This window comes from Arvicola amphibius, chromosome 14, assembly GCF_903992535.2.
Source record: "Arvicola amphibius chromosome 14, mArvAmp1.2, whole genome shotgun sequence".
In the NCBI taxonomy this organism is placed as follows: domain Eukaryota; kingdom Metazoa; phylum Chordata; class Mammalia; order Rodentia; family Cricetidae; genus Arvicola; species Arvicola amphibius.
The window spans coordinates 5,062,996-5,134,478 of record NC_052060.1 but is presented as its reverse complement, the minus strand read 5'-3'; the positions used below and the strand labels follow the sequence as shown (position 1 = coordinate 5,134,478).

Sequence of the window (71,483 nt, the reverse complement as noted above, 5' to 3'; positions counted from 1 at the left end):
TATGCTTGTGTATCCGGGCCATGAGCTGCGAGCAGCTTGCTCTCTGCCATGCTCTGCTACCCAACCATAGGCCCCAATGAGCGAGGACTGAAACCTCCAAAACTGTCCTCCCAAAGAACTCTTTCCTCTCAATTGATCCTGTGGAATATTTGTTACAGCATCAGAAAGCTAGCACATTAGTTACATAACGACTTAACCAGAACACACCTCAGACGGCTGAGATGGCTCAGTAGGTAAAGCTTCTTGCTGCCTACGTGAGAACCTGAGTTCAATTCCCAGGATCCACATGGTGGATGGAGAGAACAAACTCTCGCAAGTTGTCCTCTGACCTCTGTACCATGGCATAGCCAAGCATTTCCCTAAATACACACACACACACACACACACACACACACGCACATGTATGTAATTTAAAAATGAAAACACAACAACAAAACCTCCTTCTCTATGAAGCTTCACTCATTTTTCTAGCTAAGGAACTGGTTTTTGTCTTGTTTTGTATCACTGCCCTGCCTTTTATATGTACTTTTCCTGGGCCTTGAGAGACAGTCAACCTTGACAGCCGATCATCTTTCCTGATAAGACTGTCAGTGCCTTCAGGACAGACTCTGGAGGACAAGGAAACCTGTTAACACGTGTCCTCTTACCTCACTGTAGTGGCATTTCAATTGTATCTTGATAAGTAAAGACTATCTGAAGATCAGAGAGTAAAACGGTCCCACTGGTCAGCCCTACAGACCAGGTTATGGTAACACACACTTTTAATCCCAGTAGCCACACTAGTTGCCATAGAAACCGGGCAGTGCATGCCTTTAATCACAGTGGTACATGCTTTATAATCCCAGTTCTAGAGACAACTATAAAACTGGAGGCCAGCTCTCAGCACACAGTCTCATTCTGAGATTTCTGGAGGAAGGATCGCCATTTTCGAACTGAGCTTGAGGTAAGAGATAGTGGCTGGTTATTTTGCTTTTTAGATCTTCAGGTTGAACCCCAATTTCTCTCTCTGAGTTTTTATTAACCATGCTTCACCTCATCTCATCTTCACTAACCCTTTTCTGCCGGGGTTAGAGTCACATAAGTTTCAGGGCAGTCTGGGCTACTTGAGACTGTCTCAAACAAACAATTAACAAAAACAACAACAACAAACAGAGATATCCCTTCTGTTTCTTCTTGAATCTGGGTGGGCTTGTAATCATTTTGTAAGTGTGGCTACTTGATTTCTGAGATTCAGTGTGAGAGTGTGATTTTGTCTCTCCAGGCTCACTCTCTTGAACACTTAGGATAGTCAGCACCATGCTGTGGATCTCTCAGCAGTCTGATAGACAGACCCACAGGGAGAGGACTAATGGCGATTGATTGCCATCTCATAAGAGAGCTGTCTCACCCATGGCTCCTCCAGCCAGGATCCCACTGCCTCTGCTGATCCCATGCGAGCCTGAGAATGGCTGTTTCATGACAAAGTTACAAGCCAGTTTGTTATGTAGCAGTAGACAGTGGGAATGGGGGTGCTGTGTAGAAATCCCTGTTTCTTCGGTGCCTCCTCTTGTTTCTCACTCAGCCCTTGGGTTAAATGTCAAGGACAAAGCAGGAGGTGGGGAGCTTGAGGAGAGATTTGAAGTCTGAAATTGTATTGCTAAGCTTGTTTAGAAGTTAGGAGTGTTGAGACCTGCACTGTTTTGGGGTTGACCTAACTGAGGTGACAGGGGATGAAGAAAGAGGCACACATACAGAAAAGATGTGTGAAGAGTCCAAGAGTAAGAATATAAAAATGTAGATTCCAGAAATAAGAATGTAGAACTAAAGAAATATAAAGTTGTAAGCCTAGGAGAATGAGAGCAGGCTGTCAGCAACTTTCTCAGAAGCTTAAGGATTAACTATTAACAGTGGGTTATTCAGCTTGACAGCCACAGCTCTATTTGCAAGGCTGAAGTGGCCCTCTGCATACTCAGAGTGGTTCTGCAAACTGAGGATCAGGTTTTAGATACCCTACCCACCTCCCCTGGCACTCAGGACCAGAAATTGATGTGAGCTAAGTTAACTTTCAAATAATAGAATGTATGCGACTTTTGACATTTTGGTTTTATATTGTCCCATACCCTTTCCTGCTATGAGAAACTGGCAGTGTCAGGGGAGGTGCAGAGCCTTGGTAAACACTATCAAGGAATGCCAGGGAAAAACAATGGACTAAATCCAACACTAGGTTAACTGAAAAACTCTGTTAATAGAAATTCCAAAGAAGGGCAATTTATATCTGAGTTTTATCTTGAGATTGTAAAAATTCTTTTGCTTTTGCCTAATGTTTGTTGTAAAAGGAGGAGTTAAAAAACCGGTTTTTGGGGGGCTGGAGAGATGGCTCAGAGGTTAAGAGCATTGCCTGCTCTTCCAAAGGTCCTGAGTTCAATTCCCAGCAACCACATGGTGGCTCACAACCATCTGTAATGGGGTCTGGTGCCCTCTTCTGGCCTGCAGACATACATGGAAGAAATGCTGTATACATAATAAATAAATATTAAAATAAATAAATAAATAAATAAATAAATAAATACCGGTTTTTGTTACAACCTTACAAGTCCATCTCTGGCTGTCGTCTCAGCTAACTGATAAGCTTTTTGTGCCCCATGGACATTTATTTTGTAATTTTTTATTTTTTTTCTTGGAATAAAGTCTGTTTTTGGTTTATTAGACTTTGGTGGTCTGTCCTTATCTTTATGCGACCCCCGTGGGCCCAACAGTATGCTGTGGGCTCTGATGGAGATGCACCACCACCAACAGCAACCTTGAAACAAAACACTATACGTCTGAGTAAAGGAGGCAGGTGTTGTATACTGCTGAACATGGAGGCAGGCTTGGTTAACCTTGGTAGGTGGTCTCTGTAGGAGAGCAGTCTACATCTGATAGGAGGAAGCTATAATTGACATTTTCTGCACACACTATCAATGTTTGCATGTGGACAGGGGTGGGGGTTTGCCCTTCCAATGGGTCTGAGGCATCCGGTGTTCAACTTGACCACGTTCATATCAACAACACTCTCAGGGCTTCTTCATCGGCTTCTTACCATTCAGGGCTTTATTTGTTCCTCACGAGGCTTGGGGGTAAGGGGTGTCATCAACTTTATAATAATAACTATTATTTTATACACTTTCCTTGTGTAAGTGTAAGGAGACTGCTTGTAATTTAGATGCTTAGGATCCAAGGAAATTAGTCATGATTAATATGTACTCTTTAAACCTTAACTACAACCACCCTGGCAGGAGGAGCATTGTTATAGTGCACTTCTCTCTCAGCAGGGTGCCCTATCCATTTTTGCTTATTCTGGGAATAAAGATCTTGAGTGTGGATGTCATAAGTTTCCAAATAATTGCAATAAACATCCTTCACGTGGCTGTCATATTTATTTTATTTGAAGTAGAGAATATATGTTTAAGGAAAATCTACTGTGGACAATGCTCTTGTACCCTGTAAAGATTTGTCACTTGTATTGATTTAATAAAATGCCGATTGGCCAGTAGTCAGGCAGGAAGTATAGGCAGGGTGACCAGAACAGAACAGGAGAATTCTGGGAAGAGGAAAGGCTCAGTCTGCAGTCATCACCCAGACTCAGAGGAAGCAAGATGAGAATGCCTCACTGATAAAGGTACCAAGCCATGTGGCTAATACAGACAATAATTATGGTTTAATGTAAGTTATAAGAATTAATAAGTCTGAGCTAATAGGCCAACCAGTTTATAATTAATGTAGGCCTCTGTGTGTTTCTTTGGGACTGAATGACTGCCAGACCCGGTGGGACAGAAACCTCTGTCAACAAGAATCTATAAAAATTATAAATAATAAACCAATCCCTTAAGGATCTGGCTAAGCTCCCAGACAATATGGCTGAAGGAATCACCGCTTTCTAGGTCCCTGCTTTATCACCCTGGGTTTGTCCCCTGACCCTGCTCCCTGGTATGATGTTCCCCATCATTTGCTACAGATCTCTCCCTTCCTTGTATTCAGAACAATTTCTGCAGAGAAGTCTCAGTGTATCTATAATTCCTTAAAGTTTAAACCCTGAGCCTTATTGTCAACTACTTTATAGCTGCAGGCTTACACACTGTTCAGACTAGATTTATCCCAACTACCGAGTGCTTTTTACAAAGTCTGCAGAGGTGCCTCTTGCTGGAAATGGCCCTGCTGTCTCTTCACATCCTTTGCCCAGCAATCTGGTAAGAGATGAGCAGATGTAGTACAGTTCGGCCAGCAGCAGAAAGAGGAGAGCTTCCAGACCAGTATTAATGAAGAACCAGCCTACCTCCATCTTAGGCTTAAAAGTCATCTTCTACTAAAGACAAACTAGGCTCATTCCTGCTTATGATTAAATCTGTTTTTCAAGGATTGGGCTAGGACCCACCTGCAACCTTAACTACACATGGTTCTGGTAACTTCCTGTTCTAGGAATGGCAATCGTGTCTTTTCTTTAAAAAAAAAATTTAATAACCTTCTTGCAACCCTACCTTTGCTTCAAAAGGTTGTTATGACTACCTTGTTCCACCACCTTACAGTCATGTCTTTGCTTCAGGAGGTTGTTCTATGTCAGGGACCATTTTCCTCAGGATAGATTTGTCAGGGACCATCGTCCTTACAGGGATAGCAGAGGTCATTGCCCTAAGGATGTTTACGGAGAACCCACCCCTCATCCCAACTATATTGAGGACATTCTGTTAACGGAACCCACCCCTTACTCCAGTGCTAATGGCTCACATCTGTTAACGGAACCCGCCCCTTACTCCAATGTTAATGAATCACATGCTTCGGCTTACACCAGGTGCTGGCTGATGACCTTCAGTTACCCCGGCAGAGTTCCTGCCTACCCCTACCTCCACCCCATTCAAGGGTATATAAGCTGTAACCTTCACCCCAATAAACGGAGACCTTGACAATAGAATCTTGCTTGGTCTCCTTCCTCTTCTTCAGCCCATGTCTTGCAGGTTAGCGCCCCTTCAGAGGACCCTGAATAGCTGACCCGCCAAGTGGGGGTTACAGTTCTAACTTGTTATGTGAGTGTTCTGCCCTATAACCCTACCTATTTTGCCCACCAAATCCCCCATTTAAAAAATCCCTATACCTTAGCTATAAAAACCTTGTCTTCTTCACATCCAATGCTGACCTCTCAGAGGCAGCCTGTGTACAATAAAAAAAAACTATTTTAATTAATTTAGCCATGATGATTTTGGCCAATGATCTTTTTTCCCCCAACTTTGAAATTAACAGCTTCTATTAGTTTAGTTTTTGTTTTTATTTTTATTTACTATTTTTAATTAGGTGTGTGTGTGTGTGTGTGTGTGTATTTGTGTGTGTGTGTACGTTTGTGGGTATGTGAATGTGAGTCCAGGTTCCAGTGGAGGCTAGGGGCATCAGATCCCTGAAGCTGGATGGAGTTTCAGATGTTTATGAGCCAGCCACCTGCTGTGGGTGCTGAACCAGGTCCTCTGGGAAAGCAGCAAACACTCTTAACCAGTGGCAAACCTCTCTAGTCCCTTGAGATTTCATTCAAAAGGATCATTGAGACACAGAAGGAGTTACTGGTGAATGGATGCTTTTACACTGGCCCCATTCCTAGAGCTGAGCCCATTAGAGAATGAAGCCAGGTATGCTGCAGGACTTGGGGAGAAAGCATCAGTTCAGAGTCAGGAGTCTTAGCTTTAAGTAGATACTTGTTCGTCCAGACTTGGCTGAGAGACCCTTCTTTCCTGTTGTTGACCACTGTCACCAGAGGGTTCCCCCAGTGCCTCCCCAGTCCCCACTCCCCTCACCCCCACCCCTACCATGTCCTGAGTAAGAAACACTGGATATCCAGACTATGCAAATTAGCTCATGTATTTCCTGGTATGATGGAACCCAAGCCCATGCCTTGAGCATTGCCATGCACTGATAGAAGTTTCTAGGTGGTTGCCCAAAACACCGTAAGAAACTGCCCTGGAGTTCAGAGCCTTTTTTTTAAAAGAAGGGTGATGGATTGTAGTCAAATAACTTTATTCAGAGGGTTGAGAAAAGGGAAGTAAATACATACCAGATTTGATGTCCTTGGCAAGGTAGATCTTCCTGGCCTCCTTATGACTAAAAGCCAAGTTCTCTAAACCTAAATCTGACACCCTCACTGCAGACATAGCAGTTAGGACATCTTGCTCTTGTCTGCCGTGAGGATGTGCACGCTAAGTTCCTACAATAAATGTTGGGGATCTCGCTGATAGCTCTGGCAGTTAATTTCATCTGTGTTGAAGATGCTGCTTTCAGATTCTTGGGTTCAAACCATCTCTTCTGCCTTAGTTGGGACTACAGACACAGCTGTCTACAGACACAGCTTTCTTACCTATCACAGGGTTTCTTTGGGATTTCAGCCAGCTCATCCTGGGAATGTTTGGGACTAGCTGGCTGGGTTTGGTCCAGATGAAACACCGCGGTACCCTCTGAACATGCGACAGTTCCAGGGTCCATTTGGTTGCACACACATCTCTTTGGGAAGAGATAAGTTCTTTGAAAACAAAGATCATAGCTTAGATATTTCCCTGATGCTTCACTTAGCAAAACATAACACACTTAGAATGTGGAATGTGGAAATTAAGTGTGAAATGCCATGTATGTAATGTCTTTGAAATCCACTTTTCATTATGTTAACAAAACCAATAAAGACAGGATTGCTGTGTCTGTGGATACACAGTAACCCATGCCCCCACCAACTCATTGGCTTTGGGTATCTTTTCATATCCGTATAAATTTCCATCTTCTCCACCTCTTCTTGGTTGTGTTTCCTGAGACAGGGTTTCTCAGACTTCCCAGGCAGACCTGTGTCCTCCTGCCTTTATTCCATGTGCTGCGGTTACAGGCAAGCACCACCATGCCTGGCTCTTATTCTTCTTACCAGCTAAGTTGACTTTTATTATAGAGATACAACATTGAATGGTGTGTTTGTATTGGAGGCAACTCTAGTTTATTTTTCTCCCAGGAAATGCTCCAGATCATATGTATGTTTAGACATCCTTGAGGATAACTTACCAAACCCAGCGAAATTTGAGATTCTAAACAATTGCCCCTCAAGAGTTAGTGTGTTTGGGAATGGAAAACAAGTCCCTTCTTAGGTTTGAAAGCCCGCGTGTCTGCTTGGAAAGCGAGGCATGGAACAATAGATGTCGGACATTTAGGCATGGTTGGAGACACTTGTGGAGCAGTGGCCCCTGGACGCTGTAGGAGACAGGTTGCCTCCCTCCTGGATTCCCCAGCCAGCCCTGAGCTCTCGGTCCTTCACCTGGGTCTCAGCGCTCTGTGGGAATCCGGTTTCTTAGTCATCTCTTGACACAGAGCCAAGGCAAAAAGCCAACGAACAGGAATTACCTGTTCCTTAGCCCCGGGTTGCTGGAACGGTCTGTAATTTCCCAGTTACATTTCTTAAAGATGTGTTTTATTCTTGATTGCATAGTTATTAGTGCCTCTCCTTGTGGTTTGGTGGGTGTGGCCTACTGGAAGAGAGACAATCAAATACTGGTCTAGAGCTAAACAGTTTGAATTTTCAGTGTAAACGTCGGGCAGGCTTGGTGGTACAAGCCTTTAATCCAGACGTTTGTGAGTTCAATGCCAGCCCGGCTTACCGAATTCCAGCGTCTCCCCACTCCCACCCCACACAAGGCAGTGTACATTTAGGAAAATGACTTAGTAAATTTTTTTCTGGGCGGCCATTGGGTACCAGTTTAGTGGATTTTAAGAGTGTACGCCGGATGGGGTGTAGGTATCCTGAGGGTCCGACAGGGTGGACAGTGGACTTGGCCCTAGCGGATGCTCTGCACCACTGTGTGGAACCGTTAAAGAGAGCTGGCTGTCGGGCAGGAAACTGTATGGGTTTTGATGACGGAGTGAAGAAAAAAATGCGCTTGCTTCCGCTGGCCGGTGACCTGCTTGGAGCAGAGTCGAGGTGTCTTAGCAATGACCAGGAAATGACTCAGATTTGTTGAGTCAGCACCATGGGCCCCTTCCCACGCAAGGCGAATGGGTGGGTCGCTGGGTCGCTGAGCTCTCCCAGATGCACTGGGTGCGGAGATCTCTGGGGCCAGACGTCGGGAAGCAGCAATCCAGATTTCTGCAGCCAGACTCAGATTTAGAGATAAGAGCCACACCTTCAGACAATGGAAACTTCAGAACCCGCTCCCCGCCTTGATTCCCCGCCCTTCCGGAAGCCCAGCCACACCGGCCCTCATCTTCCTCCTCCCCCTCCCTCCCCAGTGAAGCTAGAGTTGCAGCTAGGGGAAAGTGCTGTTGTGGTGTCCCATTCCCCACAGCCCTCCACAGAGGAAGGAAAAGTACCCTTGCGCAGGGAGGGCGTGTCTCACTCAGGCCACACTGCTTCCCACTTCTACTAAGGAGGAACTTGAGAGTTAAAAGAAGCTACTTACCCCAGCAAAAATACTCATCATTGCTGCTTGCCATCCGAGTCCAGCAGTGTTTCATCTCTCTCTCTCCTTCCCCCTCTGTCACGTCCTTTTTATAGGTAACTTATAGAAGGATCAGTGATAATAACTTTATTTGGTGGTGGAGCACGTCTGTAATCTGGGGGGGGCGGGAGTACTGAGGTGGAAGGATCACTGCAAGTGACAGCAAATTCCAGGTGAGAAACCGTCTCAAAAACCAAACAAACCAACACCTCCCCAAACCATACATACATTTGCTTATATTATGCATATTTGAATTTGTGTGTCTAACTATGTGTAACAGATGTAATGTATTTTAATGTAATTAACTGTTTGGAATGCTTATGTATGAACTTGGGATATATTTACCTTTTAAGTATAAATTCCGGATTTAATCTGTAACAGGCTCTAATTTAGTTTTCTTCGTTAGTATGCTCTTTGTTTTATCTTTTTCTTTCTTTTTTTGTTTTGTTTTGTTTTTTTCGAGGCAGAGTTTTTGGTTTTTGGAGACAGGTTCCAAATCTTGGCTGTCCTGGAACTCACTTTGTAGCCCAGGCTGGCTTCGAACTCACCGAGATCTGCCTACCTCTGCCTCCCTAGTGTTGGGATTAAAGGCATGCACCACCTCTGCTCCGCTTTCTTCTGTTTTGTTGATGTTTTTTTGCACTTGCATTGTAAAAAGGCAATTCATTTAAAAAGCCTTTGATGGCTCTGGATTTTTGTTGAAAAATGGTGGCTGTCCTCTTTGTTTCCTAAGTGCAAACCATTTATAAATAATGGCTCAAATGGCTAATCCAATTAAAAGCTTTATTTCTTTACATCTATTTCTATTAGTTGCCTAGTTACAGTCATCCATCTGGTATCTGTCTGGTTAGACAGAAACTACCTTGGGTGCGTTCTGGTGTGTGAACGTGTGAGATTGAAGAATAACACCCTGTCCTTTCTGCAGAATGAGATGACTCAAGTTCTTACGCAACACTGTGCTTTGAACTAGCGGGAGGAGAACACCGCATCCTCTGTCACCGGTGGGCTCTTGAAAGCTCTTTATGGAGAGCACATGGGCTACTGGAGTCTGACCCACCGTCGTCTTCTCTCTAGCGCTGTCTTCTCCACTCAGCATTTGTCTTTGGGAGAGATACATAGGCCGATGTGGGATTCCCCTCTGTCTGCTGTGAATATATTATTACTGGCTAATAAAGAAGCTGCTTTATTTATGGCAGTACAAAATATAGGTAGGCGGGAAAACTAAACAATGCAGAGAAAGACGCCAGACTGACAAAGGAGAAAGACGCCAGAACCTTACTTACTGGTGAGCCTCAGCCTTGTGGCAATACACAGATTAATAGAAATGGGTTAATTTAAGGATAGGTGAGCTAGATAGGAATTAGGAATATGCCTAAGCCTTTGTCCAAGAAGTGTTGTAATTAATATCTTTTTGTGATTATTCAGGTCTTTGTGGCCAGGAAATGAAAAGGCATTAATCTCCTTTTACAATATTGCAGCTGAGAGGAAGGAATATGGGCATCTGCCCAACCAGACAGGGCTGCCACAAGCCCTGAGGTGAAAATATCTCAGGAGGAAGATGCTTCGCTCTCCAGAGTACTGTCATGTGAAGATTCATAATACAAAATTTCAACGTTATGTGGTCAGTTTCACCATCCCTGCCAGAGGATGCAATGGCTTGCCATAATCATCTTGTTACTAATTTAGTAATTACACAATGTGTTCTTTGGCCAGTGTTCTTTTCAAGTTTATGTGAAGAAAATAAAGTTCCAAATCCCTAAATGTGTCCTAACACTGAACTAGAAACTTATGAAAAACAAAACAACAATGACAAAAATCCCACAAAACTTTTAGGAGTTGGCTTTGATGGTTTGACCATTGCCACGGCAACTGTGAAGGATATAGATAATGACAAGGTGATGTCTTATTTCTCCCCTAAAAAAAAAAAAATCTGTGTAATACCATTACTGCTTTTTAAAACAAAAAACCTATTTTTTAGTAAAATTGAGATAATGATATGGTAATTCCTAGGTCGAGAAAATAAGGTGTTTTTAAGATCCAATTTAAACATTTGATGTTGTCTATACTAGTCATATATAGCACTTGGTATCTTTATTATTGAAAAGCTCCTGTATTGCAAACCAAACCTACTTTATAAAATCTACACAATAATATTTAAATTTGATGCAGAAATTGAGAGATAGAAGAAAAATACTAACATTTGACTTAAAACATCTGCCCTGGAGTATGGTGGGAAACACCTGCATTCGCTGTACTAGGGGCGGGCGTGGAGGGGTGTGGGGTTGGCGTGAAAGAGTGTGAGGTGGGTGTGGGGTGGGTGTGGAGGAGCGTGGGGAGGGCATGGAGGGTATAGGGGTAGGCGTGGAGGGGTGTGGAGTGTTATATGTATAAAAAGAAGGATCAGTTTAAGATCATCTGTGATTACATTGAGGGTTCCAGGCCAGTTAGGGAAACAGAAAACCTCTTTTCAAAAAAAGGAAACCTTAAAGCAAAAGACAAAAACCAATCTTTTTTTGTGTAATTTGACATCTGTTAAACAGAGCAGCATTATTTTAATTCATGACTAATAAGTAATAGGAGCCTGGGGAAATATTTCTTTAACAAAATCACAGACAACCACTACAGAATACATACGGTATGGTCAGTCCTAAGCACAGTGTTTAAACTGTTGGGGCTAACAGCTTAAAATGTGAATACACATATAAGTAGTTAAGGAATAGGCATCCCCCACTGTTTGACTAACTTCTCTTAAGGTAAAGGTAGTGTTCTCAGAGTCCTGGAAGGAACTCTGGATGCTGCAGGGTAGAAGAACTGACAGAGGTCTTACCTACATATGAACCGTGGAACTAAGATGCCAACCTCCCAGGTAAGCCGTGCCCAGCTGCAAACTGGTGGTGGGATTGTTGCAGAGATAACTAACTGCTCTCTGATGGATTTGCTGCCTGCTCCACAGGAGGGAATCCAGTCTTGTACTGTAAACCAAGTAGAAAACAGACTTCTGGGCAGGTTATAGCCCTAGGGGGAACTCACTACCCAGTGCTTGGCTAAACTGACACATCATGAAAGCTGCCCTCTTAACATCTGTGTTTATACAGGCTGCCCAAGAAGCTAAGGTTAAGTCATGGTTCAGGATTCAGTCCCACATGAGATATTTTTATCACAGTCTCTAAGGCTCAAGGAAAACTGCAGAAGAGGGAGCTGAAAGAACATAGGAACCAGAAGACAGGGAGAAGGGCTGCAGAACATCTCTAGGCTTGACACCATTGCAAGCGGAAACTGTAAACAGCTCTAATTACGTGTACTGGGCCTGCGCAAGACTGGCCTTGTCGACAGTTAGCTTGGGTGGGGTGGTGTTTATGAGGCTGCTGTAGTAGTTCTTTCACCTGGGACCACTGGCTTGCAAATGATGACTTATTAATAATTATGAAAGTTTGGCCCTAGCTTAGGCTTGTACCCAGCTTGCTCTTACAACTTAATTGACCCATATTTTTTTTTAAAAAAATTCTATATTCTGCCACATGGCTCAGTTACCTCTTCTTAGTATGGCATATCTGACTTGTTCTGAGTCTGATGATAAAATTGCCTTTCTTCTTCCCAGAGTCCTCTCCCACCCCCAAAGTCCTGACTATTCTCTCCTGCCTACCTATTGGTCATTCAGCTCTTTATTAAACCAATCAGAAGGCACCTTAGGCAGAGACATAACTTTATAGCTTATACAAATACAGGCAGGGTTTCTGGGGCAACAGACAGGAAGAGGAGGAGGAAGCTAGGCTCTCGGGTTATGCCAGTGAGATGCCAGGCAGCCTGAAGAGCTCGGACCAACAGTACAGATTAAAGGCAACTGAGCCACTTGGCCAAACGTAGGTTAATAAAAGCAGATTAAATCAATTATATGAGCTAGTTGGAAAAATTCCTGAGCTAAGACCAAGATTTCATAATTAATAAGTCCCCATGTTGTTATTGTGGGCTGGCAGTCCTACAGTAAGGATTCAGCTCACAGCTTTAGGGGACAGTCCATCACGGTGGGGACTTCAAGATGAAGATGACAGAAACCCAAAGCAACTCTTCACATGGCATCCACAGCCAGGATGGGTGGATGTGCTCCCGCTCAGGTAGGTTTTAAACATCACTTTTCATTTATTTTTTTTTTTACTTTTAGTTATGTGTGTGAACATGTTCACATGACTACAGGGCCTGAAAAGGCCAGCAGATCCCCTGGAGAGAGGGAACAGACAGTTTTCAGCAAACCAGAGTGGGTTGTGAAACCTGAATTTGTTGCTCCCACAAGAGCAATTGTGCTCCGTACTACCGAGCCAACTCTCTAGCCCCATGCTGGCATTCTGTTGGTTATCCAGTCCAGAACCCAAATCCAGCTTTAGGATTACTTAGCTGGGGGCTTCACCCCAGCTTCCTGGCATAAGCTCCCTCCCCTGGGAGTTGCCTCAGTCTGAACTCCACCTTCAAGAAAGCCCGCCAAATGATGACCCTTCCCCAGGGAAGGTCAAGACCACTCCAACAGACTATTTAAACTGCCCCCCAGAGAATGAACATGAGGTCTCTCAGTTCCCTGTGGCCTCCCCTTTTCCCTCTTTCCCTCTCCACGTTTTCCCAGGGCCACTGGGAAAATTGCCATGGTGGTGGTGCACGCCTTTAATCCCAGCACTCGGGAGGCAGAGGCAGACGGATCTCTGTGAGTTCGAGGCCAGCCTGGTCTACAAGAGCTAGTTCCAGGACAGGCTCCAAAAGCCACAGAGAAACCCTGTCTCGAAAAACCAAAAAAATAAAAAAAAATAAACATGGGCATCTTTTAATTCGATCTGATTTGGTTTGATTGAGATTACTGCATTGGTGGAGAGGTTAGTCATGTAAGGAAAAATACTTAACATGGATGGGTCTTCCCACCTCCATGAAAGTAATCAAAACAACCTTCATAGATGTGGGGCAGGACTAAACTGATTAAGATTACCCCTTGCAGGTGCACCCAGAGGCCTCCCCCAATGTGGTTCCATTCATCAAGTTGACAATATCAGCAATGGGGCTAAGACGTCTAGTCATGGGCTTTTCACCAAGTTTATAGTGTCCGGCATCAATGCTCTCCTTTGGTGTGTGCCAGTCAGAAGGTGGTATTGCACATGGACACATATTGCATGGTAGGCGGTATTATAACTCGCGGGGTTCACAGCTGGCTTTTCTCTCCCGACATCCTGCACAGTACACTCCAGCACTGAAAGCTACCCAACAGGAAGGGCATTTCCGTCTCAGTTCTGGCTTGACTTTTCTACCGCTTACAATCAAGGTGTCTTTAGTGGCAGGTCTTACCATCTGGTTCTGATGGGCAACCAAAAACAGTGGCAATGACCCCATTGGGGTTTCCCTGACCAATAATTCTTGGGGAGGTATCTCGTGCCTGGTATTGGGGTTTTCATTTACTAACATATGACTTCCGGAAGCAACATTATCTGCTCATGTAGGGTATCTCTGTTCAAACAGGTTCTTAAAAATTATATATATATATATATATATTTGCAAAATAGTGTGTTTCTCTAGGACTTTTCATGCATCCTTAGTTTGTGTTATTTTTCCCCACTCACACCCGTCTTTCATACCTCCCCATTCCTATCCGTGTTTGAACATTTCTGTCCCCAGAACCCCCACCCTCTACTGTCATATCATATGTGTTCTGTCTTTGCTGTGGAGTATTAGCCAGAGAAGACTGCACAGACATGGATGTAAGCCAATAGAAAACAATCTATCAGTTGGCGTTCAAGATCCCAGTGTAGCACTGAGGTGGGATTTTAATTTTATTTAATTTAATTCTCAGGGTGAGATTTTAAGCACAAAAAGTGTGTCTGGGTTGACACACTTGAGCTAACAAGAACAGTTATCCAGCAGTAGAACTAGAAGCTGAAAAGCAAGGTTAGTATATTTACAGGCTCTGTCAAGACAACTTGGATGGATTAGGCCTTTGCTTTAGTGGCAAGTGGTGCTGTCTGTGTGCTGGGTCTTACAGCTGACTGATACTTTCATCATGGAGTCACTTGTGCAAAGGTCTGGGGCCTGTTACATATTCTCCTTTTACCCTACTTGTCCCTCATAAGGACTCTTTTCTAGTTTCCTGACCTTCTAGACACGCCAGGTTAAACACACAAATCTGAAAATCCAAAGCCAGGATCCATATGTGAGAGAATAGGCAGCATTTGTTTTTCCAGGCTTGGCCACTTAACTCAGTATAGTATCTTCCAGTTCCATCCATTTTTTCCTACAAATTTCACGACTCTGTTTCCGTTAGAGTTGGAGAGAATTCCATTGTGTAAATGTACCATATTTTCACTATGTGTTCCTCGGTTGATGAACACCGAGGTTTATCCCATCTCCTGGCTATGGGGAACAAAGCAGCAATGGATATTGATATGCAAATAGATCTGTATGTACAGTGTGGAATTTTAGGTATGTGTCTAGAGGTCTAGGTGGGTCATATGGCAGCTCTACTTTTAGCTTTTTAAGAAGCCTCTGCACTGGTGTATGTAGCAACTGTTTACACACTCACTGAGTGAATAAAGTTTCTCCTTCCCACATCCACGCAGTGCCCATCATTTGTTTGCTTGGCAGCCAATCTGATTGAGGAGAGATGGAATTGCAAGGTGGTTCTACTTATATTTCTCTAATGGCTAAGGCTGTTAGATATATTTGATTTGCCATTTTAACTTCTTCTTTTGTTTAGTTCCATAGCCCACTTTTTGATTGGGTTGCTTTCTTGATGTTTAGTTTTTACACTATTTGTATTTTTTCTGGATATTAATCTTCCATTATATGTATAGCTGGCAAAGACTTTTCTCCCATTCTTTAAACTACTTCTTCACTTGATTGTTGTGGAATGTTACTATAACTATATAAAATCGATACGCTTGTTTATGTCGAGGAATATTATATTAACTACGTAAAGATGTGCTGCATTTGTTTAACTATATAAGGATGTGTTACTGTTTCACCTTGCCTGCCTAAAGCACCTGATTGGTCTAATAAAAAGCTGAATGGCCAATAGCTAGACAGTAGAGGCATAGGCGGGGCTGGAAAGCAGAGAGAATAAATAGGAGGAGAAATCTAGGCTAAAGAGAGAGAAGAGAATTAGGAAGAGAAGAGGAGAGGAGAGGAGAGGAGAGGAGAGGAGAGGAGAGGAGAGGAGAGGAGAGGAGAGGAGAGGAGAGGAGAGGAGAGGAGAGAGAGACAGAGAGAGACAGAGAGAGTTGTCTGGGGCCAGTCAGCCAGACACAGAAGAAGCAGGAAAGGTAGGACATACAGAATGAAAGAAAGGTAAAAAGCCCTGAGGCAAAACACAGATGAAGAGAAACAGGTTAATATAATTTACAAGAATTAGTGGGACAAGCCTAAACTAAGGCCAAGCACTCATAATTAATAATACATCTCTGTATCATTGGTGGGAACTCATTGGTGGGAACTCATTGGTGGTCCAAGAGACACATGCTACATTTGGAATTCAGGGCCCAAATTTCCAGATAGGGCCTGAATACGCTGGGGAAAAAAAACCAATATGGCTCCTGTAAGAGACTCTGCTGTACAGCTAGCATTTGAGTAGCTAACATGTTAAGAAGAAACAAAAAGCTAAGTTAAAATGCCTGCCAGTGTGGGCATCAGCTTCCTAAAGCTGGGGCAGTTAAATGCAGCTCCCTGTTAAACACTTGAATGGGCTTAAGGCTTGTCTCTCACCAACCCAAGGAGGAGAACTAACTGGGAATAGGATAGCTCTGACAATCCCAGAGTCCACTCCCAGTGACATTCCTCTTCCATCAAGGCCTCCTAATCCTTCCCAAACAGTTCCACCAACTGAGGACCAAGAATTCAAACATGTGAGCCTGTGGGAGATATTCTCATCTGTACCGCCACATAGACTCAGTGGCACCTGCTAGTTAATGTCACTGGTACCCTTTGTGCTGACTGGTGCTTCTGGTGGTCGGTGAGCAGGTCATCTTAGATTAAAGATGCAGAGTTAGACAGGGTGAGAATTTGTAAAAGCCCAAGATGTACATTTCATATTAGGCAGATATTCTCTGTCTCTTTGGCCATCTCTTCACTAAACCATGGGCAGTAGATCACCCCACCCTTCCAGGTGATCTCTGGAGGTCTCCAGGGCTCTCATTCTTCCCATCTATGGTAGCCTTCCAACATGGACTTTCTGCTTCTCAACAGTGAGAAGCTCTTCTGTCCCTCGACTTCTATCAGCCCATCTCAGTATGTACCTAAAGGTGTCCTGGACAGGGTCCAATCATGTCTTGCACAGCCTTCTACAATCTCTGGGCTCCTCCTCATTCTTGAAAAAAAACCTGGATTCCTTCTTGTGCATGGAATTTTGTCATCTACCTTTAAAAATATTTCTTTTGCTTTTATTTTGTGTGTTTAGCTATTTTGCCTTCAGGTATGTAAGTATACCACATTCAGGAACTAATCGACAAGGCCAGAAGACAGCAGCAGATCCCCTGGAACCGAAGTTACAGACGGCTGAGAGCCACCATGTGGTGCTGGGAACTGAACTAGGGTCCTCTACCAGAGCAGCCCATGTCCTTAACCACTAAGCTGCCTCTTCTAACCCTGGTACTTACGTCTCTTATAGCTGGAGCTTCTTCTGGTCTGGACCTTCATTCTAAATCCACATCAAGACATTTTTTCTTAGCAACTCCACTCCAAAGAGCTATTTTATTGTCGGATTAGGATTCCCTCCTTTTGTACACACACTGCAGCACCTGGACTAGTGCTGAAGGAGGCGTGGGGAAGGGCGTCGCTTCTGGCTCTGTGGTAACCACTCAGTCAATTGTGTGTGGAGATGGAGTAGCACCCCTGTGGACTCAGAGCAACCCCACTACAGAATCAGGGGTGCTGAAATAACACGCCCAAGACTGTGGGGAATAATGGCTTCCTGCCCAGCAGATGCTAAAAATGAAAGCCACCTTGGGCTCCTCAATTACTCACATCTTAGTTTCTCTGAAATCCAAGTACATCTTTTCTCTTTTATTTAAAACAAGCATTTTTGTCAGGTTTACTCTCTTGTCTTAAACCTTCTACTTCAGGGCTGTCCTTTCCTTATTATTTAGGGAAAATTTGTTCTTAAGTGTGACCAGGGAGTCTCATGAGTGGGATAATTCATCCACAGGCTCTGTAGGGACAGTGGTACATCAGAGAGCTTTGCTTATTTGAATCTGCCCAATAACTATATAATTTACATTTCAACCTTTAAATTCAGGACTATGGTCTTCATTTAAAAGCATATGGAACAGGAACTCAGAACTCCTTTTGTACCCCTGGCCCCTGTCCAGCCCCACTGTTTGGCCTTCTCACACCACTTCTGCCTCTGTAGTACTGAAACAACAAACACAGGTTTCAGTTTTCAGGTTGGCAGCTTTTCAAATTATGCATGTTTTTGATTGCCTGAGTTTGTTTGGTGTTCTTAAAGTGAACACAAAGATTTGAGCCTCTTGATTTGCAGCATCTTTATGGGTTTTCTGGCTCAGGAGAATAGAGGAAAAATTGTGCACAGTGCCACTAACCACTCACCTCTATTAAATGGAAGGGTCATATTTAATGGGGTGCTCAGTTCCTACTCCCAAATGCTCCTTCGGGTCTCACAAAATTCAGTGTTTTACAAGAAAGGCTCTGGATTTGGGGACAGTACAGTCTTTGCTTTACAGTCAAAACTATAAGCGAGCATGTAAAGGGAGTGTCCTGTCTCTTTGAAGTTCCAAGAAGATAGAAACCATCACTGGGTCCTTCCCAGTGTTAGGTCCACATGGGACAGTACACAAAGTCACCACAAGGGGTCGCACAAACCTCGATTTTTAAGAACACCGCGCCGGAGATGCACACTTTCCTGGGTCAGTTCCTTTCTGTGTAGTGGTTAGAGGTACAGCCCTGCACATTGTGGGGAGCTGGCTGAGACTGGTGAGGAGGGACTTGTGAAACGGAGGATGTGTGAATGTCGAGTTGTGGGGGAGGGGAGTGGTCGCAAAACATGAATGGAGAGAGAAGTCAGGGTTCGTTCACAAGAGTAACGACGTCTATTGAATGAATGCCTACAGCTGACTTAGACAATACAGATCAGAATACGGCGGCAGTGGAGGGCTGTTTAAGAACCATATTCATTGAGTTGGGATTTAATGCCAATCTAGGAATTATTGCGGTGACAAACACATAATAGATTTTTGTTCTCTGTTTAGTTCAACAGTTTTGTCTCCTTGATGTCATAGACACACATATAAGCAGAAAGGCTTCCAAAGACTGGGACTGGGCCCCTCTTTAGAGGGTGGCATGTGAGGGCTGGGTGAGCGCTGAGTGAGATTGTACCTGGTTAGCTTCTGTCTCAGGTGACCTGACCCCTGACGTTTGTTTCCCCTCATGCTGCCCTGTCCCTCGGCAGATGTGCTTGCTGTCTGTAAGGCAGAGTCCACAGAGCTGCCAGGAACAGGCTCATCCCAGATCTCCCCTCTCCATTCCACCCATGCTCCAATGCAGCCTCACCAGTGCCTTCCTTATGAGCATCCCGTGCCCTGAACACACGCCGCGCACCCATCTCTTCCGCTTTCATTTTTGCCAGTTATCTCTGTACTTGCCTTCACTTCTCTACCCTCTGTTCTCTATTACTTTCTCCTTATCAAATAAAATAAACCAGATGGCCTCTAGGTTTCTACCCCTTATCTGCATTCCATCTTCTCTTTCTTTCCCAGACAAACATCTCCTAAGTTTTGGCACCCAGATTTTCTTTTTTTTTTTTTTTTTTTTTTTTTTTTGGTTTTTCAAGACAGGGTTTCTCTGCAGCTTTTTTTTTTTTTTTTTTTTTTTTTTTTTTTTTTTTTTTTTTTTTTTTTTTCTTTTAGAGTCTGTCCTGGACCTAGCTCTTGTAGACCAGGCTGGCCTCGAACTCACAGAGATCCGCCTGCCTCTGCCTCCCGAGTGCTGGGATTGGAACCCAGATTTTAAACGATCTCTTCATGAGTTCTAGGTTCTCCGTTAGGCTTGGGCATAATCTGAATATTTACTGTGTCATGCTGACCTTTCTCTGTCCTGTTGTCACCTACCACAGCATGCTGCAGATTCTATGTTATGATCTTCAAACAGGTAATTGAGCAAGCCTTTCTTAGTTATTTCTCCCAAAATGTGCCAGATTATTCTTACCTATTTATTGTTTTCCCCAACGATATTCAGAATTATTTTATATGGTTCCCAAAGCTGTGTGATTTCTATAATTCTCTTTCCAAATAACATACAGCTTCGTATGAGGAGCTTTTCTTTTCCTCTTCTCCCTCCTTCTTTCCCTCCTCTTCCTCCCTTCGAGACAGGGTTTCACTCTGTAGCCCAGGCTACCCTGAAGCTCATTATAAGCTCAGGCTGCCCTCAAACTCATGATGATCCTCTTGTCCCAGTTTCCCAAGTGTTGGGATTACAGACAAGAACCACCACAATGATCTCTGTAATGCTCTTTGGGCCGATTGTGTATTATAGGCAAACCTTGCCACCAGCTGGGTGGGTGTTTCTCTTGTTCAAGATAAAAACAAGATATTGAGCAGTTTTTTTTAAAAATATTTATTTATTTATTATATATACAATATTCGGTCTGTGTGTATGTCTGAAGGCCAGAAGAGGGCACCAGACCTCATTACAGATGGTTGTGAGCCACCATGTGGTTGCTGGGAATTGAACTCAGGACCTTTGGAAGAGCAGGCAATGCTCTTAACCGCTGAGCCATCTCTCCAGCCCCTATTGAGCAGTTCTTAAGCTGAAGTGAAATTCTATTCCAGAAAAGGAGGTCATAGGGCTATTCCCTAGGCAGAGCCTCTAGCAACAGGGACTCTTCATTTGATGGAGAAGGGTCTGAATACTCATGCCCTTTCCAGGAAAGAGAAGAGACTCGGTGCAAGGGCATCACTTTATGCATTGCTCGTGTGCTCCGCCTGAATCCCAGATCCCCTGGAGTGAAGATCTTTGCTAATGTGATACAGTGCAGGTATAAGGAGACTCACAGTCCTACTTTAAATTGACTGCCACTTGGTGGTTGCTGGTCTTAACCTGTTTGTCTAGGGCTCCTGGTTTTTCTGTCCCCGTATCATCCGTAGTTTAACTGTCCACTTGTCATAGGACGTCTGGCAGCCTGATGACGCACTGGCTCCCTAGTCAGGTGCAAATCCATCACCCCTAAGCATGCTGCTGTGGTATTATTGCTGTAAATGGGATCTTTATCTCTAATACACATATGCATTTATGTATGCATCAGGCTCTGTGGATATGTAAGAAAGGTTACTGTTTTAGCTGTGGGGATATTTTTATTTTTATTCAATAACTACCCGTTACCACTTCTTAGACTTTGGCTTAAATCAAGTGTAATAACTACATATTTCTAATTTTTTAAAAAGATGTATTTATTATGTATCCAGTTTTCTGCCTGCATGACTGTCTGCAGGCCAGAAGAGGGCACCAGATCTCATTACAGATATTTGTGAGTCATCTTGTGATTGCTGGAAATTAAACTCATGATCTCTGGAAGAACCTTCTCTCCAGCCCATATTACTAAACTTTTGGTACCTTTTGAGACAGTTCCTCAGCTGTCCTAAGTAGCAATCTGTATCTTTTTGTTTTGCTTTCCCATTCTTTCTGCCTTCCGCAAAATCCTGTGGGCTCCAGACAGTCCCATGGACTTCCTGCAGCAGGCTTTCCCCTGGCCTACTTCTGATGGGCATTGCATTCTTGTTTTTCTATTTTATAGTGTCCATTCTTCCTGCATAGATCTTTTTGTCTTTTAATTTCCACGATAATTGTCAATAGGCTCTAATCCGCGCTGCTTGTGGCTTGGGTGGTGCTGGGTAAACACTAGTATAATGCTCTACACTGAGCCGCATCCATGCCTGCTCCCCGGGAGGTGCTCTGTAAACCTCGGTGGAATGCTGTTTTACTGCTAAACACGATCTTACTGATTTTAGACAAATTTGCCTTTTCAACGTTTTGAATTAAAAAAAAAAATTGAAACATGCTTTTAAGAAATTCCACAACTCCACAGAGCTGGTCCCCCAGGCTCTTCTACAGAGTTCAGGATGAGCTGGGTAAAGGGTCTTGTAACCCCCGCTTGGCGGGTCAGCTATTCAGGGTTCTCTGAAGGGGCGCTAACCTGCAAGACATGGGCTGAAGAAGAGGAAGGAAACCAATCAAGATTCTATTGTCAAGGTCTCCGTTTATTGGGGTGAAAGTTACAGCTTATATACCCTTGAATGGGGTGGAGGTAGGGGTAGGCAGGAACTCTGCCGGGGTAACTGAAGGTCATCAGCCAGCACCTGGTGTAAGCCAAAGCACGTGATCTATTAACATTGGAGTAAGGGGCAGGTTCTGTTAACAGATGTGATCCATTAGCATTGGAGTAAGGGGCGGGTTCCGTAAACATCCTTAGGGCAATGACCTCTACTATCCCTGTAAGGACATGGTCTCTGACAAATCTATCCTTAGGAAAATGGTCCCTGACAGGGTCTCCTTCACAAAACAGGGGACTTCCAGAAACTGTCTGAGTAGCAGCAAAGGCCCCTTCAGAGAACCTGTTCGATCAACAGTACAGAATACTCTGGCCTGGGTACAAACCTAACATTCCATCTGGGCCAGACCAATCGCCTGTCCACGATGTCACCCCTAGGAAGGCAGGCTGAGCTCACTCATAGTAAGTCACTCTAAAGAGACAGACAAAATAATTTTTCCTTTACTTCTCCTTTCTAAGTTCTGCTCCCCTGTGCTTCTCACAAGCTACCATGAGGCTCAGCTGGGAGGGGGGTGTCACCTCTCTGGGGCCTGAGTCAGAAAGGCCACTTTTTTGTTCTTGTTTCTCTGTCTCTTTTTAGGATGCTGGTCAAAACCCAAGTATGCCTTCCCTGGTACTGTGAATGTCTTTCCTCCTCTAAAGGATCTGGCCACTATGCCAGCTTAAATGGCATGGCTGTCCCCTTGTCCCCTGCAGCTCTCCTCCTCAGGGAACTGCTGATGGTTGCAGCTTACCTGCTCCATTTCCCTTTTAAACTCTAGTAAAACTGCCCTTGAGATTCTGTTTGAGTTTATACTTGCTTTGTTTTACAAATGAGACTAAGAACCTTGAGAGGGTATCCAAATCTCTCCTATATTATCTCTTGACCAAGATGGGAACCCCCAAATTCCAGTTACCAAATGACCCATGTACATTGCATTGGAATGATCTTTCATAGCACCCCAGAAAAAAAGAGAAGAAATGTTTGGGGCTACTGTTTAGCTATCTGCCCAGCTTGTGGAACATTCCTCATAGTCTCTGGCTGGTATAAATAGCAAACTAACGATTTGCCTTCCTTATGTTTGCGCATGCTCACCTATGAAACATCCTTATCTGAAGCTTTTCTTTACTGTTTTTTACTTGTTTGTTTACTTGCTTGAGGACAGCATGTCACTAAGTAGCCCAGGCTAGCCTGGAACTCCTGTTCCTCCTGCTCGTGGTACCTGGTCCTGAGATGTTTGATATCATTTTCAGTTTTATCTATGGTTATGATTATGGTCAGTCATCCTTGGATTAATTTTCTAGAAAAATCTTTTGTTTTTACCCCAGAGTTTTTTCCCTTTCTTTTCTTTAAAGAACAAAATCATTATAATCTGTTTTTTCTGTAGCTAAATGTTTATGGTCTTTGATCTGTTAACACCATCCCTTTACCCATTTTGTTGTCCTTATTTTAATTATTCTATCAAATACCTTGATCATTTTTGTTTGTTAGTCTCATAGTTATTTTGTTTGACCAGCCTTGAACTTGTCATCTGTCTGAGAACAGCCTTGAACTTCTGATCTTCCCATTTCTATCTGAGATTACAAGTCTGCACCACCACTCCCTGTTTTCATAGTAGTAGAGTAGCTTCATGTGTGCTAGACATTACTCTACCAAGTGAATTGCATCTGTATCCCAGACTCTCTACTTATGAAACTGTGCATATTTAATGCGCACACCTGGGTGAGTTTGGACACCGTGCGGCCTGTGGCACATCACCACAACCAGGCGCTGAATAGATCCATCACCTCCAGATTTTCCTGTGTTATTTTGTGATTTAGTTTTGGTGTGAACATGTCACATTCACGTTCAGTTTATCTTTTAGGGTGTTTTAAAGTGCACACCACCATATTGTTAGATATTGGTACTGTGCTAACCCTGCTCCCACCCCCGTGTCTCTAGAATACGTTCTGCCTAACAGTAACCTCAGGGTTATTTGAAAGCAGGTCCCTGAGTCTATTCTCCTCTCCTCCTTGTTTGATTATTTTCCTCATGGGCTTGGAGCTGTGCAGAGCTTGGCCTCCTGTGAAGGGTTTTCTTGCTTTGTTCTCTGTCCTCTAGCCTGGTTGTTTGGCTCAGCTTGCCCTGGCAGGGTGGCTTTGTTTCAGAGTTGAGTAAATTTTCACCTTTCTGCTTCCTTTAGGTTTGCTACTTTTCTTCCTTTTTGCATACTTAGTTTAGTTCATATTTATGCTTTCCTGTTTAGTTTAAAGCTGCCCCTAGAGAGTTAATATTTTAGTTACTGACGATGTTATTTAAAATGTTGTCATAATTGCATTTTGTTTCATTTTGGTATGTTTTAAAACGATATCTCTTTGAGATTTCAAGTGGTTTTGATGTCTTTATCTTTTATTAATTTTAGTTTGGTTCCATTATCCTTGAAAATATGGCCTGTTTATTCATGGTTTTTGTTATTTACTGAAGTTTTCATTATATTTTGATTAGTTTTCTCCTGTAACTCATTCATGTTGTTGCTTAAAGATAGGTATCTTCTAAAGCATAGAGAGCTCATGTATATTTATATCAAAAATACTAGAAAGAACTATACATGTATTTGTTATATTTTTACATGCCTACTACTATATGAAGCTTCTTTATAAAATTAATTAATCCATTTTTATGTATGTGTGTGATGTATGTATGTGAGCAATTGTGTCCCATGTATACAGAGGTCAGAGGACAACTTGTGGGAGCTGGTTGTCTCCTCCCCTTAGGTGCCATCTGGGAGTGGGAGATCAAACCTAACCTGCTGAGCTATCTCTCTGGCCTTGTCTGATTATACATAGTAGTACATTTTTATCGTTTTCATTTTACAGATGGGTAAGTTATGATCTGAAGAAATTTTGGGGGCTAGAGAGATGGCTCAGCAGTTAAAAGCATTGCCTACTCTTCCAAAGTCCTGAGTTCAATTCCCAGCAACCACATGGTGGCTCACAACCATCTGTAATGAGATCTGGTACCCTCTTCTGGACTACAAGCATACTTTTTTAAAAAAAAATATTTATTTATTTATTATGTATACAATATTCTGTCTGTGTGTATGTCTGCAGGCCAGAAGAGGGCGCCAGACCTCACTACAGATGGTTGTGAGCCACCATGTGGTTGCTGGGAATTGAACTCAGGACCTTTGGAAGAGCAGGCAATGCTCTTAACCTCTGAGCCATCTCTCCAGCCCCAAATAAACATTTTTTAAAAAGTAATTTTGGTGCTAACATCACAACGACAAGTTATCATCTTTGTTATTTCAGACATACTGTTCATGAACTTATGAACTTACTGGTATTCTATTTTTCTGCTTGTACTTTGATGTCATATTGGGGTCATCTGATATTTGACTTTCTCTACTATCTGAATTCTCCATAGTTGGAAACTTTTTTCCCCCTATCTTCAGCATCTAAGACATTATCAAGAACCTAGCGAGTACTCAATAAGTATTCATGAAATTGTTAAATGGCAATTGTGTCTTCTGAGCATCTTACACCCTTCAGCTACCAAATGGACTGACTGCCTGTATACTGAGCTGTAGTGGCCGATCTCACCACCAAAACCTCTGTTAGTTTCCACCAAGGCAACATATTCCCCCTCCATTTTTATTTTTTAAAGAGATTTAAATTATTTTCTTTACTCATGTTTATAAGTGTTTGTCTCTGTGTGTACATATGTCATGTGTGCAGGTGTCCACAGAGAGCAGGGGACAGGACTCCCTAGAATGTATATAATGTATAAAATGTACCATGTACATAAGTGTTTCTCTCTGTGTGTATATGTCTCATGTGTGCAGGTGTCCACAGAGAGCAGGGGACAGGACTCCCTAGAATGGAGTGATGGGTGGTTGTGAGTTGGGTCCCGGAACTTAACTGTTTTCTTCTGGGAGAGCAACAGGGAGTCTTATCAGCTGAGCCCCCACTTCTCACTTTTGAATGGAAAGATTTTGTTTTAGAGTTATTTTTCACAGCATCATACAGCATGACGTATTTTTGTTTTTTAAGGGGACTCGGTGAAGAAGCAGAACTCCAACATAAGAATGTATGTGGATGCTGCTGATTCAGTGGGGAGAGGCATGTTGATTTTATTAGTAGAAGCCATCCTGCTTTAGAGGCTTGTGATCATGATGCTCCATCTCAGCTTGAGTCTGAGTAGGGAGCACATGGCGAGACACAAGCATAGGCAAGGACTTTCTGAACAAAAGTTCCAGTGATCTGGAAACAGACCAATAGCCAGCAAATGGGATCTCATGAAATTAAATGTTTCGGTACATCAAAGAATATCAACCAAGTGTTAAGGCTCCCCACAGAATGGGGAAAAGTCTTCACCAGCTATACATCTAAGAGAAGGTTAGTAGACAGACTGAAGGAAACCCATTCCAAACACCGATTATGGAACTAAACAGAGAGGTCTTAAAAGCAGAAATGCAAATGGTAAATAAACATTCTAATTTTAAAATATTTATTTTATTCATCTTATGTGTGTGTTTGACTTGCATGCATGTATATGCATTATGGGTGTGCCTGGTGCCTGTAGACATTAAAGGAAGGCATTGGATCCCTTGTTACCTGAGTTACAGATGGTTGTGAGCCACACCTTGGGTACTAGTAACCAAACCCAGGAGCAACACATATTTTTAATAGTTGAGCCATCTTTCCAGCTTCCTCCTCCATCTCAATTAACATTTTAAAAAGTGTTCAACATCATTTGCCTTCAGAGGAATGCAAACTAAAACTACTCTGAGCTTTTACTTCACCTCATTCAGAAGGGTTATCATCAAGAACAAAGAAGGCAGAGAACCCTGGCGAGAGTGTGATACCCTTACACACTGCTGGGAAGATGCAAGCAGTGTGTGTCAGGGACCATTTTCCTAAGGATAGATTTGTCAGGGACCATCGTCCTTACAGGGATTGCAGAGGTCACTGCCCTAAGGATGTTTACGGAGATCCCACCCCTCATCCCAAACTATCTTGAGAGCTATCCGTTAACGGAACCCACCCCTTACTCCAATGCTAATGGATCACATCTGTTAAGGGAACCCACCCCTTACTCCAATGTTAATGAATCACATGCTTCGGCTTACACCAGGTGCTGGCTGATGACCTTCAGTTACCCCGGCAGAGTTCCTGCCTACCCCTACCTCCACCCCATTCAAGGGTATATAAGCTGTAACTTTCACCCCAATAAACGGAGACCTTGACAATAGAATCTTGCTTGGTCTCCTTCCTCTTTTACAGCTCATGTCTTGCAGGTTAGCGCCCCTTCAGAGGACCCTGAATAGCTGACCCTGCCAAGCGGGGGTTACAAGTGTGGAGGGGTCTAGGGGTCCTGCAGACAGAATTCCCATGGTACCCAACTCTACCACCACCTGTCATACCCGAAAGACTCCAGGTCCTACTGTGGAGACACTTGGTAGTCATGTTCACTGCTACTCCATTGACAGTATCTAGGACCTGGAGCCAGCCTAGACATTTGCCAGCTGATGAATGAGTAATAAAAACATGGTGCCTATGTGCAACTGAGTTTTCTCAGTGGGACGGAAAAAATGATTTTTTTTTTCCATTGGGGACGAAAAGCCATCAATTGACTCAGCCATAGGTGAAGTCTGCATGCTGAGGTACTGATCTACCACTAAAATACACTCTCTGACATAATAGTGGCATGGCCAGTATGTGGAAAACCAACTGCTTTCTGATTGGATTTGAGGCCTGTTATACAGTAGGGAACTTATGTCTGGTTCTGTAAGCCCGGTTTTTACCCACTCGCTAGAGAGGTCATAGGCCATAGAGGGGGGAACCTAACACTACTGTTTTGCTAAATGGACATATTATCAAATGGCCTTCTAAATTTTTATGTGTATATTCATAAACCCAGGCTTCTCCCAGTCTTGTTTGAAGAATCTGCTTTTTGCTTTGGGAAGCAATGGATGCCGAGACTCATAACTGGTCAAAGTTTTAAGAATAGGTGGCTATAGATGCTCAACCCTAAATGAGATATCTATATTAACTAACCCTTGGCCAAGCCCTAGGGGAAATCACAGAAGAAGAGGCAGAAAGAAATGGGGAGGAGCTCGCATAAGGTACTATTGGCAATTGATAGTTCTCAGGCAAGGAAGAATAATTTTTCTCAGGGAGTGTGGTTACTGGTGGCTTGTCCATACTTCCAGGCAGTGTTAATTGAACCCAGTGTGTTACACATTATTAAAAGAGTGTATGAAGGGTAGAGGGGCACGTTTATACATTGAACATACGTATAAAATTGACAAAAAATTTTTAAAAAGTTTAAAAAGGTAAAGAAAATGAATTCCAGAGCACAAACAGATAATTCAGCTTCAGTAGGAGCTGGTGATCATCCTTTATTACCTCAGAAGGAAGGTTTGTTCCTTTGCTTAGACAAATGAGCTCTAGCTAGTCTGGTGGCAAAGCTATGAAGCAGTTATCAGTGAGAGCTGGGAAAGAAAATGGATCCTAATGATTGATGACTGATAGAGTAATACTATATTTTAGTAATAAGTGTTAGGAACAATGCCCTGTGATTTCAAAGTATAAACACGTACATAATGAGGAATGCCTTGTCTATAGCCTGGACAGTTCTGTTTGTCCTCCTTAGCAGCAGTTAGGAGAGTTAGCAGAAGGTTCCTTTTGGGTGCTGAGGAATGACAGTCAAGACTCAATGTGTCTCATCGAGGAGACACAGAGCATGTGGATTCAAATTTTCCTTAAATGTGGAGGGCGGGGGTTGATATAGGCTATTCAATCCATAGGGGGAGAAGTACACAGAAAGCAATAGACCATAGAGACAAGTGTCTTCCGGAGCCACAGAAACATTTCTGAGCTTTGAAATGTGGCTCTTGGCAAGGCAGGTGATTGATGGATTTCTCCACCACGGTAGCGGGGAAATAAAGGCCAGACCTTGGATCCTGGATGCTTTGCCGCTGGCTTCCTGGGTGGTCCATTAGCCTGCTTTCCTGCTCCAGGCTGGCAGAGTTCCCTGAATGTGGGGGAAGGAAGTGAGGCTGGGGTTCAAGGACTCACAGCCTCAAGCTAATCTGACTACATTTGATCCTTCATGAATCTGAAGCGAGGGACAGGAAAAAATATTACCAGAAAAAATATTATCCAATGAAGTAACAAACAAAAAACCCAGACCTGGAGCTAGAAAAGAGAACATAGATATCATTTTATGTCTAAGGAGAAGACGTAAATAAAGGAAAAGTAAACACTGATTAAAAGGTTATTTTCTTTCTTATTCTTCCCTCATAGAATGTAAATTATTCTGGAAGAACTGAGGAAAATCCTTCAAGAACTGCATCACAAAGGCAAGGAAGTGAGTCATTCCAGCTAGCTTTTTTTGCTGGTGTCATGAATAACAAAGCCCTAGCATGCAGGCATACAGTCTTTCTCTGCCCAAATGAAAGGAAATAGGGATAAAATTTGAGAATCAAGGACAGCACACAGCAAGGCTAAAGGATCAAGTAGTTAGAAAAAGATGAAAACTACAGAGAGACATCAGGAACCCCAAGATGTTTAGAGTCATGGATGCCAGAAGAGAGCCCTGAGCCCTGAACCAGAAGACCCTGGGAGCTAGCTCCACTCGTTCTGAGCCTTGCTATTAGTCATCACCCATTGCAAAAAGCAGCTTCTGTGATCACGGCTGACAACAGCACTAGTCTATGGCTAGAAACACAAATACTCAGAATGCAGTTCGACCACATGTTCATTTAGCAAAACACCTGTAGAATGCTCCCCCTAGCAGTGCAACCTCCAGCAAGAGGATTTTGACAAGGTTTGCAGTGCCAGGCCTTGTATTTCCTGCTATAGAGCAAGCCTCACATAGCTATCAGAGACAAACTCTTCTCCTGACCCTGGGTTTTCATTTTAGAAAACTATGGGTAGGCCAGGCTTGGTGGTGTACTCTTTTAGCCCCAGAACTCAAGAGGCAGAGGCAGGAGGATCTCTGCGTTTGAGGTCAGCCAGGACTACACAGAGAAATCCTGTCTCAAACAAAACAAAACAAAAGAAAACAAAAACAAACAAACAAAAAACCCAAACCAAAAAACACCCCCCCCCCCCGCCCGCAAACAAAGCTGGGAAGATCCAACCATGCAAGTCACCTCTGTTCAAATTCTTTAAAAATTCTACTTCCTAGTTAACTTAGAAAGTATTTGATTTCTTCCTGTATGGGCTTTCACACATTTGCAGCATCTGCAAACCTTTCTCTTCACTTTTTCCTTTCCTTATCCCCGGCCTCCATCCCCATTCTCTTTTCGTATCACACATGCTTCCACCATCCCTCCCATCTTTATCATCTCCCCTCGGTCACTTGGTTCTTTTCCTGCTTCCCAGCTTCCTGGCCTCATTTGACACCCTCTGCAACTTAAACACTTCTAAAAACTTGAGTGGAGGGAACAGAGAGTGTTTGTGTTTCTGGGACTGGGTTCCCACACTGTGTAGAATATTTTCCAGTTCCATCCACTTCTTGCCAACGTCACAATTTCACTCTTCTGTACTGCTGAGCAAAGCAGTTATACTGTACCACATTTCCTTACCTACTGATCAGTGGACAGACATCTAGGCTCATTCCATTTGCTGGGAATTGTCAATAGCGCAGCAGCGGAGATGACCCGCAAGCGTCTCTGGCAGGGTATGGCGTCTCCTGGGCACATGGTAAGGAGCAGTATAGTTGGGTCATATGATAGTTCTGTTTTTATCTTTTAGATCCTCCACACTGGCTTTCATGGTGTCAGCACCGGTTTATGCTCTCCGCATCTTCAACAACAGACGTTGGCATTTTTTTGGCATTTTTTCCTTGATAGTAACTATTCTGACTGTAGTGAGCAGGGTTCTCAGAGCAGTTTTAATTTACATTCCTCTCATGACGAATGATGATGCTGAACACTCTTAAACATGTTTCTAGGCCATTTTTCTTTTTTTCTTCCCTCCCTCCCTCCCTCCCTCCCTCCCTCCCTCCCTCCCTCCCTCCCGCCCTCCCTCCGTCCTTTCTCTCTCTCTCTCTCTCTCCTCTCTCTCTCTCTCTCTCTCTCTCTCTCTCTCTCTCTCTCTCTCTCTCTTTCTTTTTGTTTTTTCAAGACAGGGTTCCTCTGTGTAACAGCTCTGACTGTCCTGGAACTGGCTTGAGTGCTGGCATTAAAGGTATGAGCCACCACCGCTTGGCTTTGCATTTCTTCTTTAGAGAACTCTGTCCCACTTCATAGCCTCGTTTTTGGCTGGGTTGTTTTTTGCTGTTGTTGTTTTTTTGTTTTCTTTCATGTTTAGTTCTGTTAGTTCTTTGTGTTCTACTTTTGGGTTTGTTTTCCCCGTGTTTTTCTAAGGCCTTACAGTACACACTAAAGTGATATATTTGAAATCTCTCTGAGTTTGTGATATAGGTACACAGAGCTATAGACGTCCATTGTGATATAGGTAAACAAAACTATAGACATCCATTGTGATATAGGTAAACAGAGCTATAGATGTCCATAAGGTTGTGATATAGGTATACAGAGCTATAGATGTCCATTGTGATATAGATACACAGAGCTATAGACACCCATGAGATTGTGATATAGGTACAAAGAGCTATAGACATCCATGAGATTGTGATATAGGTACACAGAGCTATAGACGTCCATGAGATTGTGATATAGGTACAAAGAGCTATAGACACCCATGAGATTGTGATATAGGTACAAAGAGCTATAGACATCCATGAGATTGTGATATAGATTCACAGAGCTATAGATGTCCATGAGATTGTGATATAGGTACACAGAGCTATAGACGTCCATGAGATTGTGATATAGGTACACAGAGCTATAGAAATCCCTTTTAGGACCATCTACATTCTATCACTTAGGTTTTAGGATGTAGTGTTTTCATCGTTATTTAATTCTAAGCCATTTACATTTTTCTTTCTTGATTTTAGTTTTCAGCTACTACCCCTGTTTCCATGCCTCCCAGCCACAATGACAACAGACTCTTAGCACTGTGGGGCTGTGAGCCCAAATAAACCCTTCCTTCTATAAGTTGTCTTGGTATTTTATCACAGAAATGCAAAGTAGATAATACACGGGCCTTTCCTATTTGGTTCTAACTATCTTAATTATCATGAGCCTGGAAGGAAGATTTTTTTATTTTACTATTAAAAATTGTTACAGGGCTGGGGAAGTAACACAGTCAGGAAAGTGGTTGCTGACTTAAGATCTCCAGAACTACACCTAGCAGGGTGGTGGGGTGCAGACCTTTAATCCCAGCACTAGGGAGGCAGAAGCAAGCAAAACTCTGCGGGTTTGAAGCCAGCCTGGTCTATAGTAAGAGTGCTGGGTCTGTCAGGGATACACAGTGAAACTCTGCTTTGAAGGAAAAAAATCCCAGAACCTATATTTTTAAAAAGAGAGAGAGAGAGAGAGAGAGGAGGAAGAGGAAGAGGAAGAGGAAGACGAAGACGAAGACGAAGACGAAGACGAAGACGAAGAAGAAGAAGAAGAAGAAGAAGAAGAAGAAGAAGGAAGAAGCCCGGGCGGTGGTGGTGTACGCCTTTAATCCCAGCACTCGGGAGGCAGAGGCAGGCGGATTTCTGTGAGTTCGAGAAAAGCCTAGTCTACAAGAGCTAGCTCCAGGACAGGCTCTAAAGCTGCAGAGAAACCCTGTCTCAAAAAACCAAAAAAGAAGAAGAAGAAGGAGGAGGAGGAGGAGGAGGAGGAGGAGGAGGAGAAGAAGAAGAAGAGGAAGAAGAAGAAGAAGAAGAAGAAGAAGAAGAAGAAGAAGAAGAAGAAGAAGAAGAAGAAGAAGAAGAAGAAGAAGAAGAAGAAGAAGAAGAAGAAGAAAACGACGAATGTGGTGGGGCAAGCTCATAACTTCAGTGGGGGTGGGGGCAGCGACAGACAGATCCCTTAGGCCTACCAGAAGCCCCAGGCCAATGAGAGCTTCTCACAACACCATGTGATTGGCTCCGAGGCCTGTGTATGGAGCTGCTGGCGCATAATCTTCTAACCAGAGCTGATCAGATGCTGGTGCTTTGTTTTGTTCCTTTGAATCTCCAGAGCTGGGAACTGATGGGTAGCTCCTTCTTAGCCACCAGTGCTTTATCAGAGGAATAGAAAATAAAGCAATGCACTAAGAAAGGCTCCCAAGAGAGCATGAAGTTTGACTGATAAGAAATCCAGCTTGCTCCTCCAGCCAAAGGGAGCATCATAGCTACAGGCACAGAGACAGGGGAAAACACAGTGAGCACAATAAGACATGTCACGGCAGAACAGTAAAATAAACAAAGAGAAGCAGAGAAATGAGAATTCAGTTTGCCAACCCTGAGGATCAACACAATTGCTGTCCTTGCACCCCAGTCTTAGGTCAGAGTTTGCTGGCAGCAGTCCCCAGAAGAAGCACCATCAGTGATAAGTTGAGAGCGTAACCCCAGTCCCTGGCATCCATCTCAGCCCCCTGGCCTGGGAGCTGCACTGGTCTGGACTCCAAATCCTTAGCATGCCAGGTCCTGACCCCTCCCCGGTGAGAATCAGGACCTCTCCCACAGGGTATTTAAATGGGGCTCCCAGAGGACAAACAGGTGGTTCCAGGCTTGCTTGTGCTCCCCGCTTTCCTGTCTCTGCCTCCCGAGAGTGCTGTACTTAATAAAACATGGGCATTCTATTTGCTTTAATCTGACCTAATTGGATTTCTTTGTGCCAGTGGAGCCTCCCATTTTAGGATTTTTTTCTAACAATCAGTCCTTTGTTCACAGAATTGGAAAATAATAGACCTTCCATGCTTTTTGTTGGGAAAGAGAGATTATTTTTTTAATATTGAAGTCTGAAAACGAATATCTTGTATGTAAGTGTGACTCTTATGCTAAAATAGATGGGCAAAGTTTTCTACAGTGTTTTGCCAGCCAAGGCAGTGACTATGTCATGTGTCCTGAATATTTATGGTGTGATTGACTTTTATTCAACGAGCTTAAAACCTGAGGATGTGACTTTAATATGTAGCACAGGGAAGGCAGTTCTGAAACATGCAGATCAATACAATTCCTCTTCTAGCTGCATTAAGATTTAAAATGCCAAACCAGGTTGGTGACTCACACACCTACCTTTAATCCCATCACTTGAGAAGACTGTAGGAGCCAGCCATGATAAGCTAAATATGAACAGATCACTCAGAGGAAGTTCTTTATTTCCAACCATTATCACCTGCCAGAGTAAGACTCAGCCATGGATAAATTTAATAGAGGCCTGAGTCTCAGTAGTTTACCCTGAAGCAATACCTGGTTGCAGGAAGAACCACAGCTGAGATTACCTGAGCACCACCCAAAAACAGACCATCCAAAGGAAATGCAAACTTTGTAGATAGGACCACCTGCCAGCACACACTCACCAGGACAGCCCTAGACAAATGTCAGTCAATCAGGGGTCCTGAACCTCAGAAACCCCTCACCCCCACCTTTACTACTATAAAACCCTATTCTAACTGAGCTTGGGGCTCTCCGTTTATTCCAATATGTTGGACATTCAGAGAGACCAAATTTGCAAACTTGATTAAAATAAAGGCTCTTTGCTTTTACATACAGGACTTGGTCTCCTTGTTGACTTTTGGAGGACTTCATGGTTTTGGGCTTAACAAAGGCAAGGAGGCGGGATTGCAAGTCTAGTCTACTCTGGGCTATAAAGTGAGTTCAGGGCCAGCCTAGACTACATAACAAGTCCTTGTCTCACAAAACAAAACAGAGTTTCAACTCCGGATAAAATTTAGGATATTTGAGGAATAATGGATTTTTGCTTCACATGTAGATGCCTCTAAAGATGATTCTTCCAGGAGAAGAGGTATTTTATGGTCTTTGGTGAAAACATGGTGTGCTGTCTCTCCAGGTATTGGGGCTGGGGTGATTTTTATTTTCCTCAATCCAGAAAATCAGGTAAAAGACAAGATGACCTGAAATGAAGATGTTAAAGCAGTCTTCTTTCCTGGACAGACAGCAGTCATGTTTCTGCAGGGAAATGGGCAAGGTCAAAGTTCAGTCCACCAGAATCCCTGACTTCCTGCGCTCTGTGAGTAAGAGCATCAAGAATGATACAAGTGGCGGAGTGACCTTTCCTGTGGATCAGCGGGCACGCAGAACGGGTCTTGGGTGTAATTATCAGGTTGTTCTGATTGGCTCTGGGAATCTGACCTCCACCTGCCCTCTTGGAAGGCTTTGATCAAGGGGTATTCAGGACATTGGCATCTTCAATGGGCTTGTCAAAATCCCAGGAGTCATCAGTGCTGTCTCTGACTCAGCAGGAAGTCTGCCGGGTGAAGCTGGGATGGAAGGAAAGGTAGATTTTAAGCCTGTTTCCTTGAAGAACCCTTTGTTATTTGGGTTGTCTTCCATTAGGCTGTATAGACCCCGGAACTGGATGTTCTACAGCAGTGGAGCAATGAAGGAATATGCCGGGGTGTCCCCTGTGTAAGGATGCAAATCTAAGTAACAGAAGGAGATGGATTGGAGGTTAGGCAGCCTGTGGACATGCCTTGGCCCTGCCTGCCAAGTCCTAAGTGACGATGAGAAGTTACCTAACCTCTCTAGAATTCATGTAGCTTTTCTGCAGTAAGTTCCTTCACCATCTAAGGTTTAGGGATTTCTACAAACAGTAACGTTCAGGGTTACTTGATGAACTTGAGCTTTTATGCACTTTTTTCATTTATTTGATTTTATATGTATGACTGCTTTGCCTGTAGGTATACATGTGCAGAGTGTGTATGGGAGAACTGCAACCCTGAGTTATGAGATCCCTGCCCCCTTTTGAGGTGCTTATCTGCAAAGAAAACATAATAAATTCCCTTTGCTCCTGGAGCGGAGGAAGGAAGGAATTTTGAATGCATGGTGACCATTCCTTGATCCCTGCCAGGGTCAGGTTACAGTCCCTTCGCAGCCCCCTCCTCATTTGGTGCCATGGTATAAAAGCCAGCCCGAGCAGGACAATAAAAAAGCTGTTCCACCTCAACCTCGTGCTCTGTGCATTCATTCAATCCAGACACCCTCCAACAAGATTCTTGGTTACAGCCCGCGCGCTGGCATGTGTGTGCCTGGCACCTGTGGAAATCAGAAGAGGGCTGCTTTGGAGCCCCTGGAATTGAAGTTACAGATGGTGTGAGTCACCATGTGAGTGCTGGGAATTGAACTCTGGTCCTCTGCAAAAATAAAAGCTCTTAACTGTTTTGGGAAGCTCCCCCCAGCCCAGCTCCTCCAATCCCAGACCCCACCCCTGAGAAAGGCCATCCAAGCGGCTCCTCCCTTGGAACTGCTCAAGACCACCCACAGGTTGTTTAAGACCAGGCCCATAGATCAGCCACGTGTTCTCTCTCCTGCCTTCCTGAGAGTCACCGTGCTTTGCGTTGCTCTGTTTATTAAATCTGGATTTATTAATTTGGTTTGATTTGGCTTATTTCATCGGCAGTGGAGGAACCCAGTAACTAGAGATCGAATACTTAGCATTAACCACTGTGCTATCTCTCCAATCTCTCTATGCAACATATATTTTTTTAAACAAATGTGCAAAATGAAGCACAGACAGGTTAAAGGAGTAGTCCAAGGACACACTGCGTCTGGTCAGACCTACAGCTTAGTCTACTCTGAGCACAGTCTGGAAGCAGAGCCCATGTTCGTCATCACAACTGTTTCCCTTGGTCACTCTGTTCTTCTTTTTTTAATTTTACTTTCTGTAAACAGTCTTCTTTTATTTTTACATAATAATCCCAGGTCCCCCTCTTTCCCATCCTTTCAGTACCCCCCACGTCCTCTCTACCCCACCCCTTATCCGCTCCTCAGAGAGGAATCATCAACAAAGTCTGTTACATCACCTTGAGGCAGGACCAAGGTCTCCTGCCCCTGTATCTAGGCTGAGCAAGGCAATCCTCCACAGGGAATGGGCTCCAAAAAGCCAGTTCATGCCCTAGGAATAAGGCAGTGGCCCCACGAACTGCCCAACTCACACAACTGTCGCCCACATTCAGAGGGCCCCGTTCAGTCCCATGCAGGTTCCCAGCTTCACTTTCTCTGTTCTTAAACAATTGCATCCTCACGTTTGGAGGAGCAGCTGAGTTTTTATTCAGCCTTTTTGATAGCCACTGGGAGTCACATACTTTAAATGCCCTAGAAACATCACGTGGTTTGCTGGGCAATCATATATATATATATATATTATATATATATATATTATATATATATATATATATATAAGCAAATGTTCGTATGAAATGATAGTATCCAAATCACAAGTATACACCTTAATAAATTATCACAAAGTGGGCAGCAATGAGATCAACATACAGAATGTCAATTAATGCTGGTACTGCACACTCTCAACCTCCTCCCTCCTTCCTAGTGATGGCGCTTTCCTGATTTCTGATACCACAGCTTGGATTTTTCATCACTGTAAACTTTGTGTAAATATAGTCATCCAGCACGACAGATTTAGCGTCTGGCTTTGTTTTGCTTAGCATTGCTCTTCCGGAAGTTTGCTGTGGTGCGTAGGTTGAATTCTTTTGGCTTCATATTTGAACAGCCTTTCGCTGTGTGTATACAGCACGATATATTGCTTTTCCTTTTTTTTTTCACTTGGTGGACCTTTGGATTGCATTCTTTTGAGCTGTTGTGAACCATGCTGGATTTAGGTTTCAAACCCAGGATAAATGGCCGAGGTGCCTATTTAACACATCAAAGCAGAGCTGGCCCCCAAGTTCTCCGTTCTTCACCCCTACCTGTTACAGGGCCCTCCACGCTAGCATACTTCAGTCCCTGCCCTAAACTTCTCCAGCCCTCGGGCTGGGCTGCCTTTCCCTATATAATCTAACCATTTTGGTTACCTGGTCTTTTCCTCTACTCCCTTTTGGGCTCCTGGTTACTGCATCTGGCTCCCCCCTCTCTCTCCTCTCCCTTTGCCTCCCACCTCCCCTCACATGGCTCGGGGCTATGTCCACTCTGGACTTTGCAAGATGTCCATAACTACATAAACTTTCCCTTTTACCATACTTAGGAGCAGTCTTGTCCTTTCCTGTTATTTCTTCTTTTTTGTTTTTCTTTTCTTTCCCTTCCTTCCTTTCTTTTTCTTTTGAGATAAAGTCTTATTATGTAGCCAGGCTGAATTTGAACTCTTCCTGATCCCCTCTCCCATTTTCCTGAATGCTCAGGTTAGTACCATTCTGGGATGAGTCCATTTCTGCAGCAGAATCATGTAGGCTAAGATTTTCCCTACAATAGTCATGGCCATCTATGTCTTTTTTTTTTTAACATTGGATTTATATTTCTTTTATGATTCATGTATTCTTTTTTTAAGATTTAATATTTATTTCTTATGTATGCAACATTCTGCCTCCATGTATGCCCACATGCCAGAGGAGAGCGCCAGATCTCATTACAGATGGTTGTGAGCCACCATGTGGTTGCTGGGAATTGAACTCAGGACCTCTGGAAGAGCAGCCAGTGCTCTTAACCACTGAGCCATCTCTCCAACCCCCATCTATGTCTTTAAAGGGCTGCTGTGCCAATTCTCCTGTTTTCAGAATAAGAGTTCTAGTCACTTTACATCTCTGTTCACACTCAGTGTTACTACCATTAAATTCAGACATGTGGTGGGTGTGACTAGATCTCTGTGGTTTGATCTGCTTTCACCTGACCTTTATCTAATAGGACAATAAAATTTCACTGGTGTTTGGATATTCTCTTTCATGTGTTTTAACTACCCTTTTCCATTTTCTGTTGTCTCTAATTCTGTCGCCTAATCTACAGGCATTCTTTATCATTCTGGATACTGTCTCTGTTTCTTCCATTTCTCCCAGGATCGCTATGTGGCTAGGATGACATTTGCACAGCTGATGCTATTATAAGAGAAGGTCAGGAAGCACCCGGAGACACTTGAGGTACTCAAGTGATACAGCATTTCCTTTTCTCCGGTGCTTATAGACTGTGCAGTCGTGGGAATAAAAAACATTTAGAGAACAATTAGTAAGAAGTGTTATGCAGTAAGTACTAATCTGAGAAGCACAGATGTGAGTGGGTAGGTGCTTGACTACAACAGGTGGTATGACTTCATCTAGGGCTCTAAGGACAAGTATAGTTGGAAGTAGAGAGGAAGAGCACTTCAGAGAGGTTGAGCCACACGACCAAGAAGCACAGAGGTGGGAGGAAGTAGCATTACTCGTAACTTCTGGCTAGCTCTCTGCAGGACTTTCAACTTGCCTCATGCACACTGTATATTTTATGAGGGTGGGGACCGTGACCTTCCCAATCACTTGAGCATGCCTATGTCTACCACAGTGACTGACATATAGCCAGTGCTTGACAAATATGCTTAAATGCATTCAATCCCATTAATGTCTCTATAAACTTAGTAGGATATGATCAAAGTAGTGGTTAGAGACAATTAGATGAGCAAGCTGATGTCCTCAGAAAGATTTCTGCAAGAAGCGGTGGTCAATTGTAATTAGAGGGATATAATAAAGAGAGTTTGGTCAGTTTAGGCTTGATGTGGTATATGAGAAAGTATAAGGTGTCACCGAGAGTTCTTAAATAAAGGGATGTCAAGAGATGAAAACAGTGTCTTGCACAATTCAAGAGTCACTGAATGGGAAAGGACCAGCAATGGGAACCACTGAAGATGTTGAAATGATGCAGCCATTCATTTGCTTACTCAACAATCATCTACTGAAACCCTAATAAATATCTGAGGTCAAACTCCAGGCTCAGGAAGAAGAGTAAGATATTTACTTTGTAAATCACTCCACCAAAGAGTCTATCCACAAAGAGGGATGGTATGTCTAGCACACAGAGAGAGGAAAGGGATGGTATGTCTAGCACACACAGAGAGGAAAGGGATGGTATGTCTAGCACACACGGAGAGGGATGGTACGTCTAGCACACATGGAGAGGGATGGTACGTCTAGCATACACAGAGAGGGATGGTACATCTAGCACACACGGAGAGGGATGGTACGTCTAGCACACATGGAGAGGGATGGTACATCTAGCACACACAGAGAGGGATGGTACATCTAGCACACACAGAGAGGGATGGTATGTCTAGCAAACACGGAGACGGATGGTACGTCTAGCACACCCATAATTAGAACTCACGAGAACATTGAAAGAAGAGGCTCATGTGAGGACAATGGACTGCAGGGAGGTCAGATCTGATGGGCAGGAGGAACCTAGAAGGTCAAATGGTCAAAGCCATGCTTCTGACATCCATCCGCCTCCCACCACCACCCCACGCCCTGGCCTCTTCATTACTGTACTGCCTGGAGCCTCCTTATTGTTTCTTGTTCTATTGCTGTTTCACTCTCCATTCCCTGACTAGAATGTAAGCTCCAAGGTGAAGCATTATTTGTCCTGGTTTCAGTTATGCCCTTAACACCACATCTGGTACTACCATAGTTTTTTTTAAATAGTTTTTTCAGTCATGTGTAGGTGTGTTGTCTCCATGTAGATATGTATGTGAGTATCAAGTCTGGGGAGGCCAAAGGCATTGGATCCCCCAGAGCTGGAGTTACAGACAAGTCTGAGCTGCCTGCTGTGGGTGATGGGAACTGGACTCAGGTCCTCCAGAAGAGAAACAAGTGCTCTTAACCACTGAGCCATCTCTCCGACCCTGCACCATACATTTTTAAAAACAAATATTTTATAACAGATGTAGTATCCTTGAGGTTGGCTCCCATAGGAGAGGCGGCATTTAGACATTTGCTGAAGTGGAAGAGAGAGACCCTAGCTTAGATATATGAAGTCTTTCGTGTAATGGGGAAGAAGATCTATCAGAAGGATGGTGGTATAAAGAGAGGGGGTTAAAGACCTGTTTGAAAGATGTATTTACCTCATGGAAAACCTCATGAAAAGATACTATGGTGGATTGGATCCAAAGAATAAAAAAGAGGGCAATTGTTGGTTTCAGTATTTGTGTCTTTGAACCCTGATGGAATGGGGATTGAAGGAACGGCAGAAGAAAGGAAGTGAAGAGGACAAGTCCAGTTTACAGGGCAAGGGCTGACAAACCTCAGAAGGAGCAGCTTCTTTGTAGGGTGGGCTTAACATGTGAACAAGAAGACTGAGAGCATCAGTGCAGACAAAAAGCTGAAAAGATGCATGGGATGGAGGTCAAAGGAGAAAGAAAGCCTAGAAAGAGAAGGGAAACTGGAGGTGATGGAGTCACAAGGGAGGTGGGGCAGAACATGAAGAGAGCATTTCTGGACAGGTGGTTGTCTGTTGGTGCTACGATATTTAAAGCCAAGGAGGTTATATGTCTTTAGGTGTGTCAGTGGAGGGTACCTAGATAATCTATACATAATTACATATGTGATATTCTCCTTGTATGGTATCCAAGACAACACAGAGGAATATACTTATGTGTATATTACATTTAGGAATGTGTATAATCCTTCCCTATTAGATTCTGTCATTTTGCAGCACCTAGAAACCACAAGCTAGTGAGCCATTTCCACAATGGCAGGCATTTTGGTCATGCCTGCTCTTTGCTCTTTTTAATATGCTAGAGAATAGGGTATTCTCTTTATAGAACATTCTAATATGCTATAGAGTAGAATAATCCCAATCTATATAACTCCAATTATTTCTTTGTGCTCTCTTCATGTTCTATCGCCACCTCCTATGGGCTTGTGCATGGAAACACATCATGGCAGACTTTGAAAGGCAAAGAGAGGGGAGACCAGAGTCCCATAACCTTCTTGAAGATCCCTCTTCCAGTCATGTAAAATCTCTCATCAGGTTCTATCTCTTGAAGCTTCCATTACTTCCCAATAATATCATAAGTCAGGTAATAAGCTATTAACACATGGGTCTCGGAGGGACATTCCAGATCCAAACTGTAGCAACATAGATAATGGCCATCAGTATAGTCTCTCTCATGAATATATCCTGATAAAGTTGCTGATAAGCTTATGCTTGTGTGTGTGTGCTTGTGTATGTGTGTGTTTATGTATGTGTGCACGTTTGTGAGACACATAGAGAGAGATCCTATCTTTTGGTTGCTCAAGATTATTTTTATCAGATGGGGCTATTCATTTATATTTGAAGGTAAAATGAGAAGACCTGGGAGCTGGGAGCAGGCTCAGCTATTACATTGCCTGTCATACACACATGAGGACTGGAGTTTGGATCCCCAGTACTCATATGAACAACCAGAGCTGGTGGTGTGCCTGGAGTTCCAGCAACCGAGGAAGCAGATAGGAGGATCTCTGGAGCTTGCTGGCCAGAGAGTCTGACTGAATGCCAGATTCCGTGAGAAAATCTGTCTCTCCAAGTAAGGAGGCGAGCACATTGAAGAAGGCATCCAGTCTTGACTTCTGACCTCCACATACACATAGACCCACCTCATCCCACCATAAAAAAAAAGAACCGAAAGAGATGGAAGTGTTGACGCGATGTGGAGAAGGCATATTTTTAAATTTTGTGTTTTTAAAAATATACCTCTTCTAAGAGGTATAAATTAAGTGGAAAATTATGAAGCTGGGGCAGAATGCCAAGAGAAGGGCGCTCGCTGGTGCTTCGGCTTCCAGGAAACATGGTAACTGCTCCTAGGTCAATGCTAACCGTAAGAGCATCACACTCTAATTATGGTATTCGGGGAAAGAAAAAAGAAACCCACAAGTAACTGATTGTGTTTGTTTCTTTCAGTGTCGCCAAGGCGAGATGGAGAATGAAGCAAGAACTGAGCCAACAACAGAAACTGACCTTCACGTTATTTAATATCAGCATTACTTTAGCGTTCCCATCAAGCCACATAGATAAACATTTCAGACTCACTGGGCCCCTGAACCCTCTGTCTCTGGAGATTTTCTGCTTTCACCTCCTGCTGTGGACTCCTGCACCTCCTGTCCTTCTCTGGGCTGCACAGCTGCCCCTAGAGTATCTTGCTTCTCTCTAGCAGGCTGTTGCTGTTCCTCCCGGAACTGTCTGTCTTCTTGGATTGACAACACTATTGCCTTCTGCACTCTGAGGCTCTTGCCTGGTGCTCCCTGTTTCTGAGGATCTGGCTTGTTATTGTCACTTCCTTGCTTAGAATCTCCAGGGGTGTCTACCTGACTCTGCAAACCCCCTGGCACCTGTGGCTCACCTGAGTCTGAGCTGTTGCTGCCTACCTCTGGAGCCAGGTCACTCTGTGTAACTGATACCTCAGGATCATTCCCCTCACTGTGACCCTCCTTCCTGACTGGCTTGTCAGGAGTCTCGGTGGCCCTACGATTTTTCCCTTGAGATCGGTTCTCAAGTCGGGCCAGCTCCTGGGACCTTCCTTTTGTTCCCAGTGTCTCTTCAGTTGCCGGTCTGTTTTTGTTGATAAAAAATGCCTCTGCTGCATCATCCTCACTGTGTCTTGTCTTTGTTCCTGAGATGGATTCTTCCTTAATTTCAGGGAGGTTCTGATTTCCTTCTTCTGAGCTTAGCCCTTGTGTACCGGGTTCCTTCCATGGTCCTCCAAACTCTTGACACTTCTCATCTTGTGTTTGGGCTTCTGGTGTCGGAGGTCCGGTTTTTCTATCACGTTCCTTTCCCTCCTCCACCCGTTTGCCTTGAGTAGATGTTTCGCTCCCACATTGGGCAGATTGGTTCTGTGTTTCATATTTTCCTTCTTGTGCTGGAAACCCGTGAGTCTCCGATGTTCTACTCTCACCCTTGAGGTCCTCTAAATTTGTGGTTCTGGGTGGTGTTCTGCCAGCATCCTCTCCTGGTTCTTGAGTTTCAGATGTTCTAGTATCATCCGTAAGCACGATGACTTTCTGTGTCTGAGACGGTTTCCCAGCAGCAGTCCCCAGGGGCAAGTCAGTGTGCTCTGACACAACTCTGTCCTCTTTTTGTGGGAATGGATCTTGTGTTACGGAATGCTTACTCTTTTCTGTAGCCTGTTCCTCACCTTCAGAGGGCCGCTGTGCCATATGGTCCCTTACCTTGGTGTCACTTCGCTTCCTGACTGCCCTACCTCCTTCTTTGGGGACCACCTGTGTTGGACCGTGGCTCTGTTGGGACACCTCCTCTGGCATATTTCTCTGAAACTGGACTCCGTCATATTCTGTTGCTGGCACATCTTGTGCAACTTCCTGGCCATCTTGTGCGGTTTCCTGACCATCCTCTTCTGGGTGTTGGTTCTCAGGATCATGAGGCTCAGACACCTCTTGTGGCAGGTTTTGGGTCTTAATGTCTTCCCATGGGCTCATCTTATTGTGTCCACCTGCTTCACTGTCTTCATGGCTAGGCTGAGCTAATGATGCAATTTCTGGTGCAAACAGCAGCCTCTCTTGAGTTGGTTCCACCCCTACTTCCTGCTGACTGCTTCTGGTGGTTGCCCGAAGGTCCACACCATCCATCTTCTCTGACTTAGACACCAGTCTTGGTTCTGAATTTAGTAATGATGTGTCAAGATAAAAGAGGTTCAATAGGCTGAAGACTGCAAGAAGAAATTCCTCAAAGCTGATGGTGCCATCTCTGTCAGTATCCAGGAGGTTCAGCTTTCTCTCCACAGCATGGAAGATATGAGGCTGCATTGTAAACACAGAGATCAAAGATGTGGTCATGCATTCTGAGTATCTTCAGGTCTCCTGAGAATCTTTAATAAAATTTGTTTTAACCTTACTCCTCTTAACAACGAAATTGCCTTAAACAATGAGAACCCATCAATTCTGGATGTTTTTTTGTTTGCCATCTTAGCACTATGCCTAGCACTAGCAATTGTGTAACACGTGAGCCGAGGTAGAAGCATCATGGGGCTGTGACTGTGCAGCGAGGTCTGCCGCAATGAAGCAACAGTTACGTAATGGAAACCTCCTTTTCTCTGCATGACTGACTAAGCAGTTGCACAGAAGAGGCAGCTGAGACTGAGAAAATAATGTTCAAAGGCCAGTTCAAACAGAGAGACTGCCAGCCCACTCCAAGGCCAGTTCAAACAGAGAGCCTGCCAGCCAAATACAAGCGAGCAGACAGAAAGCACCACCTGCTTGGGTGTCAAAGTGGCAAAGAAGAAGAGAAAGCTCCTCACCTGAAGGAAGTTCCCAATCTCCCCCTCCAGGAGCTGTCTCAGCTCGCTGTGGGTCAGCCTTGCCTTGCTGTTGCCATCCTCACTGGCATACTTTTGGAATGTCTCAATGACACAGAAGATTCCTCTCAGGAGCCTTGACATCTTTACAAACTTGGAAGAGGCTGCAGGAAAGAGAAAGGTCGGGGCTGGAGAGATGCTCAATGGTTAAGAGAACTGGTTCTTGCAGAGGATGCAGGACATATGTGGATTCTGTTCCTAGCACCCACATGGCAGCTCGCAGCTGTCTGTAACCCAAGATTTCTCTCTCTCTCTCTCTCTCTCTCTCTCTCTCTCTCTCTCTCTGTCTCTCTCTCTCTCTCTCTCTCTCTCTCTCTCTCTCTCTCTCTCACACACACACACACACACACACACACAGGCAAAACACCAATGCACATAAAATAAGAATAAATAGATCTTTAAAATAAACAAGGCTCATCTGCCAGGATAGGCCCTTCAGAAAAAACAAACCAAGGTCATCCTTCCTGCTCCTGCCAAACTCTGCCCACAATGCCTACTGTATTCTGTATTGTAAATATTGTGTTTGCATTCAAAGAATGATTTAAGTTTTACAAGGGACATTGTGCTAAGATTAGACATAACATAGGTAGGTAATAGAAGAACAGACACTTACTTTATGCTGCAATAAACAGCAGCACTCCTGTGTTTAAAGGACACTTTCAAGAACAGAGACAAAAAGAAAGGAAAGGAGCTGAAACCTAAGTATTAACCCTCACAAATAAAGCCAATGGAGGCAGAGCGAGGCTCCGAACCCCATTTGAGAGTGTCTGTCTGCTTTCCTCTCACCTTGGCTCAGTCTAGCAAAGAACATATAACTCTCAAGTTAATAGAGCTTTTAGAAGAAAGAGGAGTCGTGTTCCGAAAAACCAACCCTGGTGTAACACATGTTTACCAAGGAACATTGCTCCATAAGAACTAAGTGATAAAACCCAGTTCTGACCCTCCCTCATTAGCTGTTATTTAATTTAATCTACCCCTCATTTTAATATAGATCTAGGTCCCATGTCTTATTAAATAGAACCTATGGAATGGGCTTTGCATTTTTCTTTTTGCAGACTGTGTCTGGGATGGCAGGATCCCAGTTTGACATCCTGAACAAGGCTGACCATCCTCTGAGCTACTGACACAGTCTCCACAGTCTCACGTACAAACAAGTGGCAGCAGAGGTCCTGGGTACTCTCTAACCTAGGAGACTTACCTCGTTCGGGAGTGAGAGGGAGAGGAATGTAGGGCAGCGGGCTGTGTGCTGCAGCAGGCACTGGGACCTTTTTATTGAGTCTCTAATTGCTTAGATAGAAGGAGACACCCTCTGGGTCTAATGACCTGATTCATCATCACCAAAGTCAGTCTCTCCTCCTTGTTCTCTGCCTTGGCTCTCCCTGCTGTGGTAACTCCAGCTAAGTCCTATCAGACTCATCAAAAAAGAAGTGGAGAGATCTTTTTTCCACTTACTGATTTTTGTAGGTTATAATTTTGAAGTATTTTTAGGGCTTCGGGGTTGGTGGATTTCTTGTTTTCTTTCTGTCTTTCTGTTCTTAACCTGAGGACATAATTATGTTTCTGGTTGACAAATCATAGGGCTGACAGGGACCTCTGAAGTCATCTGATTCTTCCCTCTGCCTGAAGTCTGGCCTCTGTTTGACCTAACCTTGAGAAAGGGGCATCAATCACTATTTAAAATAAAGCCTGCTTAATCATGGGACAAGGCTGGAGACACCGGTTGATTCAGCTGTTTTCATGTTCTCCTCTCCATGTCCAAAGGCCAAGTTAGATTAAAAACAATCTCTTGTTAGATATCCAAAACCTTGCTTACCTAAGAGGATGCTATTTTTAAAATTGATTGACAGCTGCTTTTAGAGGGCATTTTTATAATTTATTAAACTCAGACATGAGCGTCCAGATGACCATTTCTCTCTGTAATGGGGAGAGGGAGCTATGGAAGCTGAGGTAGGGTCAAAAGTGAGTCTACCATCCTCTTTGGGAAGAATGTTTTTATTGCCGTTCAGATTTGGTCTCTTCTAGAAATCCTTAATTCAGAAGAAAATTATTCTTCTCTTCTTAGATGTTTTAAACAGAAAGTGTGTTTTAAGACATCGTTCCCCCTTCTTTCAAAGGCTATAAGAAGTGAATCTATAGAAACAAGAATAAAAGATAGCTGGGTGGTGGTGGTGCACGCCTTTAATCCCAGCACTCGGGAGGCAGACGCAGGCGGATCTCAGGGAGTTTGAGGCCAGCCTGGTCTACAAGAGCTAGTTCCAGGACAGGCACCAAAGCTACAGAGAAATCTTGTCTTAAAAAACCAAAAAAGAGGATGAAGTCCTTGAAAAGATGATATTGGGAAAGTAAGTGAGAAAACAGGCTGTAGGAGGAGTTGTTACTCAGCAACTGAGTTCCCAGACAAGAGGACAAGATCGTACAAGTTAACTGAGGGCTGGGGAAACTCCACTTTGATAGTTTGTATCTTTAAACAGTTTCATCTGATAGCTTGCATCTTTAGATAGTTTCCTCTGATAGTTTGTATCTTTAAACAGTTTCTCAGCACACCCCTCCCCACAAAGAAGCCCTGCTACAGAAAGGCAGGGACAGCGTGAGGTCAGTTTGGCTTTGATTAGCTAATATTCTTTCTGTACACACTATTTTTTGAACACTGTGTCATGCACTGGTTTATTTAGTATTGAATGTGAATGTGACCTTGTTTTAGAGTGCAATGGTCAGTCTCGTGAGAAGTTGCTGAAGGAAACTGTGTCCGCGGCTCAGTTGGAAGAAAAGACAAGACTCAGAGGGGACATAAATAACTGTCTTCCAAATAGCAGCCATTTCCATGGGTGTGGAAGAGAAAGGAATGCTCATGACATATCAGGTGCTTTGCACGGGCTATCTTAAGCCTCATAGTACTTGCACATAGCTATTATCCTTTTAATAGATGGAGAAGTTAAGGCTCTTAACTGTTGAGCAACTTGGGTGGAGACATGTATCTAGTAAATGGAAGTGCCCAGATTCAGAATCTAAATGTCTCCAGAACATGTGTTGTGTGATATTTTGATCAAATTCTGACAATAAAATTTCCTTTGGATCAGAGGGCAGAGCTAGCTACTAGCTGACTAAAATTAACCTCAGAGGTTTCGGAGGACTGAGGACCAAAAAGAGACAGGCAGTAGTAAGGCAGGATCTCAGCCCTTTTGGATGGAGGAAGGGAAGCAATAAGAGGTCACTGGTTGCTTCTCCATTGCTTCTCTGATCATTCAGGTTCTTACCCTAATATCTGACTCCCAATTTTTTATTGATAATTAGATAAATACAACACATATGACTCCATCTCCCTATGCTGTGCAATGCAGAGACTCACTGAGGCTGAAAGATTACAGATTGCATGGTTGGAACTTTCTAGAAGCCAGACTCTAGTTCTTCTTCAGGCAGGACCATGAGGGGTATGTCCATTCACCTAGATGATGGGACTGATCTAATGGGAGCTCACCAAGGCCAACTGGACTGGGCCTGATGGAGCATGTGATCAAACCAGACTCTCTGAAAGTGGCTGCCGAGGAGGGCTGACTAAGAAGCCAAGGACAATGGCACTGGGTTTTGATTCTACTCTATGTACTGGCTTTGTGGGAACCTAGTCTGTTTGGATCCTCACCTTCCTAGACCCGGATGGAGGGGGGATGAACTTGGACTTCCCACAGGGCAGGGAACCCTGACTGCTCCTTGGACTGGAGAGGGAGGGGGAGGGGGGATGGAGGGAGGGGAAGGGAAATGGGAGGAGGGGAGGAGGTGAAAATTTGTAAAATTATATAATTTAATAAAAAAAGAAAGGAAGAAAGAAAGAATTTTCTAATGAGTAGAGTTGTCTAGACTGAGAAGTACCTCTCCTAAAGCATGAGTTCTCTGTTTCTGGATCTGTTCACAGAGAGACCGCATCATTAGGTTATGGGAAAGCCAAGTCATGGGAAGAGTAAGTAGTTCTTGCGAAAACACATGACACCATGTTCAGCATTCAGCAAGTTTAGTTAGCTTGGGGACAATACCAACAGCAGCCTCCTGCTGATGAGGCGTCAGATTCCAAAGACCAAATCGTATCCACATTATTTACTATTGCATGACATTGTACCCTGGCCAGAAACCTTTTATTTTATTTATTTTAATACTTACATATGTACATATGTGCTTGTATGCATAAATAAGATTTTTGCATACAGAAGTCAAAAAAAGGGCACTGGGTCCCCTGAAGCTGTAGTTGTGAGCTGCCTAATGTGGCTATGGGAACTTAGCTTTGTAAGGTCCTTTAGCCCCTGAGCTACCTTTCCAGTCATTTCACCTATAAATGTATATGACTTTAAGATTCTTGTTCCCATTAAAAAAGGCTAAGGCTGTCTTTTGCCTTCTTTCTGAACACCACGAGAGAAGGCTTATACTCCCTTATATAGTGATTCTTGTCCCAGTGCCTACTAAAAACCATGTTATTTATTGATATTCACACTCTGAGAGGTGACTTAGAGTATGCTGGCAGAGCAGGAAGCAGGCTTTATTTATTTAGTTATTGTATCTGTGTTTAAAAGTCTTTAGACTATAGTACAGTAAGCCACAGATACCTCTACTATGACGGGGAAAAAAAAGAACCTGGTGGCCCTGTCTCGTCTTAAACAGATCTCTGGAATCATCCCTAGGTAATGTTCTTACCCCTCTAATTTTAAGTATGAGATAGAAATGAGAAGGGATGAGGGAAAGGAGAGGGAGGTTAAATGGGGGAGGGGCAGAGACAAGAAGGGGGAGGAAACCTGAGAACTATTTCTCCTAAAAGGTAACCACTGGCGTCTTGAGTAAAAACATCAAGTAGAACATATATGATAGCTACTTTGGAAAGAATGGCCAATGAAATAATTTATAATTTTTAATGATTATAATAATGGAAAGTTTGGCGATAAGTGAAGGTTTCAGTTTGTGTTTATATTTTCACAATCTTATTTTACTTATTCTCAACGTAATGAAAGCTTATTTAAGATTGTGGTATACTGAAGTAATATATGCTCTTAAAAGTATTTTTACAGCGATGTTTATTCTCTCTGTTTCCTTCTTCCTGCCCTCATCTCAGGTGTGTGTGTGGCCGGGTACAGCACACCTGTAGCAGCCAGAGCTCTCTCCTTCCATCACACGAATTCTGGGGCTCCAACGCAGGCCACCAGACTCGGCAGCAGGCACCTTCACTCACTGAGCCGCCTCACCCTCTCAACAACGTATGTTTTTATTGTCCTGCCTAGGAGTCGCTAAAATAAACGTCTTAACTTAAAAAAAAAAATCCTTTTATTTACATAAAATTTCGAAAAATATATAAACATTTATAAAATAAAATATGAAACTAGATAAGCTGGAACCATGGGGAAACTAGGGGAATCCTGACTGAGTGAGACTTCAGCGCAGAGGTAGAGAATGGACATGCGGGGTGGGGGTGGGTGTCCGTGACCGCAGTGGGGAGAGGGCCCAGAGGGAGGTGTTTTCTGGAGGCTGCAGAAGTGAGGACAGATCATGCCGTTCAATGCTGAACTCAGAGCTGGGGGACGAGGTGGATGTAAATAAAGGGACATTTCTAAGTGGTTAATCTCCCTCTCCCTTCTCTAGCTTGTTTTATTGTGGAAGGGTATGGTATATATTGAATGCGTATTTGTTAGCTTTACCAAGAAGTGATATGTTAGAGTGTTATAGAGTTTCTGATCTGAGTACTGTAGTAACTTCATGCCCCTCCTCCTCCGTTGTCCAGCATACACCACAGACAAGTGGGCACTTACTATCTAACCTTCTGGGTACAGTTTTTTTCCCTAGTAAATTAGTAACTGGTTCTTCCCAGAAGGAATTAAACATCTTTGAGAAATGTTAAATGTAAGATTATTGGAGATGGGACTCTACCCAGATAAGAGAGAAATACAGTGCTCTATTAGCATTTGTTAAACAACCCTTAGACTGACTGAGAGCTAAAACACCTAATATGGAAAGATTTGAGCTCTCTAGGAAAACTTGTTCCATTGTGACATTTGGGTGTGTGGGGACTCTGCAGTCAGCTAGCCACATTGTGGGGGAAGGGCTGAGAGATTGCCTAAAGTCACAGCCACGGGGAAGATGGTGGGCAATTCACTGTTGCCTTTCCAGAAGGAATGGTTTATGTCTTTGTTCTTTTCCTAAACTCCCAGTTGGCTTCACACTTTATCTTGCGTGGGCTTTCATTCCGGAATCTTGGCAAAACTCTTTAGGCATAACTTACTGGCCTCAAAAATACTGGTGCTGTCGCATTGCCTGTCTGCCTCCTTACTGCTGCTGTGATTGGCTATGTCCTCTCATTTGGAATCAACATGGTGAGTGCCTCTCCACTCAGCTCCATTCACACCATCACAGATAACTATGCTAAAAAGCCAGCAGTGGAAGAGCTACCAAGAAGATACCATCCCAGCATCAACTGATGTTTCTATTCAAGAAGTGAACAAAATGTCCTTCCCCGAAGCCAACCGAACTGTGTGTAAACATCTTAAACCAAACATTTACAAGTTTGCGGGTGAATAGTTTTGAACATAATTATATCGACTGTCCTTTTAATACCTAATATTGATGTGTAAAAACATAAAAGTTGGTTTCTTAGATTGAGTTTAATTAGTATTGTAAATATTTACAATTGCATTTTTGATTGACAGAATGAGTAAAATGTCACATGCTACTATTTAAAAAGTACTTGAACATTGCAAACTTTATCCAACCCTGTCACAAATTTTGTGAAAACAGGCCTGTTAATGCATATTAGAAGAAACCTGTTATCCTTTTATTGATATAAGTGAGCCAGTAGGAATATTTAAATGCATGAATGTCAGTAGTAAAGAACAGGATAGGAAAACTGAAAGATATAATTCAGAAAGCAAGACAGAAGTTTAAAAACTCAAGTTACGGATTGGCAAGATGGTGCAGTGGGTAAAGACACCTGCTACCATGCTTGATTCTCTTCCTGCACCCCACATGGTGGAGGAAAAGAATTGATAGCTATGAGTTGTCCTCTGAACTCCATGGATACAACCAGCATGAGATTTCACCTCCTCCAATAAACAAATAAATAAGTGTAGGAAAATATCTATTACTTAATATAGAAACAATTTTTAAAATTTTTATGCTTATGTGTATGTCACTCACTGTGGTGGTGAATAGGTATGACACCCACAGACTCATGTGTTTGGATCCTGGCTCATAGGCAGTGGTGCTACTAGGAAGTGTGATCTTATTGGAGTAGGTGTTACCTTGTAGGAAGAAGTGTGTCACTGTGGGGTGGACTTTGAGGTCTCATATGCTCTAGCTACACCCAGAAGACAATCTCTCCTTCTGCTGCCTGCGTTCAAGATGTAGAACCCTTAGCAGCTTCTCCAGCACCATGTCTGCCTTCATACCGCGGTGTCCCACTGTGATAATACCCTGAAACTGTAAGCCATCCCAATTAGATGTTTCCTTTATAAGAGTTGCTGCGGTCGTAGCGTCTCTTGACAGCAACAGAAACCCAAACTAAGACACTCACTGAATGTTATATATGTGTACATGTGTTCAGGTGCCTGCAGAAGCCAGAAGAGACACGGAATCCTCTAGAACTGGAATTACAAGCAGTTGCAAGTTGTTCCATATGAGGGCTGGGAACCCAACCCAGGTCCTCTACAAGAACAGCCAGAGCTCTTAACTGCTGAGCCATTTCCCCAGACCCAATAGTTTTTTATTTTTGAGGAACTCCCTTTATTGGCTCACCCTGACATTGTATCAGAGCTCCCTTTTCTTTACTTACTCCTCCACACTGGACATCTTTTTGCCTTTTATTTAATCCATGTAAAGAGCTAGGTGCAGCAGTGCACACCAGTATACTCAGAGGGGGGATGGGGGTGGGGTATGTGAGCCATAGGTTCAGTGAAAGACAATTCTCAGTCAGTCAATAAAACAATACACAAATAAGGTGGAGACTGATTGATGAAGACATACTTATGTCCACCTCTAGCTTCCACTTCCATAAAGGCAAGTGAGCATCCCCTGGGGCATATCTCACACACACACACACACACACACACACACACACACACACACACACACACACACAGCATTTCTCTGAAGAGTGGGCCTACAAGTGGGGAAGAACTCTTATTGATTTCTCTGAATAGTGGGCCTACAAGTGGGGAAGAACTCTTATTGGCTGCTTCACAAGATTTCCCCTACTATGTATTGTCACTTACATTCTGAACTAACTTAAAGTGGCTTCTCACGTGAATGGCTGATTACTGAGCACACAGGTAAATGCGCATTTGTCACCCATCCCTCTTAGCAAGCACTTTGTGTGCCTCAACTGCATCTTCCCAGTTGCATTTGAATTGCCTGGGAGAAGAGCTTAGTTATAGACTCTTGGGGCCATTGCTCTTCTAAAACACCGGGAAAGAAAGGCCACTTAGGTTAGAACTAGACAGGCTGGAGTAAAAAGCAGCCTCCACCACTTACGGCCCACGCATTGCCGGTCTTTACATTTCACTCTGCAGGTCCGTTTTTCATCCTGTATCACTTTCGGTCCATGCATCACCAATCTTTACATTTTATTCTTTATGTCCGTTTTTCATCCTGTATCACTTTCGGTCCATGCATCACTGGTGTCTCTACATGTTACTCTGCACATCTGTTTTTCATCTTGTTTTCTTTCTAAATTTTTTACTTTTAAAAATGCTTCAATGTATATGCAATAGTCTGTCATATGAGTAGATGTTTGATAGTGTACCTAATTACCTATTTGGGGATATTTTGATGGTTTCCAACTTTTTATTATTATAAACCATGACAAAATGCATACCTAGTGAGTAAGTCTCTGTGAACATTGTGTTCAGATTTACAAAGTCATCGACTCCTCCAAATTACCCCTTAACAAGTCATTCTTACCAAGAACAATATTGTAAATGAAATGGTTGATGTTTGTTATAGCTAACACATCATTTTATACTTGAATAGAAAACTGTTTGTGTAGGTTGTGCAAGCACTTAATAGTATGTATACTATTATGTATGTGTGTTACGTATGTATGTATAATCAGTGTGTACAGTTAGTTTATGCTCACACTCCATAATCAGGTGATTATGAAATAACTTTGAACAAATGAGAGACTCTGTGGGGTTCAACTTGGCATTTAATTTATCATCTGGCCTTCACTAAATTTCAACAGTGTCTTAAATTTGATTACTGTAGCCACAAATAAGGAAAGGAGAGTAAACTATCTGGACTCCCAAGACTGTAGTGAGAAAGTAAGCATATCTCACACTTGACCACTGTTGTGCGCCAGGCCAGCTCACTGTCTGGAGTGTAGAAAGACAAGATTGAGGGAAGTCTCCCGAAATGAGGGCACCAGAATGGAAAGGACTGGGTTTATTCCTACCTCTAATTTTACCATGGGGCTTTCTTCCTGAAGATTTCGTATTTTCATGACTATTTGGCTTTCTTCCTGCAGATTTAGTATTTTCATGACCATTGAACTAGACAATGGGCATCACCCTTATTTATTGATTATCTACCTTATGTTTTAAACAGGTTATTTTTACTCTTCATAATCTTCATAATCCCGAAGTCTAGGATTATCATAAGGATACCGAAACTGAATAGATTATATAAAGTTATATCTTTTTAAAAAAATACATATTTATTTATTTTCTCTCTCTCTCTCTCTCTGTGTGTGTGTGTGTGTGTATGTGTGTGTGTGCATGTGATCATGCTTGCATGCCTATGCCTCAGCATTTGTGTGGAGTTCAGAAAGCAACTTGTGGAGTTTATTCTTTTCTTTTACCATGTTAAGTTCCAAGGATCAAATCAGGCCATCAGACTTGATGGGTGTATATTTAAGATTGTTTAATAAAATGTGATCATCTCCTCTCCTTTCTACTTCACCCTCTTTTTGTTAGTCCTTACACCAAAGCATTAAAACAAACTCGGGTCCCATCACATATCTCGACCACATCTAACTTCCTTTCTCCCCTTCATAGTTCACGTCCTTGTAAGACTTGTCCTCTTATTGTGGAGTCTGTACACTATGTGGAGATGTTTTGCTGCAATTGGTGTCATAAACAGTCGAGTGCCCCATAGCTAGGCAGGAGAGGATAGGCAGCCAAGACTCGTTAAATGTAGATTTAAAAATATGGGTTAATTAAGTTATAAGAGCTAGTTGAAAACAAGACTAGCTAAAGGCCAAGCTTTCATAATTAATAATTAGTTTTCATTTTATTTTTGGGGAGCTGGCTGGCCATAGAAAAACATCTTCCCATGCTTTTATTTATTGAAGCATGATCCTAATTAGCCTTATCGATGAAAAACTCTGAGCCAGATATCAGGGTAAAAGTTGAAATAGCAAAGAAACAGGAGCAGCCATTAAAAACTTTTTACCTCTCTCTGTAGAGATTTCCAGATCTCTATGGTTAACTAGCTAGCTCTGTCCTCTGATCTCCAGGCAAGCTTTATTTGTCAGAACACAAACAAAATATCACACAACAGTTTATTTTCCTTGTATTCCCTGTCTTTCTTTCTTTCTTTCTTTCTTTCTTTCTTTCTTTCTTTCTTTCTCTTTTCTTTCTTTTTTTTTTTTAGATAACATTTCTCTGTGTAACAGTCCTAGTTGTCCTGGAACTAGCTCTTGTAGATCAGGCTGGCCTCGAACTCACAGAGATCTGCATGCTTCTGCCTCCCAAATGCTGGAATTAAAGGCATGCACCACCAGCACATGGCTTGATAACTCTCTTTTTACAGTCTGTCCTTTTCTAGCTTTTGTGACACCAGGTGACTTGAAATTCACCTAGTTTCTACTCTCCCACTTGTGCCAGCTATGTAAAGTTAAGAAGGCTTATCGTAATTATAAACTTTTCAAATTCCAGTCTAAAGCGTTAAATGTGATTTTTTTCTAGTGATAGAGTTCATATATTTCCTCAGAACTTCACAGAGCCATGTTGCTTATTGTTCATCATGGGAAAAACATTCAAAATAAAAAATGTCCAAATTATTGTCTTATAGCAATCATATTAGGAAATGAAACATGTAGAAAGCCAACTGAAGAAGAATATTGTAATCAATTAATAGATGGTAAAGATAGCATACCTTTTTGTGTTTGTTTTTCTTTTCTTATTTGTTGTTGGGTTTTTTGTTTGTTTGTTTGTTTTTTATATCAGGGTCTTAGTGTGTAACTCTGACTGTCCTGGAACTCCTTCCATAGAGCAAGCTGTCTTCAAACTCACAGAAATCCATCTGCCTCTGCCTCCCAAGCCCTAGGATAAAGGCATGTGCCACTACAGTCAGTTAAAGATAATGTATCTGAGAGTTTCAATGGAGAGAAACATTGTGTGTTAGGGTGGTTAGTATAAGTCAGGGTCTCTGGCCTCCATCTTTGGAGCCCCACCCCCCCACTCGCCTGTCCCTGTGCCCGCCAAGCCTTGACCCCTCCCTGGAGGAGGGTCAAGACAGCCTGCCAAAATCTTGACCACTCCTCCAGTCTATTTAAACTGCTTTCCTGCTAGGTCTCTTCTTCTCCCCCTGGTGGTCGCATTCGGGGCTTCCCGATTCCCCCTCGGGCGAACGGGCAGGAATCCCATTAAACCTGGATATTTTTTAATTTGGCTTGTTGTGATTTGGCTTGATTGGGATTTTTAGTGTCGGCAGAGAGCTCGCGTTAGGAAAATTCCTAACAGTTAAATTTCAATCTAGATCATGAATTGACTAGAAATTTCCCTTGGATACAGGTGGAGAGGAGGCATACCTTGTAAGTACCATAATTCTACCATAAGCCTATGAAGCAAGGACAGTCTATGCTGTCCTAAGAATTAAGTTTGAGCATATAGTTGGCCCCAAAGATACTGTGAGATCCAAGGTTGAGAAGATGGTGGATACTGGATTGAAGCAGCCAGTCATTAAGTTAAAAACTCAAGTCCTGTATTTTATCTTGCTGAAAACGTGGCACATTTCTTAAAAAGAAATAATAAAAATTAAATTCTATGAGGTTTTGTAATTTGAGTGCTTGCCATTACCAGCCTCAGGGTTCCAAAAATGATAAATGGTTGGAATCTTTTGAACGTGTTTTAGATTACTGCATATGACTCTCAGTTCTTTACTAGCAAGGCAATGTGCTCATTATATGTTACATAGATTATCATCTCCAGAAGATTATAGGTCCAGTATACTTGCTGAAAGAATATCTCACAATTATCATGACTGAATGCTCATATTAGCTGTGTGTAATTACGGTAGATGATGGAGCAAGACACGCCTGATGGTGAACGCTGATGGCTCTCGAAGTTTTGTTGGAATGGAGTAAATCTGAGGACTAAATTTTCTCCTTAGAAAAGAGTGAGCATGATCAAATGCACAGAGTGAGGCTGTAAAGCGGCAGGGTCAACATCTTTGACAGTGAGAGGATTAAAGGAAATGAAGTAGTTTAAAATGGTCTCTTAATGAATAAACCTGGGTGATAAGAAGGAGCTCTGGGATGGTCTGGGGAGACAAACAGGGGAATTCAGGGATGTTCGGCTGGGGAAATAAAATCTTTGAAGCTGAAATAGATTCTCAGGACCACTACAGTCAATTAAGTCTTTCTCTTGTTTTCTGTTAGGTAACCCTAGGAGCTGGGGGTGGGAGTAATTAGAGTCGCTCTGAGAGACCCAATGGAACATGTCCAGTGCTCCAGTTAAAAAGAACTCTTTTTGAGTCTGTAGACAAAGTTAACCTGGCCTCAGGCTCCTGATTCTTCTGCCCCTGCCTCTCAAATAGAATGTAATTTTTTCAATCCTAGGGATAATGTTGATGGAATATAAATCAATGGAAACCCAGAAAGCCCAATATGCTTACACAAGACCTCAAAATAGTGAAGTGAAGGAAGAGCCCAGAACTGCTACTTCTTCCCTGCATGTGTATCTCCTGGAACAGTGTTTTGCACAGGTCATGAGATCAATAACTATTTACTGACTGAATGGTGAATGAATGAACTCTTACAGGATTATTTTTATGGTATCATAGAACCTCTGAGTTCTGAAGCTTGAGAAACACCTTGTTTTGCTTTGTGATATTTTAACTGGTGCTACACATAAAAATATAATGCCAAATTCTAATTTTCCAGCTAAATTTTACTCTTAACAGATCTTTCTTTCAGTTCTGGACTTGTACCATAATTTATTTTCTGCAGATGTTGCTCTCCTGCATTATTTGAAGGTTGTAAGAGTTTGGCCTGCTAAGTAGAATCTGATAATTATGCAACAAAAAAATTAATCAACCAAGCAAGACCTGTTTGCACAATTGCTAAGAATAAAGATGGTAATACAGGAGCTTGCCTAGCAATGGATCACAACTCTACCTTATATAATGTATTTGTGTCCAGGCCGTCATAATGAAGTACCACAGAGACTTAAATAAATTTATTTTTTCTGAGTCCATAAGGCTTGAAGACCAAGACCCAGATGTCAGCCCGATTGACTACTGAGAATTATAAGGAAGGGGTCTCTTCATACCTTCACCCTTGATGACCTTCTTTTTGTGTTTTCATATCTCTCTGCTACTGTTTGTGCCTGTGTTCAAGTTTTTGTACTGTGAGGATAACAGTCATATCAGATTAGAACCCAAACTAATATCCTCATTTTAATTACCTCTTTAAACATTGCATCTCCAAATAAGGGCATATCTCAAGTTACTGAATGTTTATAATTCAACATATAAACCCATGTGTGTGTTTGTGTGTGTGTGTGTGTGTGTGTGTGTGTGTGAGAGAGAGAGAGAGAGAGAGAGAGAGAGAGAGAGAGAGGGAGAGAGAGACACGGAAGGAGAGGGAGGGAGAGGGAGGGAGGAAGGAAGGAAAGAAGAGAGAGACGTGGAGAGCCACTTTTTTTAAATCACATCATATTAAACTCTTGTATGGCATTTTCCTCTGAGTTGAAGCTTTTCCTCCAGGAAGGAACAAGAGGCTTATGAACCTCAGAAGGTTTATAAGAAAAACTTCTCTCCACCAGTCTTGAAAAACAGAAACTTGGGAGACTCTTGAGGAGCAGTAGTATAAAAGGAAGCATATTTCTCCCCAGTACTATAAAAAGAAGGAAGCACTTGTTGGGGAAAGAGACTGGCCAGCAGAACTGCAGAGAGAAGACATTGCTGGACCACCCACGAACCTGCCTGCTAGCTATGTTGAAAGCCCCAGAGTCGCAGCTTTGGTGATCTTTTTTGCATGTCGGGGAAAGGATTCTTAATGATGTAGCTGCTTTTGGGTCACCTCTTCTGCTACTAAGCTACTCCTCACCCAGATCCCTGTTAGTAACTTCCTAAAAACCCACTGGCTCATCAAGTTTGACATTGGTGCAAGTCTTTCTTTGACCTGTTCCAGTTCTGGGATGAATAGATGAATGGTGCCACCCCAGGAAAAGTCTGTCACACAACAATTCTCCATCCTAGTTCCCATTAGCAGTTGAAACAATGTTCCTAGAACTTCTAGCTTGAAGTTAAGCATGCAACTGCCCAATAACATCAAGGTCCTGCCCTGACAGGTACAGCATTTGGCTGTGACAAGATGGTTGGCCTCTAACTTTGCCTGCCACTTTGCTAAGAGTAGCTAGGGAGTGGGGCTTTACCAACACACTTGTCAAGAAAGAACATCATTAAAAATTGATGAAACAATAGTTTCTTCTGTGGAAACCAGTTTTCTTCATTTGTAAAGTGCTGTAGGAGGTCTGAATGGCTTCAATCTCTGTTGAACTGTAGCTTGACTGATGAGTATAATATTCTGAACCTGGGGATTTATAAGAGGCATCTTTCATGAGGATCCTAGGAAAATTAATGAATTTCTTCTGGGGCTTCAGTAAAGAACTTAAGAAAAAAATGTATGTGGGGAAAATGGTTTTAGAATTAGAAATAGTTTGAAAGAACAAAAGGATTCCTTATCTATGTTTCTGATGAACATCTTCCAGTTGTGTGAAAATGTGAGAGAGTCTGTACTCCTTACAGTCAAGGGCCTCCTTATTCAACCAGATGATACTCAGGAGCCACAGGCTTAGCCTCCTTAGCCTTAACCATTGGCTGATGTGTTGACTATAGCTTTAGGGCAATTTCCAAGAGTCTCACAATTAAAAAAGTGATATTCTTTTTCCTTTATTTTTTCTTTATTTCTTTCTTTTTAAAACTAAGATAGCTTTTTTTGTGTATCCCTAGCTGTCCTGGAACTTACTCTGTAGACCAGGCTGGTCTCGAACTCAGAGATCCTCATGCCTTTGCCTCCTGAGTGCTGGGATTAAAGGCGGGCACCACCAATGCCTGGCTGTGATATTCTTGATAAGGTCCTTTATAATTTTTTCCCTAGTAACTCAACTAAATAATACAGTTCAGCAGGAAGCACAGGGGTGTCTGCATTGTGAGATGGCAACGTGACATTTGTATTAATTACTATTTAGCATTTTCTGATTCAGGCACCTCCTGGACTATGTTGCTTAAATCCCTGGGACACTAATTGGGTCTACAGAGCTTGGAAATTTTAGGTCATGTTCCATCACTGGCTTAGACACAACATATCTGCTCCATTATAGAAGGAAATAGTAACAAACACTGGAAGTGCCATATTTGTTGTGAGCAGTGTGAGTCACTGCAAGAAGGGGTATGGAAAGAGGCAACATCAAGAAGAAAACTCTTGGAGAGTCTGATATTGGAAATGCATGAAGAGTCCCCTTAACTTTGTGCAACACTCAGGGAACACTTCTTGGCCCCCAGGCAAGACAGGTGTTTACAGGATTTTGAGTAGGTTCCCTCTAAACCAACATGTACAAAAGTAGTAATATTCTCCAACCCAACAAAACTTGGGGCAATGGACCAGAACTCTACAAATGACAGCAGTTATAACTTGGAGGTGTTTGAGAAACACCTTGCTTCTGCTTTGTAAGACTTTCAGTGGTGCTAAGCATAAAAATATAATGCCAAATTCTAATACTTTTTGTCCAAGTATTACTCTTAAATAATATAGAAGTCTTCTTAGTTGGGAAAAATTTGTAGGAAAAATTGAAGATTCTCTCCACCTTTTTTTTTTTAAATATTTGGACATAGCTGATAGTAAAAATACTATGTGATTATATATGCATTTCCAGATTAGACATGCAGTATGATAGGCACATAATTAAAACAGACAAGGATAATTATTTGCCAAACATTTATTGATTTTTTTTTAACAGATCAATTGTTTCAACAAGAATGTCTTTAAGGTAGTATAAAGCCTCAAATGATTGTGGGCTATGTCTAGTCATGAGACTTCTATAAATTTGCCCTCTGTTTATACATCTTCCCCTTTCCTTCTTCCATCACTTTCTGAACTCTTTTTGGACCTAAACAAGAAAGATGTTTACAGGGTCTTGAGTAGGTTCCCTCTAAACCAACATGTACAAAAGTAGTAATATTCTCAAACCCAACAAAACTTGGGGAAGTGGAACAGAACTCTACAAATCACAGCAGTTTTAAATTGGAGTTGTTTGAGAAACACCTTGCTTCTGCTTCATGAAATTTTAAGTGGTGCTAAGTATAAAATTATAATGCCAAAAATAATTTCATGCCCAAGTCTTTCTCTTAAGAGAGATTTCTTTCAGTTATGAACTGATTTCACATGGTATTTTTCGCATAAATCACCCCTTGCAAATATGAGGGTTGTCAAAATTATGCAAGAAAAAGATCGAGAAAACTGTTTGGAGGTAAAGACAAATGAGATTTAGTTCGAAGAAAATGTCAACTTAAACTTATAAAAATGAGGGTTCCCAACATGATCTACCACTAAAAATAGTGGCTCAACTATTTTGAATATCAAATTGTTACATTATTCTTGTTAGCTATGAAGGCAATAAATCAATGTGCTCCTCAAACAAAATTCCTTTTAAAAAATTAAATGACTTCTTTTGAAAAGTGCGCACCACATCTGCACTAAAGAACAAAGACATCTTGCAATAAAGAACTACCCCAGACAGAATAAGAGACAGGAACAGAAAGAAATGAAATAGGTATAGTTTAAGATTCCGGAAAAGGCATTCTAAGATCAGAGAGTTTTCCCACAACCAGAAACACATGAGTTATCATTTGATACCCAGTGTTTCTCATCTTCTTTTGCTTGAAAAAGAAACATTTCTTTGGCTGGTGCCAGGACGCTAGCAGCATCCTTTAAGGGCGGTATTGAGACCTCTGCTCTTGGATGTACTCATAGAGAGGGCTGGAACGCACCGGGACGTTGGCAAACTGGCGCGTGCCAGTCTCCAAGGCTTGGCGGCGCCTCTGCTCCTCCTGCCTACGGATCCGCTCCTCTTGAAATTTCCTCTCCCGCTCTTGGCGACGTCTTTGTTCCTCTTCCTGACGTCTTTCTTGTTCCTGACGACGACGAATCGTATCCCTGGCAAACTGATTCTCAGCCGAGTACTGCCCATCTCGTTTCTGCCTCCTCAGCTGCAGTTCTTCACGTTCCTGGCGCTGCTGCTTCTCCTCCCGGAATTCCCTGTCGCGCTCTTGGCGAAGCTGTTGCTCTCGTTCCTGGTGGCGACGCTGCTGTTCCTCAAAGCGAAGCTGTTCTTCCTCGAGTTCTTGGCGGCGCCGCTGATGCCCCTCTTTTTCATTCCGGAGCTCTGGTTCCCCGCGGAATCTCTGGTCGCGCTCCTGACTGCGTTCTTCTTCCTCACGGAATTTCCTGTCACGTTCCTGGCGTCTCCGCTGCTCTTCCTGGAGTTCCTGGCGGAGCTCTTCTTCCTCACGGAGTTTTCTGTCCCGCCTGAGCTCTTCTTCCCGGCGGAACTTTCTGTCACGTTCCTGTCCACGCTGCCGCTCTGCCTCGCGCTCCCTGCGAAGCTGCTCCTCCACTCTCAGCTTTCGGTCTCGCAGCTGCTCTTCCTCCAGTTCCTGCAGGCGCTCTTCTTCCCTGAGGACTTTCCTGTCACGCTCCTGGCGTCTCAGCTGCTCTTCCTCCAGTTCCTGCAAGCGCTCTTCTTCCTGGCGAAGTTTCCTCTCACGCTCCTGGCGTCTAGGCTGCTCTTCCTCTAGTTCCTGCAGGCGCTCTTCCCGACGGAGTTTCCTGTCTCTTTCCTGGAGCCTCTGCTGCTCTTCCTCCAGTTCCTGCAGGCGCTCTTCTTCCCGACGGAGTTTCCTGTCTCTTTCCTGTCGCCTCAGCTGCTCTTCTTCCAGTTCCTGCAGGCGCTCTTCTTCCTCCTGGAGTTTTCTGTCGCGCCTGAGCTCTTGTTCCCGGCGGAACTTTCTATCCCTCGGCTGCTCATCCTCTAGTTCCTGGCGGAATTCTTGTTCCCGGCGGAATTTTCCGTCACGTTCCTGTCCACGCTGCCGCTCTGCCTCGCGCTCCCTGCGAAGCTGCTCCTCCACCCTCAGCTTTCGGTCTCGCAGCTGCTCTTCCTCCAGTTCCTGCAGGCGCTCTTCTTCCCGACGGAGTTTTCTGTCACGCCTGAGCTCTTGTTCCCGGAGGAACTTCCTGTCCTGCAACTGCTCTTCCTCGAGCTCCTGCAGGCGCTCTTCTTCCCGGCGGAGTTTCCTTTCACGTTCCTGGCGCCTCAGCTGCTCTTCCTCACGCTGCTCCTGGCGAAGCTGTTGTTCCTGGCGGGATCTTCTGTCACGTTCCTGTCGCCTCAGCTGCTCTTCCTCGAGCTCCTGCAGGCGCTCTTCTTCCCTTCGGAGTTTCCTGTCACGTTGCTGACGGAGCTGCTCTTCCTCCCGGAGCTGCTCCTCCTCACGCCGCTGCTGGCGACGCTCTTGTTCCTGGCGGAATCTTCTGTCCTCACGCTCAGGTCGCCTCAGCTGATCTTCCTCAAGCTCCTGACGGCGCTCTTGATCCCGGCGGAGCTTCCTGTCACGTTCCTGTCGCCTCAGCTGCTCTTCCTCCAGTTCCTGCAGGCGCTCTTGATCCCGACGGACTTTCCTGTCACGTTCCTGTCGCCTCAGCTGCTCTTCCTCCAGTTCCTGCAGGCGCTCTTCTTCCCGGCGGAGCTTCCTGTCACGTTCCTGTCGCCTCAGCTGCTCTTCCTCCAGTTCCTGCAGGCGCTCTTCTTCCCGGCGGAGTTTCCTTTCACGTTCCTGGCGCCTCAGCTGCTCTTCCTCACGCTGCTCCTGGCGAAGCTGTTGTTCCTGGCGGGATCTTCTGTCACGTTCCTGTCGCCTCAGCTGCTCTTCCTCGAGCTCCTGCAGGCGCTCTTCTTCCCTTCGGAGTTTCCTGTCACGTTGCTGACGGAGCTGCTCTTCTTCCCGGAGCTGCTCCTCCTCACGCCGCTGCTGGCGACGCTCTTGTTCCTGGCGGAATCTTCTGTCCTCACGCTCAGGTCGCCTCAGCTGATCTTCCTCAAGCTCCCGACGGCGCTCTTGATCCCGGCGGAGCTTCCTGTCACGTTCCTGTCGCCTCAGCGGCTCTTCCTCCAGTTCCTGCAGGCGCTCTTCTTCCCTGCGGACTTTCCTGTCACGTTCCTGGCGCCTCAGCTGCTCTTCCTCGAGCTCCTGCAGGCGCTCTTGATCCCGGCGGACTTTCCTGTCACGCTCCTGGCGTCTTAGCTGCTCTTCCTCCAGTTCCTGCAAGCGCTCTTCTTCCCGGCGGAGTTTCCTGTCTCTTTGCTGTCGTTGCTGACGGAGCTGCTCTTCTTCCCGGAGCTGCTCCTCCTCACACCGCTGCTGGCGGCGCTCTTGTTCCTCACGGGATTTTCTGTCGCGCTCCTGCCGAAGTTCTTTCTCCTGTTCTTGGCGGCGCAGCTCCTCCTCCTGGAACTGTCTCTCTTCTCGTCTTTGCCTCAGCTCTTCCCGCTCCTTCCGCAGCTGCCTTTCCTCCTCAAGGAACTTTCCGTCCCTCTCCTGTGGCCGTCTCCTCGAGTCTCTCAGGAGCTGCTCTTCCTCCCGGAGCCTCTCGCCTCGTCGTGCGGCTTCCCGTTGGCGCTCTCGCTGCAGCTGCTCTTCCTCTAGGAACTGCCGGTCGCGCTGCTGTCGCCGCCGCCTTTCCTGCTCCAGCTCTCGCTTCTCTTCTGCTTCGTCTTGCAGAGGCCGCCGATCCTGACGTGAGCGTCTTTCATGCTCCAGAGAATCCTCCAGCTGGCGGATCTGTTCTCCATCCTCCCTGCGTTTGGAGAAGAGCCTGCGGCCACGAGCTTCAGTTTCTTTCTCTGGTTGCCACTGCCACTTCAGATCCCTACGCTGACCTTCGTCTCTCAGCCTCTGCAGGTCCTCCTCTTGATACTGCCTCTCCTGCTGCAGGCGCCTTCTTTCTCTCCGCAGCCGCCCTTCCTCCTGCTGCAGCCGCTCTTCCTCCTGCTGCAGGTCCTCCTCTTGAAACTGCCTCTCCTGCTGCAGGCGCCTTCTTTCCCTATGCAGCTGCTCTTCGTCTCGCTGCAGCTGCTCTTCGTCCCGCTGCAGCTGCTCTGCCTCCCGCTGCAGCTGCTCTTCCTCGCGCTGCAAGTCGTTCTCTTTGCGATCCTGCCTCTCCTGCTGCAGGCGCCTCCTTTCCTTCCGCAGCCGTTCTTCCTGCTGCTGCAGCCGCTCTTCCTCCCGTTGCAGCTGCTCTGCCTCCCGCTGCAGCTGCTCTTCCTCGCGCTGCACGTCGTTCTCCTTGCGATACTGCCTCTCCTGCTGCAGGCGCCTCCTTTCCTTCTGCAGCCGTTCTTCCTCCCGCTGCAGTTGCTCCTCCTCTCGCCGCAGCTGCTCCTCCTCCTGCCGCAGCTGCTCTTCCTCCTGCTGCAGCCGCTCTTCCTCCTGGCGGTATTTTCTGTCCCGCTGTCGGCGCTGCTGAGCCTCTTCTTGCAGCAGCCGCTCCTCCCGCAGCACTTCCTCCCTCTGCTGCCTGGCGCTGGGTTTGGCGTACAGCCTGCTGCGCCTTTGGCTTTCTTCCTGCAGTTGCCTGCGCTCTTCCTGGCGACGCCTCTGGCGTTCCTCTAGGAGGCTGTCCTGGAGCTCTGCTAGCTGCTGCTCCTCCTCCCGGAAGCGCTGCTCCTCTGTCTGGCGCCTCTGCGACCGCTGCTGCTGCTCCAAGCGTTCCTCCTCCTCCTCCTGGGCTCGCTGCCTTCGGAGCTCCCGGGACCGCTGCTCCTGCTCCCGGAGCTGACGCTCTTCCGGCTCCTGTCTGCTGGGCCTGGCGTAGACTTTGTTCTGACGGGCTTCGGCCTCGCTTTCGAGCTGCCTCTGCCACCTCCGGGTGAGACTCTGGGGCTCCCGGAGTTGCGTCTGCTCCTCGTCCTCCTCAGCCACTAACTCCTGCTCGCGCCTAAGCTGGGGGTCGCGCAGCTCCTGTCGCCCGCGCTTCTGCAGCCGTCTCTCTTCCCTCTGCTGCCTGCTCCTGAGTTCTTGCCTTTGCTGTTCCTCTTCCTCGGAAAACTCTTCAGCATCAGGACCCTGGCTCCAGCTTAGAGGCTCTTTCTCCGCCAGGCGCTCCTCCAGTTCCTGCAGTTCTCGCCTCTGCTGTCTCTCCTCCAGTCTCTCCTGCCTCCTGCTCTGCTCTTCAGCGCGCTCCTCCTGCTCACGTCTCTTCTGCCAGCTTCGGCGCCCGGCTTCTTCGTCCTGTTGTACGTCCCGGGGCTCGAATCTCCTTTGGTCTTCTTGCCTGCGATCTTGTGACAGGCTCCTCTTCTCTCTAGGCAGGGCTGTCTTTTCATCTAGCCCTACGGCCTGATTGAGAGCGGAATAGCAAGCTTGAGCAAGCTTGAAAAGGAACAGGAGGAATTCGTTGAAATCAACACGGCCATTGGAGTCCCGATCCAGGAGTTCTAGGATCACATCTACCGTCTCAGGGTCATGTGGTCTCTATGAAAGATTAAAGCAAAGGTTTTATAATTAATTATTTACACGTAGTAAGCTTTCACTCTCACACTTATTTATGTTGTGCTGAGATCAGGAGATATTTAGTGTAATTAGAAAATGCTTAGTGCATGTTGTCTTGCTTTCTCATACGATATGTAGACAACTCATGTCAAAGCATACACAGTTGGAAATTTTTGTAATTGTTTGCTGATCAAAACAACAAATTCTTTCTAGATAGCTGAATAAGAATGAATTTGTCCTTTTATTGATCAATAAAATGAAATTTATGAAGATTTCCAAAGGACATTTTTGTTTGAAAAAGCCAATACTCAGATTTAATTTGTATTCTGTGTTTGAAGAACTAAGATATTTACAGCAACACCATTTTAGTCGAGAAACAGGCAGATTTCAGTTACTGAAAGTTGGGAACAGAAAAGTTCCTTCAAGTCTATTAACTTGATTAGGTACCATTAGTGGTAATGCCCTATTAATTAACACTTCATTCCCATTAACAGTCTCACCAAGTCTATTAAATACATGCTATTAACTTCTTTAGTACTCAGATTACAACACCAATTTAAATACCTCAGGCTCTAAAATGAATGATGATGTAATGTAGACCTGTCATATTGAAAAATCCATTTTAATCAATATTCTTTGCTCTGGTCTTTCTTGGGAAGAAAGTGATAGCCCCACATTCATAGCTGTCTTTTCCTGGTTAGATCTTACCTGGAGGACATCCCCAAGTTCCCTTTCAAGGAGGTTCTTCAGGTCTTTCTTGCTCAGTGATGCCCCATCACAGCTATGTGAGGCATAATGATCGAAAACTTCAGCGATGTCAATAACGCTTCTTAGAAGTGGAGACATGTTTTCTTTCCTTCAGATTCAAGTAAACCTAGAACAGTAAGATAGGATTCGGAATCAAGCCTCTGCTTCTGACTTTAGGGAGACTTGACCCACACCGATTTAGACAGGTCTTTACTCTTTCCACTAGTAGTTGAAATATCAACTTGCATTTTACCCCTCAATATTGTATTCTAAAAGAGGAAGAGAAACGCTGAAAAATTCTAAGCCAAGGAAATCATCTTCAACGCATGTTACAGTCAGCTTTTCATTGTCCGTCACTGTGAAATCTCCACGTCCTCCTCCCTTTTTTGTTTCAGCATATTTCAGAGCAGATAGTGAAGAGATGAGGGTAAGAATCTCAATTCTATATGCTGCTACTCATAGCAACCCCTAAAGCTGAGCAAAAAGGGTAGGTAAAAGCCAAGGAGTGTGTGAAAGAAGGGCTTGAGCATCGTTAAAAATAAATATGTATAGACAATTGTGTCTGCAAAAACCTGGCAACAAACAGAACAGTGAAAAGGAGATGTGAATTATTCCTTAAATGCAGAGCCCATAAGAGACTACTTCATGTCATCAATTCTAAGTTTACAGAGTGCTTCCCCATCAAAATAAAACATTGTAATAGTTAGGTACAGCAAGGCAGAAAAGCAGAATGCATGTTGCCTGAATCAACTTAGGTGTACTATGGGTATTCATATCTTCTGTTACTGAAGTTATTTGAGAGATCCTGATTGATGAAACAGAGTCAATGTGTCAAACAAACCTGGAGAACTTTGAATAATCTTGGACTTAATGCTGGCATTTGTTAAATACAAATAAATCATTTCAATGTTGGTGTTGTAAGGGGGGGGGACTCTGGGAATGTATCTCCGAGGTAGAGTGAGTGTTAGTATGTGCAAAGTAATGTGTTTAATTTTCAGTATTGCCAAGACAAAGCAAAACCCACGGCCACAGAAAAACCTTGTCCACTGATACACTGGTGTTAAAAGAATACTTGGATGGCTTTGCTGGCTGACTGCATAGTAGGTAGGTCACTTGGCTGAGTTCTTTATCATCATCTGTCTTCAACACCTCACATACCAACTCAGATGTGAACTGTATGAAGATCCCAGTGTCATAAAAAAGAGATCAGGGGGTTTGCACACTCTAGGCATGAGAGTTTTTCAGAAAGGTGAGCCTCATAAGAGGCACACGTGATAGTTTTTGATGTGTGTTAGTACCGGGTTCAGAGTCTTGAGAGAACTACTGCTATTCAAGTGATGGATCCAACCATAGAAAGATGGGACAAGCCAAGAATGCTGGCTGCCCAGAGGCAGAGGTAGGCTGCTTTCTGTGAGTTCAAGACCAGCCTGCTCTGCATAGTCTAGGCTAGGCAGGGCTAAACAGCGAGACCTCATCAAAAAAAAAAGAAGAAGAAGAAGAAGAAGAAGAAGAAGAAGAAGAAGAAGAAGAAGAAGAAGAAGAAGAAGGGGGAGGAGGAGATGGAATAGGTGAGATTTTGCCAACACTGGAAGGCAGAGATCCCTCCGGAGCATAGGACCTACCTTCATTTCCCCAACATGTACTACCACAGCTAGAAAATGAAGAATCAAATAGAAGAACGCCATTCCCCAGAAGGGAACTTACCCACTTCACCAGAGGAAGAAGTCAAGTGCTTGCTCGCTGACACTGCTGGCAAGTGTGCTAGCTAACTGGGAGTCGGGCCTTTTATAGGGGTTGTAATTGTGCCCTGGGGAGCAACTTAGGAAGGCGACACCCACTCTGTGGGGCGACCTGATTCATTCAAATCCCAGCTCCACCTCTGTCTCCAGGAATGGCTTGTTTATCTCATTATTTGCTCACGTAGCTATTTGGACAGGGTTCACAGGACTTGCCTCCTGACTGCATACTGGCCCCACCTAACACGAAAAGGTAGAATATTTGGCAGATTTTCTAATTTTCTTTCACTGTTAAAATAAAAAAAACCATTAAAACAAAGGCGATGAATGTTCCGAATCTTGATTTATTGTGACTTCATCAAAAATCTTTAGTCATTTATTTTTAAGATTTAATTTTGTGTGTGTGTGTGTGCGCGCGCGCGCGCGCGTACACATGCATGTACACATATGAGTACAGATGCCTATGGAGGCCAGATGTGTCAGATTCCCCTGGGACCGGCCACACAACATGGACACTAGGAATCAAATTTAGGAACTTTGCAAGAGCAGTAAGTGCTCTTAACTGCTGAGCCATATTTCTAACCCCTTAAACCATTTATTTTATGTAAACTACGAACTCTAGGTAAACAGGAACTTTGCCATAACTGGATGAAAAGCAGCTAACTTCTGTGCGGCATGCAGAGGAGCATGAAGAGATGACCATAGCCCTACCTGGAGCACCTTGACGAGGGTGAGAGGCACCGTGTTTCTCTTCTAAAAATTCAGATGGGAAATTTATTTTACATTTGTATTCTTCAGTTTATCCTACAGGTGAGGGACTGCTTTCTAAGCAAAAATTTTGGAGAGAGCCTTAAAATATGCGTTTATCAAAGTGTAGGTGAGAGAGCCTATTGTGAAATTTCATCCTTAGAGGTATTAAATCTAAATGAAATTTGCTCATTTGTTTTTCTTGCTAGCACATTGAAGCCCCTGGAGAAAAAGAGCTAGTGTCATGCGTTATTGTAGATACAATCATCTCATTCAGCCTAAGTTACTAATGGTTATGACATCTAAACACTTGAGTTGGCTTCTCCTGGAAGCACATTAAGGTCATTCTAGCCCATTATAGCCGTCAGAGCTTTCTCAACCCCGGTGCTATTTTATTGTAAGGAACTGGATTTACTCCCGGCTGTCAGTGACTCCCACCCTTCCATTTCATACTACGTGAAACTTTGGTTCATAATAGGTTCATGGAGACTATTAAATGATTCAGCGGCTTCTCTGAAATTAGGCAAGTATTGGTTTTTGGAATTTTGAGGAGAATTTCATAGTTAAAATAAAAACATTAAACAGGGTTGATGCTTCTTTAGAAGTGTGTGAAACCAGGAGCCTAAATCTTAATGTCTATTTCTTACTTTCTTCCCTGCTACCCCAGACGTGGGCTAGCTAGAAGGCTGAAGTGACAGGAGAGGAAAAGACAATTGTAAACTTAGCTTATTTCTGCTTCTTCAAGACCTTCAGTACAGAAGTCTGTCATTTCCAAGTTTCCTTAGAACCGTCAGAACTGTCATTATCTATTGGGGCCAGCGAATTAATTTGATGTGGCAAATCCTTTAAGAGTAAGGCTTCTTGTCCTCAGTTCTTCCTGATGTTTTATACAGTCCTCTTAGTCTTTGGCCATCTTGAGCAATGTACACATAACTACCTACAAACAGTCAAACACTTCATTCTCCCTGAGACGTCTAGTATTTTCCCTAGACATCCCTCAAGGGATTCCCCTGAAACTGAATTAACTCTGTGGGCTCTCTCTCTCTCTCTCTCTCTCTCTCTCTCTCTCTCTCTCTCTCTCTCTCTCTCTCTCTCTCTCTCTCTCTCTCTCTCTCTCCTCTCTCTCTCTCGGGATTTTGCTCGACTAGAGAGTTCAATGGTTTCCAACTTTTGTCCCTCCTGTTGCCACCTCAGGAGTTTGCTTCTGTTTTTATCCAACCACGTGTAATCTGTTATAAAATCTCAGTTCAGGTTTTTTATTCTGAAAAAATAGTCTTAATAATGTCTTTCTTATCCAATCATCTCTAAATCAAGTACAACATAAAGGAAAACCTCCACAAGTCGCAGAGAACGACCTTTCTTCTTGTGTTTTGGTTTATTTCTAAGTAACTTCAGTCTGATAACAGGGCTGGCTACATTGCTACATACATTCTTTTATTTTAGACAAAGCCTAAAATAAAATGAAGTAAAAATATTTTAGGGGGCTGGATTAATGGCTCACAAGTTAAGAACTCTTGTTCCTCTTACAAAGGACTGCTCACAACCTTCTGTTATTTCAGCTACAGGGGATTTGATGGGTTCATCTGGCCTCTGCAACTGCAGGCATGGAGACTCTGCATATACAAACGTGCAGGCATGTAAT

At 43.8% G+C, this 71,483-nt stretch overlaps 2 protein-coding genes and 1 pseudogene across 2 annotated transcripts; 1 reads left to right on the top strand and 2 right to left on the bottom strand.

The window, feature by feature from the left end:
- Nucleotides 1-42,534: 42,534 nt before the first annotated feature.
- Nucleotides 42,535-44,903, bottom strand: Tchhl1 (trichohyalin like 1). Its single transcript, XM_038311667.1, has 2 exons — nucleotides 44,763-44,903; nucleotides 42,535-44,265 (listed from the first exon to the last, which is right to left on the bottom strand). Exons 1-2 carry the CDS (start codon nucleotides 44,901-44,903, stop codon nucleotides 42,535-42,537), a joined length of 1,872 nt encoding a protein of 623 aa, XP_038167595.1.
- Nucleotides 44,904-50,927: 6,024 nt separating this feature from the next.
- Nucleotides 50,928-51,365, top strand: LOC119801182 (annotated as a pseudogene).
- Nucleotides 51,366-61,991: 10,626 nt separating this feature from the next.
- Tchh (trichohyalin) lies at nucleotides 61,992-67,457 on the bottom strand. Its single transcript, XM_038312141.1, has 3 exons — nucleotides 67,320-67,457; nucleotides 65,543-66,593; nucleotides 61,992-65,215 (listed from the first exon to the last, which is right to left on the bottom strand). Exons 1-3 carry the CDS (start codon nucleotides 67,455-67,457, stop codon nucleotides 61,992-61,994), a joined length of 4,413 nt encoding a protein of 1,470 aa, XP_038168069.1.
- Between the last annotated feature and the right edge of the window lie 4,026 nt (nucleotides 67,458-71,483).

Bases quoted from the DNA above. Each gene is read 5' to 3' on its own strand.
- Tchhl1 (XM_038311667.1), bottom strand. From the start codon at position 44,903: ATGTCAAGGCTCCTGAGAGGAATCTTCTGTGTCATTGAGACATTCCAA. The intron at 44,266-44,762 runs GTGAGGAGCTTT...TTTACAATGCAG, and splicing joins AGATTGGGAACTTCCTTCAG to CCTCATATCTTCCATGCTGT.
- Tchh (XM_038312141.1), bottom strand. From the start codon at position 67,457: ATGTCTCCACTTCTAAGAAGCGTTATTGACATCGCTGAAGTTTTCGAT. The intron at 66,594-67,319 runs GTAAGATCTAAC...AATCTTTCATAG, and splicing joins AACTTGGGGATGTCCTCCAG to AGACCACATGACCCTGAGAC. The intron at 65,216-65,542 runs AGCGGCTGCAGC...GGGAGGCAGAGC, and splicing joins AAAATACCGCCAGGAGGAAG to AGCTGCAGCGGGACGAAGAG.